The sequence below is a fragment of the Nyctibius grandis genome, chromosome 1, assembly GCF_013368605.1.
Source record: "Nyctibius grandis isolate bNycGra1 chromosome 1, bNycGra1.pri, whole genome shotgun sequence".
Lineage (NCBI taxonomy): Eukaryota > Metazoa > Chordata > Aves > Nyctibiiformes > Nyctibiidae > Nyctibius > Nyctibius grandis.
In genome coordinates this window covers 128,093,622-128,165,710 of record NC_090658.1, presented here as the reverse complement: position 1 = coordinate 128,165,710, position 72,089 = coordinate 128,093,622, and the positions used below count along the sequence as shown (strand labels likewise).

The 72,089-nt window shown below is 40.4% G+C and overlaps 1 protein-coding gene across 1 annotated transcript; it reads left to right on the top strand.

Moving 5' to 3' along the window:
* Positions 1–17,742: 17,742 nt before the first annotated feature.
* Positions 17,743–69,573, top strand: LOC137666628 (cysteine-rich venom protein-like). The gene is made up of 8 exons (XM_068406759.1): positions 17,743–17,875; positions 20,794–20,855; positions 22,151–22,270; positions 22,735–22,822; positions 23,934–24,079; positions 24,816–24,910; positions 26,750–26,838; positions 69,446–69,573. Exons 2-8 carry the CDS (start codon positions 20,796–20,798, stop codon positions 69,571–69,573), a joined length of 726 nt encoding a protein of 241 aa, XP_068262860.1. The 5' UTR covers positions 17,743–17,875; positions 20,794–20,795.
* Positions 69,574–72,089: the final 2,516 nt, after the last annotated feature.

Here is a 72,089-nt window from a genome sequence, read left to right as displayed (position 1 = left end):
ATAGTATGGCTGTATTACAATTTAGCTATATCGTCTTCCAGTTAACCTTTATTTTCTATTAAGTCTTGCTACCTATTAATTAGGAATATTTCCCCTTTGAGTCTCCTTGTATGTCAATCAAATTCCCTACTAAAATAGCTGCACCCTCATAATCTTCTTTTTTCTCAACTTTATTTGCCTTGACACCACTTGAGAAAAACTAAAGAAAGCGACTGCTTTTACGAAGTTGTTTCCAACTTTTCATCACAATGTAATTCTCAGAGAATCTTCAATGTCTTTATTTCCATGTTCATAAACTCCTAAAGAAAATTCAAGGTATCTTGCCTAACTGCAGATTTCTAAACATTAAGGATCTGATCCAATATAGTCTGCCTGTTATCATCGGACAAAGTGAACCTCTTGCAGAGTATGTTTTATTCTACTTTTCAGAGACATCTCTGCAACGATGTGATGAGTAGCCCTCTTACAGCTGTCTGTGTCTCTCCATGTACTACACAGGAAGCTTACACAACCTGTTAGATTAGATCGTTAAGGTGAGAAGATTACCCTCTCTTGAACTACTGTATAGTTGCATTTCCAATGGAGTAATTATGAATAAGACAAAAATCATAACAAAGGAATAAGATCCAATTTCTCCAACATTTTCTTTTTTATATGAGACCCTTTTTTTAATTCTTGAAGAGCAAAATTAAGGAATTTTCTTATCATATAGGCAAATATTATGCAGGAGCACACTCCTAACTTTTGATCAGGCAGAAATTCAAGGATTTGAAGTACAGAAAAAAAGGAAGCCTGGCATTTAAGCAAACTGACATCTGTTTCATTAACAGACAACCTGGATAACTTGGTTTTGTGTGTAAGAGGTTTTTATTTGTCATAGCTTTGCAAACTGAAGCAACTGTTTAATCAGCTTCAGCAGAGCATAAGCCCTTAACTTCGATATTTTTTTTCCTTATAGCACTTAGCAATGCGAACAATATTATGAATACCTGGAAGCATTGCAGCAGATTCACAATAGCAACCTGTCAGTCTGCCCATATGAAATTGTTTGAGACACACACAAAAAAGGAAATTACCAAGAGAAAATGGCTGTCATTTGGGAAATTCATATTAATTGCCTACAGTCATAGTCAATGTCAACTGACTCAGCAAGGAATATTTAACGTTGAGGTTTGAGTAGTCCCCAGAAAATCAAACTCTCTGTTTTAAGTCAGTTGCACACTTTAACAACTGGCAGAATAGGATTTTCAATAAGTCATTTGCTCCATTGATCTGGAAATGACAAGATTTAGGACATACATTTACATAGAACAGAGGTGAGGACAGCTTGGAAAAGTTAACAATGTATGGAAATTTTCAAGAACGTAAACCTGAGTTTTCCACCATTGACCATATGTGTGCCACTAACAGGCATCTCTAAATAGGTTATCCTGTATAACTAAAGCTGTTTCAGACTGGTGCCAAGCAAGTCAGAAAAATGGAGAGAAGAGAGTGTTGAGGAGAAATACAGCAGTTATTCAAGCAGATACAGTTTCAAAAAAAAAAAAAAAAGCAGAATAAGCAGTAGCTGTCATCCTCCATGCATATCTCTAGACTGCAAGACTACAAGAGAATCTACCCCTCCTCAAGACAGTTGGGGAAAAGTGGGGGGAAGGAAAAAATACAGAAGGACTCAAATCATCCATATTAATCCCAGGGATCTCTATGATTATCATAGTGGTCTGGTTTCCTCAGGACACATGACAAATATATTTCTGAACATTTCCCTTCTTATCAATGTGAGAAACTGCTGTCTTCCCCAGCATTAATGCTGATGGAGCTCTTATTTTCCTTTCTCATAAGATTCTCACAATATAAGAACCATGAAATGGGACTTTCTCATGGCTGCACCTCTTCATCCCACCTTGATTTACAGCACATACCCATTCGCTTGTGTATTTTGTTGTGCATCTCTGAGAAGATCTGTATCTGTCTACAGCCCCTGCTGAAATATAAATTAGATATTCCTCACTGGCCTTCTCTTTTCCAAGCTGAACAAGTGCAGCTCCCTCAGCATCTCCACTTACTTCATTAACTCCAGCCCCCAGTCATCTTTGTGGCCTTCTGCTGGACTTGCTGCAATTTGCAAATATCTTGCTTATAATGTGTGCACCAAGTCAACAACACCCATAGTGAGAAAATCCAATGGATAGACAGAAATTATGAAGTGGTCTAAATACCATTTAAATTATAAACCATTAAGCTTACAGTGTCCAGGTTAGGTACCTGCAGTGTGCAGCCAACATATGGCCCCGAATTCATGATGATTTGTAATAGAGTCAGAGATGGCTGTTACTCTCTGTGTACTAAAATAAACAGCAGACATCACTGGTGCAGGATGAGTACAAGCAGGAGTGAAAAAGCAGTGATTTTAAATGTACTGTATTGCTTTTGAGCTTTGGAAGGATCTGCTTCTTTTGTTTTGAGAGTTTCTCTATTGTCCTGTAATATTTTTCTTTTGTTAGAGAACATTCAAATGGTATGTTAAAGCTTCTATATTTAAAAAAATAAGATACTCAAGAAAAAGAGTCATTTAGAGAACTCTTTACATGTCTGTCTGAGCAAATCATTCTAGGTGTGAGTTTTCACTATCAAAGTTGCCTTGAGAGTACAAAGATAGAATTCAGCTTACCTGCCTTTGAGTATGTATGCAGAGGTGTCTATGTTCAAGTTAGGTACCTGGACTCCCACTACAGCAGCAGAGACTGAGTCAACAGAGCCAAAATTAATAGCTCTGCAGACTTCATTGATTCACTCAGCGCTGTAACAGGTAGAGGAACACCTGTCTATCTAACTCTTTCCCAAATAAAGTCCAAGCACGGTTCAAGAATCTGCATGGGTCAGAGACCATCCCCAATAGGCAATTTTAATGCAATCATCCAGTTTGGATGCTGAGAGAGTCACCAACTTGTCTCAGAGCTTGAGAACAGTCCAGGGTGTGCATTTATTTGCTACGCTTATATTTATATATGTATGTGTATACACACATACGAATTTTTGTATGCATGTACAGAGAGGGGGACAAGAATAGAGAGTCTATGTATATGTATATATGTAAATATGTACACATACAGTGGATAAAGCCTCAGAGCATAGATAAGGCCTTAACTCCAGCTCTTCCATTTAAAAATTTCTGTTTACCTTGTCTTTCTTACAGACGAAATGTGTGACAGCATAATTTATTTGGAGGTTTTAGGCTCGTATTTATGTATTTACTGTATTTATGTGCTGTGCCTTTCTTCTGAGCTTACTGTGCAAGTTCAAAATCTGAAAATTATTGTTCATTTTATACATTAGGAAAACCCCATACGTCTATACCCAGACTAACTGTTTGAGAATAGAAAAATACTGCAAATGGAGCTAGCATGTACCTCACAAGTCTATTAACCAAATTGTTGGTGTTTTCTCTAGACTCTTCTTTCCAGGCTCCATTTGGGTTGCCAGCAAGGTCCTTTATATGAAATCTGTATATCTGCAAGAATCTCAGGCACTGTGGGAATCAATACAGAATCAATGGTAATTCCTGAGATTTGACTGGATATTTAAGAAATTACTCATCTGGAAGAGGTGTAACACCAAATGAGTTGCCCGTGGTGTATCAAAGCTCATGGAGATTTATCTTGCTGAAACAATAAACTGTTTCTGAGCAGAGCCATTGCTTCCTAAAATAAGCCACGTTGCAACTGAATGACACAAGGATATGCAGCTATCAAAGCACAGAAGAAAGTGTCAAGGACCTCAGAAAAAAACACGACATTTATCAGTCCTGGAAGTTCATGGAGATGGATGAAGACAGTGACTAGTAAAATGGTGAAAGTGTAAAATGCCACCTGTAAATAACTATAAAAATACTTGGTGTGAATATTTAATATGGGGTTGGGGGAGATTTTTATTTCTTTGTTTGTTTACAGATTTTTACGTAACCTTGTTTAAAGTTTTATTTAATTACTCAGGAAATTAAAAAAAAAAAAGCAAAATTACTCCTGGCTTTACCAAAAAGAAAAAGAAAAAAAAAGAAAAAGAAAAAAATCTAAGTGGAAAAATCAAGATCTTCATTAAAAAGTCAAAATTTTTGAGTGTTCAGAAGAAATTAAGATCCTTTACTTTAATGATCTGTAAGACTGACATCTGTGTCAAAGATCTCTAATCAATGGAGCAGTGCAAGCATTTCCAGAACGCAATGCATCTTGTCTTAAGTTGTTTGAGTGGGTTAAATCATACTCCACTGATGTCTTTTTCAGTCTAATCACTACAGGAAAACTATATGATTAGCTTAGACCAGACACCAGATTTTAACATATGAAAACCTTGTTAAAAAATAACCTCACCATTCATACCTAAATATGGTTATGTTATTCTCTGATATAAAAAAGAAAAATACCATCTGTTTTGCATAACTCTGATCAATAATAGGCCCTTGTTCTTTTAGAAATAGAGTGAAAGCTAATATGAAGAAACATTTGCAATGCAACTGTAACTTATTTTGAGTAAGGTAATTTTGGGCTTCATGTGCAGATCTAGTGAATATAAAGAAGCTATTGAACGGTGAGACAATGGCAACTTCTTGAGACTGCAAAAAAATAGTAGAGAACGAGCCCACCTTTGTCTATAATTTAATTCCCGTGTACTGTCACATGGCAGTATTAGGGCATAATGAATCATCTCTGTTATTTGCCTCACTGTGGGCTTTGAGCCAGGGAGTCATTCTGCCCGAGAGACAAAAGACACTCTGTCTGCTCACAGATCTTTGCATCTTCCCAGCACGTTTCCTCATACATTTTGTGAACTGTCTTTCCCCTCCCCTCTCCCTCTGTTATGTTAGCTGTGAACTGCAGTGAAAATCTGTCTGTGACAGACACTTTCAGTACTTGGTCAGCTGTCAGACAAGTGTGAGGTGAAAGACTTCAAATATGGCATCAGGCTCATAAACACATATACATGCACACACATAGAGAGAAGCAGCCATCAGTGGCTACTGCTCATGTCCAAGCAGGAAAACAAAAACAAAACACACAAAAAAACTCCAATGAAGAAAGTGCTTCTATATAAATCTGGTAACTTGCAAACAAAGAAGGCATGTTTAATGGTTTTGTTAAAATCAAACATGGAAGATCTAAACTCTAACTGCAGGGTTAGTAACATCTTCATTCTATACCCAGAACTCATCTGCAGCAGTATTTACTGGAGGAGATCTCTACTTTGACACTTATTTCCATTATCGTCAATGCCAAGACAAATGTAAGTGAAAAAGACTTGATGAGAAACCTGCGAATGGATGAATGGCCCAGGCTGGCTCATAGCATATGAACTATAAATCATCCCATTGCAACTCACCTTAATTTGGGTACTTACATGGCACCTGGCAATGCATTTTCATAAGCCTAGCACAATTAGGGCCATGCTGTTAGGATGCTGTAACCTTACTGCATTAGTCTAAGGCACATTGCAGTGAAGTCACAGTGTTTATTCAATGTGCTGGGACTCCAAGTGAAATATCTTCTTTAGGTCTTGTACTGTAAGAAAAGGGTGTTGTCTTCTCCTACAGCACCAGCTGAATCCTGCCATAAACAAAATGTGGTATTCAGAGAAATCAAAGGAAGCATCTCAGCTGGATGCAGTCTGAGGTCAGGTCTTGAAAACCCTTGTTTGTTCTAGATCTGACCAAATAAAGCATCTGAGCTGGACTGCACAAATGACACAAGAAAATCAAGGATTTTCTTGTGACTCTGAGAGACATATTTTAGATCCACTAGGCTGCATGAGTCTCAGTGTAATCTAAGCAAACAACTTTGCCCACACGAGTACCTCTAATATTCAAAGGTATTTCTCATGTGTCTGGATGTCCATAGACAACTGAATCTTACTGCGAGTAATTACAACAAAAGTCAGGACATACAGGTCAAGTGTAGACACCTACAATTAGGTGTGTGAATTTGAACCCTGCCATAGGCTCACTCAGTCACTGGAGAGGTATAGGCACCTGCAGAGGATGGTTCACCCTTTTCTAAGATTGAGAAAAGACACATCAAATATAAACCAGATAGAAGTGTCTGGATTTTATCTTACTCGAGTATGGATTAAGTCCTAAGGTAGACTACATGCCTAACATTTAGACAGCTAAGTCTCCATTTCTTTCCCTGAACTTAGCTGTTCTTGGCTGTGTAAGATGCCCTGGCACATCTGAGACAGCCACCCAGGGCTGTCAGACAGGACAAAACATCAATGGGAAGCTCAAACTTTCTGAACCAGTAGTTAATGCTAAGGCAGAGTATCTTTCAGCATCTCAAGACAGTGCCAGGCACTGAAGCTGAGGTAACTGAATTCAACGTCTGAAGGAAAGTGACTGGATCAGACAATGGGCTATATTCAGCTATCCATACTTTGGTATTTAGTGTCATTTTAGAAGCCACGCAGATATGATGGACAACTTCTGGGAAATCCCCAGAGTTTTGAAGCATAGCTGAGGCCAGGCAAGATAACTCATGATGCCTGAAACAATAGGGATGTGATTCATTTGCCTACATATAGACATTTAGGGCTATTTTAAGTACTGCAGGATATCCTACCTAGCCTCCATCTGACACTCCAGAAGGGTAGTCTCCCGTAAGTGCTGAGTAATACCTGTCAGTACCATGCATATGTCTCAAATATGCTACAGCAAAATTGGCAACAGACATCCATGATTCAGCAACAGAATCCTCTCTTATACGTCTGCACTTCGAACTTCCCTGAGCATGTGGAGATCCAACCTTGCAACTTGTCGCCCACATAGCACAAAATTGCAAGTATCAGCCAGCTAAGGCACAGAGCAGTACAGTGCAGTATGGTGTGTAATCCAAGGCAGATAAACAACCCTTATCCACAGGAAGTGCTCGTAGCTCCATGAATGGAGGCATTTGTTTGTATTTGTAAATAATTCAAGCTTGCTCAGCTTTCTCTACACTTACTACTGAGGACACACCCAAAGAGGATGCTCAGACCCTTCTGGTGGATGTATAGCATACGAGCTAAGATCTACATCATGCAGATCTCTCGTAATGACATTTTTTTGTAAGAGGAGAAAGGAAGGGCTGGCTTTGTGTACAGAAATTAAGTTCCATTTGTGACTGAGCCACAAACCTCCTGCATTTGACAAGAAACTGTTTTCCTCTTGTTTCCCCCTATCGCATCCTGCAATTAATATTACTTCCCCTTTTCTGAGATAAATTGGGTGGACACATTCATTGATGTTTATCAAATATGTCCAGAAATATCTTTACTACTGAAATTTTTAGAACCCTCAGGGGTTCTTACCTGAGAGATAACAATCACAGTTACCTCCTGACACTTGACTTAGTTTTGGTACAGCAGTTCTTTAGATGTGTAGGTTGATAGATAAAGTTTCCTGTATTGCATATGTCTGTTAACATAGAATACCAGAAAAAAATAGGTTCAGCTTTTATTACCTTTATATGAATAGGATTTGGTGTGGTGATGGAGACAATATTACTTCAGAAGTCATTTGGAATCATGTCCAGGTACTTCTCAGCAGGATATGTTTTTAACCTGTAGAAGGAAAAGATATTACTCCCAAAGTTTTGAGATTTCTCAATAAACCTGGAAATACATTCTTCATAGAAATAATTATTAAAGTCTCTGGCTATGGTAAATTTGTGCCTGAACATTTCGTCTTCATGGTATTAAGACAAGGCCTTTTCGTGGGCGGCACTTCAAAAAGATTTTGGGCTTTTCCCTTTCTTTGAAAGGCCACAAGGTGTAATTCTGCACTTCCACTAACAAGGGCCTACATGTGTTCATAGAGATGTTGAAAAGGTCCACAGAAGCTCTTTCAGCTCTTGGGGCCCTCTCTTTCTCCTACACATTGAAGAAGGACAAAATAAAGAGCAAAGATATTGAGATTCAGGTTTGAGTGGAGACCCTGACTTTGCCCATAAGAGGAGATGTGACACTTTAGTTCTCAGGTCCTTTCATGTGATAACATGTATACCACCACAGCCAATGAAACGACTGAATTTCCAACCAAGTTGTCTTGAGTCAGCTCAAAAGATCTGAAGATTTGTTATAATGTGCAATGCTTGGGGAACCACAAGTGCAGGAGCAAAATGCATTTGCACAGTGAACACAACTCTCCATACCCAGTGGATTTTCTTCTCTACTCTGAGTCATGGAGAGATAAATACATACATACAGGGATATAGAAAAACAGAAATATGGTTTTGCAACAAAATTTTCATCCACTAAGATTCCTTGATAGAATTAATTTTTAATTCCAAGTCTACTTTCTCAATAAAGTATGATACTAGACTTAAATACAAGACTTTGCTATTTCTGTAGCTTTTGCTTCAGACCACCTCAGAGTTTGATCAGGCTAAACTTGGGAGGAGTGGCTGACACACCAGAAGGCTGTGCTGCCATTCAGAGAGACCTAGACAGGCTGGAGAGTTGGGCAGGGAGAAATTTAATGAAATATAATAAGGGCAAGTGTAGAGTCCTGCATCTGGGCAAGAACAACCCCATGTACCAGTACAAATTGGGGGCAGACCTGTTGGAGAGCAGCGTAGGGGAAAGGGACCTGGGGGTCCTAGTGGACAACAGGATGACCATGAGCCAGCAGTGTGCCCTTGTGGCCAAGAAGGCCAATGGCATCCTGGGGTGTATTAGAAGGGGTGTGGTTAGTAGGTCAAGAGAGGTTCTCCTCCCCCTCTACTCTGCCCTGGTGAGGCCGCATCTGGAGTATTGTGTCCAGTTCTGGGCCCCTCAGTTCAAGAAGGACAGGGAACTGCTAGAGAGAGTCCAGCGCAGAGCCACGAAGATGATTAAGGGAGTGGAACATCTCCCTTATGAGGAGAGGCTGAGGGAGCTGAGTCTCTTTAGCTTGGAGAAGAGGAGACTGAGGGGTGACCTCATTAATGTTTATAAATATGTAAAGGGCAAGTGTCATGAGGATGGAGCCAGGCTCTTCTCAGTGACATCCTTTGACAGGACAAGGGGCAATGGGTGCAAGCTGGAACACAGGAGGTTCCACATAAATATGAGGAAAAACTTCTTTACAGTGAGGGTGACTGAACACTGGCACAGGCTGCCCAGAGAGGTTGTGGAGTCTCCTTCTCTGGAGACATTCAAAACCCACCTAGACATGTTCCTGTGTGACATGATCTAAGTAATCCTGCTCCGGCAGGGGGATTGGACTAGATGATCTTTCGAGGTCCCTTCCAATCCCTAACATTCTGTGATTCTGTGATTCTGTAAAGGCTGGGCTGTACATAAAAATCCCTTTGTGAAGAAGAGAAATGAGAAGTCCACTAGTCCAGTGCAGCATTCAGTGAAGACACTGAATTTTGGAACATACCCATAGATGTACTGTTTCCTTAAGTGATCCATGTTCAACAAAAGGTAAGAAATATATATCGGATATTTATAAAAATCCACAGAAAGTTCTTTTTCTGTCATCTTTTCCAGGCCCAAAATGGTTATCACAGATGTTCCCTTCCATGACATCTAACATGTTCTTGACATTTTTAAATCAGAATTGATAACAGCAGGTATGTTGGGAATTAACTGTACCGAAGATCTAAATGAGACCTTATAGAAAAGCATGGTACAAGGATATTGTTATACAACCCTGTTATACTGCTAAAACAGTGGCAAGCAACATTTCACCCTAAACATGGAAACCCTCCTTTCAGATAAACTATGGAAACTTAACTTCATTGTTAGCTGCATTTTTCAGTATGACTGCCTAATAAAGCAGATCCTTGAAACATAATCCTTCTAAATAAATGCACTGTTGCTAAATGCATTTGCTACGGCAGCAGTCTGAAGTTACTAAATAAAGGAGTTGTTTAATCTTCTTCTAAGTCATGCTTGCTTAGAGTTACTGGCTTTAGTACTCTGGGAAGAGTTACAGAAGAGCCTGGGTTTTGTGCTCGGTGTGCAGAAGTTAGTGATGATGGAGAGGGAAGAAAGAGCCACTGACTCTTGAAAGAACCAGCATCATCTTTGGGATGGAAGCACTGTGCCTCAGTGATTGACTTTGCAACCAGTCTGTTCCTAGAGATACATAGTGGAGCCTTCAGGCGGCTGTTTGCCAAAGATTGTGCTTAATGGCACAATATTTCCATCAGTTTACTGGTAAAACTGAGGCCTTGGGAAACACAAAAGTGAGGTAGAAATAAAAGCTGAGGCATCAAGTTTCTTTCAGGATTCTTAATATAGTTTGGAATCTCAATAATGGACTCAAAATATTTATCAAGCATGTGATCTGAGGTTACACTATTCGCAAAGGAATTACCTCCCTGAGATAAATGCAAATGATACATAGAATAGAGCACGCTTTTGTTCAGGGTAATAAAAAAATTATATACTCAAGTAATTGAAAAGATTTTCGTCATATGGAGCATCAGAAAAGAATGTGGCCGATTATGCCTAAAATACCAGTGAGAAAGCTGCTGGAAAGCCTCTTTGGCCTTTAAAAGCAACGCATTTATTGACTGTTCCATTTGCATAACAGGCATGAAACTCCAGATGAACGTTTGGGCTTTCAGTTTGTGGTGGGAAGAAAATGAGACAGCTGCACCCATTTATAATACAGGACTGCTGAACAGAAGTGTTTGTATGGTTGGGAAGGTGAACTTTTTCTCTCAAATGTTTTGAAGTCTCTAATTCAGGTGTCTGTTTTAATCAGTGAACAGGGTTGTCACCCAAGGTTGGTGTCTAATTAGGATGAACCTGGAGGTTACCCACCACTTTAAGGACTAAAACTGAATTTTTAGATTGATAAACTTAGCTGAGATGAATCCTAATCTATGATAACAATTATTTTTTCCTCCACTGGAAAAAGTATAATTCTTTCTACAGTCACAAAGTGGAACAAAACCAGGAACATTAGATATTTGGAGACTGCCTCCCACATACAGTAACATTTTGTCAGAGTGAGGTTTCGGATGTTTTTGTGGCACCTAAGCTGAGTCAGGCTCTCTTTGTAGCCGACAGGAACAGAACAATACTTTCAGAAGCTGATTTACCTAAGATAGGCGTCTAAGATGGGAAAAGAAAAAGGTGTCTTTTGCTCCCTGTTGACAACTGAGAGACTCTAGACACCTGTTTTGTGCTAGATATGCATTGTCTTGACAGCTAAAGACAGATGAGAGCAATTTGAATTATGGTTCTTTATATATTTTATTAGTGCTGTTCTTACAGTGATAGCCTCTGGGACCCTGTTCTGAGCTAAGAAATCATTTTAGAAGACGCTGTACAAATGAGAACAAATGGATACTTTCCTTCTATGGGGTGTATATCTAGCTACCAGACAAGAAAAAAGAGGGATACAGATAAACAGGAGATAATAAGGACAAAATAAAATGGTTTTGACCTATTTGTAAGACAATATCCACAGTCCTGAGCTACCTTACTGCAGCAAAATATTTTGTAGACAACAAAGTAAGGATTACATGGAAGACTCAGAGATAGCTCTGCTAATGTTTGCTGACTGCTTTTCCATAACAAAACTAAAGATGCTGAAAACTTACTAGCTAAAAGGTGGAAGTCAGCACCAGGGGCTAAGGAAGTCAAGGTCAGAATCTGAAGAGTAAGTGAAAGACGAATGTCAGGAGACAGGGGCTTTACACATCTGAAAAATAGAAACAAGTAGCTTATGGTTCATGAGATGGAATTGGCATGAAAATTTTAAGAAAGATAAGGAACGATATTTATATTACTAATGCCAGGCATACAGACCCATTATAAATGCCTGAGACTTAATGTGATTTACCATAGAAGTGAGGTTTAGATAATCATGTTTTCTGCGTGCATGACCACTTTGCTTCCTCAGTGCATGTGATTTATTTCATCAACCGTTATACATCTTCAGTCTAGAAGTCTACAGCTGAGTTAGTTGCTCTAGGCTTTATTTAGAGAAAATAAAGTAAAACAGACTTTTAAATAGACACAGTAAGCTTTTGTGGCTATCATCTATTTTAGATAATTAATATAGGAAGAAATAATTCGCATGCTGGAAATGTCCATTTTTCTCCATATGCTATCAAGGGAGGTGTGCCTGAGTATCTTCAATGACATCAAAGAAGTTAATTTCCCAAATTTAATGAAAATGACCAACCAGGCATAAAAAGAACAGATTTGGGGCAGTGGAAAGGAAGAGGAGAAAGGAGGCTAGTAGGTCAACTTTTACTAAACATTCAAGAATTCACATGTCTGTCTTAGATTTTCTTTTAACAGCAAGCCTAATACTGAATTTTCTGATTAGGAACAACAAGGTATGTCAGTTTAGCGTAATACTAAAATGAATTCTGAGAACAAAGCACTGCAGGGTAAACTGAGGAGACTCACCAAAAAACCAGTGAGTTCCTCTCAAGGTTCAATACTGGGGCCAATAATATGAAACATCTTCATTTATCACCTGGGTGATGGGACAGAGTACACCCTCAGCAAGTTTGCGCAACAGACAAAACTGAGAGGAGTGGCTCATACACCAGGTGTTTGTACTGCCATTCAGAGAGAGCTCAACAGGATGGAGAAATGGATGAGCAGGAACTGCATGAAGTTAAGCAAAGGGAAATGCCAAGTCATGCCCCTGCGGAAGAATAGCCCCATACATTAGTACATGCTGGGGACTGACTGGCTGGAAAGTAGCTTTGCAGAGAAAGACCTGGGGGTACTGCTAGACAACAAGTTGAATATGAGCCAGCATTGTACCTTTGTGACGAATGTGGCCAACTGCATCCTGGGCTGCAGAAGACAGAGTGTTGCCAGCAGGTCAAGGGAGGTGATCCTTCCCCTCTACTCATCACTAACTGGAGTGCTGTGTCCAGTTCTGGGCTCCCCAGTACAGGAGAGAAATGAAGATCCTGGAACAAGTCCAGAGAAGAGCCACAATTCTGGTCTTCACAATTCAAGAAAGATGTGGACAGACTGAAGAAGGCTTAAAGGAGGGCCACAAAGATGATCAATGTGCTGCAGAACCTGTCCTGTGAGGAAAGACCGAAGAGTTAGGTCTTTTCTCCCAGAAGAAGACAACGCTCAAAAGGGATCTCATCACAGTATTGCAGGGCTTAAAGGGCAGCTACAAAGAGGACGGAGGCTGTCTTTGCATGAGGAGCCACATGGAGAAGACAGAGGGCAACAGGTACAAGTTGCCCCAAAAGAGGTTTCATTTTGATATAAGAAATAAATTTTTCACAGTGAGAACAGCCATTCACTGGAACAATCTCCCCAGGGATGTGGTAGAGTCCCCATCGCTGGAGGTTTTCAAGATGCAATTGGACAGGGTGCTAGATAATCTCATCTAGGTTCCCTTTCCCATGGATCTTTCAAGGTCCCCTCCAACCTATGCTGTTCTATGGTTTTATGACAATAAACTACAGGAACAATTTATGAAGCGTCGTGACAGAATCTCTATTCAGAGAAATGTTATTATGGGACAGGATGTTGTTCTGAATCATTCACTGAGGTTTAAGGACAGCTCTTACACTTGAATGGAAAGTTAATTCAAGAGGTCTCAGTGTGTATTAGGCAGAGAGATGAATGGCATGAGCATAATAATAATCCTTTACCTTAGGATCCATGGTTCACTGATCACCTGAATGCAACCTTTTTTGTTAGTAATGATTATAACAATTATGCTGGTAAGACTTGCTTTCTCATAAAACAATTAGAGGTTTCCGCTGTGATTAAATAAATTGTCATATCTATTAACAAGTAAAATAAGACAAGTCTCATTTGGTGTCTTTCCAGTGTAAACAATATAAACATCACACAACCTTAGAACAGTTTTGGTTGTACAGCATCTCTGAAGCTCATCTGGTCTAACATCATGTTCAAAGGGTCGCCAACTTGAAAGTTAGATCAGATTGCTCAGCACCTTGTCCAGTTTTGAATATCTCCAAGTATGTAAAATCTACCACCTCTCTAGTCAATCTGCTTCAGTGCTTAACAAGCCTCACTTAAAAATTATTTTTCTTTATATGTAGTTATGTTGTCCACCAGCAACCCTTAAGTGATTCTTGTTAGAGCTCCTCCCTAAACAGTTGGTCTCTCCCAATTGTTTATTTTCAGATAATTTCTGTGAAATGACTTCTCCATTTTTTTTGAGATTCCTCTGAATGGCAGTCGTCTTATCTAGCATATTGATTGCTCCCTGAAATTTCGTGTCAACCACAAGATTTCTAACAGTGTGTTCCTTTCTATATAATTACAGAATCACAGAATCACAGAATGGTTAAGGGGTGGAAGGGACCTCTGGAGATCATCTAGTCCAACCCTCTGACAAAGCAGGTTCACCTAAAGCAGGTTCACCTAAAGCATGTTGCACAGGGTCGTGTCCAGGAGGGTCTTGAATATCTCCGGAGAAGGAGACTTCACAATATCCCTGGGCAGCCTGTTCCAGTGCTCTGTCACCCTCAAAGGAAAGAAGTATTTCCTCATATTGAGATGGAACTTCCCATGTTTCAGTTTGTGCCCGTTGCCCCTTGTCCTGTCACTGGATACCACTGAGAAGAGTCTGGCCCCATCCTCTTGACACCTGCCCCTAAGGTATTTGAAAGTATTGATAAGATACCTCCTCAGCCTTCTCCAGGCTAAGGCGGCCCTGACCCCTCAACCTCTCCTCCTAAGAGAGATGCTTCAGTCCTCTGATCATCTCTGTAGCCCTCCACTGGACTCTCTCCAGTAATTCCTTATCTTTCTTGAACTGGGGGGCCCAAAACTGGACACAGTACTCCAGGTGTGGCCTCACTAGGGCAGTGTAGAGGGGGACGAGAACTTCTCTTGACCTGCTGGCCACACTCTTCCTAATGCACCCCAGGACACCATTGGCCTTCCTGGCCATAAGGGCACGTTGTTGGCTCATGGGGAACTTGTTGTCCACCAGAACACCCAGGTCTTTCTCTGCAGAGCTGCTTTCCAGCAGGTCAACCCCCAGCCTGTACTGGTGCACGGGGTTACTCCTTCCTAGGTGCAGGACTCTACACTTGCTGCTGTTGAACTTCATTAGGTTCCTCTCTGCCCAGCTTTCAAGCCTGTCCAGGTCTTACTAAATGGCAGCACAGCCTTCTGGTGTATCAGCCACCCCTCCCAGTTTTGTGCCATCAGCAAACTTGCTGAGGGTACACTCTGTCCCTTCATCTGGGTCATTGATGAATAAGTTAAACAGGATTGGACCCAGTACTGAACCCTGGGGAACACCATTAGCTACAGGCCTCCAACTAGACTCAGCATTGCTGACCACAACCCTCTGGGCTCTGCCATTCAACCAGTTCTCAATCCACCTCACTGTCCACTCATCTAACTCACACTCCCTGAGCTTTCCTATGAGGATGTTGTGGGAAACAGTGTCAAAAGCCTTTCTGAAGTCAAGGTAGACAACATTCACTGCTCGCCCCTCATCTATCCAGACAGTCATCCCATTATAGAAGGCCATCATATTGGTCAAGCATGATTTCCCCTTGGTGAATCCATGTTGACTACTCCTGATAACCTTCTTTTCCTCCACATGCTTACAGATGGCATCCAGAATGAGCTGTTCCATCACCTTTGCAGGGATGAAGGTGAGGCTGTCCAGCCTGTAGTTTCCTAGGTCCTCCTTCTTGCCCTTTTTGAAGACTGGAGTGACATTGGCCTTCCTCCAGTGCTCAGGCTCCTCTCTTGTTCTCCATGACCTTTCAAAGATGATGGAGAGTGGCTTGGTAATAACATCTGCCAGCTCCCTCAGAACTCATGGGTGCATCCCATCGGGGCCCATAGATTTGTGGGTATCCAGTTTGTCTAAATGATCTCTAACTTGATCCTCCTCAACCAAGGGGAAGTCTTCCTTTCTCCAGACTTTCTCTCATACCTCCAGGGACTGGGATTCCTGAGGGCCAGTCTTAACAGTAAAGACTGTGGCAAAGAAGGCATACAGTAACCCCGCCATCTGTATCCTCCGTCACCAGGGCACCCTTTTCATTCAGCAACGGGCCCACATTTTCCCTCGTCTTCCTTTTGCTGCTGATGTACTTGAAGAAGCCCTTCTTGTTGTCCTTGATTTCCCTTGTGAGATTTAATTCTGTGGGCCCTAGCCTTCCTCATCACATCCCTGCATACTCTGACAACCTTCCCATATACCTCCCAAGTGGCCTGTTCCTTTTTCCACATTCCATAGACTTCCTTCTTCCATTTGAGTTTTTCCAGAAGCTCCTTGCACATCCATGCAAGTCTCCTGCCCCCTTTGTTCGATTTCTTACTCATAGGGATGCACTGATCTTGAGCTTGGAGGAAGTGATGCTTAAATATTGACCAGCTCTCTTGGACTCCCCTACCTTCTAAAGCCCGATCCCATGGGATACCTCCAAATAGGTCCTTGAAGAGGCCAAAGTCAGCTCTCCTGAAGTCCAGGGTTGTGATCCTACGTCTTTCCCTGTTTCCTCCATGCAGGATCCTGAACTCCACCAGCTCGTGGTCACTGCAGCCAAGGCTACCCCCCACCTTCACATCCCCAACCAGACCTTCGTTATTTGTTAGCACAAGGTCTAGCGGTGCATCTCTCCACATTGGCTCCTCCACCACCTGTGTTAAAAAGTTATCATCAACACTCTGAAGAAACTTCCTGGACTGTGGGTGCCTAGCTGTGTTATCTTTCCAGCAGATATCAGGGTGACTGAAGTCCCCCCATGAGAACCAGGGTCTGCGATCGTGAGGCTACTTCCAGCTGTCTGTAGAAGGCTTCATCTACTTCCTCTTCCTGATCAGGTGACCTGTAGTAAACACCCACAACAGTGTCACCTGTATTAGCCTTACCCATAGGCTCTTGACTTGTTCTCCATCCACCCCTAGGCAGAGCTCGATACATTCCAGTTGCTCTCTTTGTAATTATAAAACAAGTCACACCACTACCATTTTGTCTGGTAGAGCCAATATACTGGTTTCCCAGGTAATGAAAAGTAAAAGATTGTTTTGAAGGCACACTTCACAAGGGACTAGGGTAGGAGTTGAATGACTATGAGGAAGGAAGACCTGAATTTAAATAGAAAAACAGCAACATTTTTATATAAAAGCAGACAATGACAGCTGCTCTGGTCAGTAATTACTTGAGACTAAATGTGGACAGAAACAGTTGATGTGCACACAAATACCCTTCTAATCTGGCAATATTTCCACCCATTCTCGTCTTACTCCATGTATCCAGAAATGTCAAATCAAACTACTATATGTGTTTGAACGCTAGTGCACACAATAATCTTTATCCAATATTGGGTAAAAGTATCAATTACGGAAATACCTTTGTCTCCTTCTTTGACTTTTATACTATAGGATTGATGTAAAGAAGCTATAGTATGAACAGGAACTTGTCCGAAGACTTTTTACCCCCATGGAAAAATCAATAGACAAGATTTCATCTTGGTTACCACAATGTCAGTCTGGAGACATCTCAGTAGCCAGCTGAGTTTATTTGCATTGCTGGAGATTAAGATCAAGTCTCTCTAGAACTGGATGCGTCAATCATTACCAGAGAGCCTTTATACCTGGCGTTCACATTGACTGCAAATTTCACATATAAGGAGCAATACATACAAAACTCATTTCAGAGTATTTCATCTCTTCCAATACAAGAAGTAAGAGGAAATAGAAATGGAACACAAGCAAACAACCTTCTTCTTGGAAGAATGTGCACTTGACAAATGCGATGTTCTATCTAGTCACTATTTGAATACCTGTGACGCTGAGTCACCTAGTCCTATCAGGAAACAGAAGAGCTATAAATCACCCTCTGCTGAAGAACTCTGGTCACTTCCACAACCAGCTGAAGAAGGATGGAAGAAACTTCCAATCTTTCTGGAAAATAAAGGTAGGATTTAGACTGATTTGTTTGTTTAAAGTATTGCATTTTTTTCATGTATTAAAATGCAACCTATTGTCAGAAGACTTTGTGAACAATTTAGGACAGTCACAGAAGGAGGATTTTATTCAGTGAAAAATAAGGATTACATAGGCAATAGTGTAACATGAGCTAAAAAAAAGGGAGAGAAAATTGATGAACAATCACAAACATTAAAAGGCACCTGTATGGAAGAAAGCAATATCTTGGCAGATTATATGTACAAAGGGAGAGACAGAGACAGATTGAACATACTGAATTGGATACATATTCAGTTCAGTATATTCTATTGCTATATGTAGCTATCATCATTTATTTTCAGAGTAGGGAAATTACCACTTTGTGCAGTTTACCACTCTTGTGCAAGGTGTCTGCTAAGTAGGACTTTGTGCAACAATGCTCTACAAGTACAATCACAGCTAGTATTATTCCATTTCAGGTGTTTTTCAAGGTTAATAAAAAATAATGGGAATGTTCTTTTGTAATAGATATTGAATGGTACGAATAATTCAGGATACAATTTTTTCTTTTTTTTAGGAGGAGGGATAGGAAAAGCATATTCACATAAGTTTGCTAAACTCATACAAACTAGGGATGCTAAAGCAGCATCTTTGAGTGGCAGATCCCTGTACACAGATGGAGTTGCAGGAAAGTCAGTAAGACTTGGCACACGTCCTGATTTGTGTTTGATTGAGGGGGAACAGGGGAGGGGGACAGAGAGACTGATTTTAGGACCAGTGCCTAGAAATTAATTCAGAGCAATTAAATTTACATCTCATAAACTATAAGCATTTGGTTGAAATCAGTGGGATTGCCAAAAGTATGTTAATATCTTGGAGCAGGAAACCCACTGGGTCTTAAAAAGCATTCCACTTGCATTTTAAAACTTGTATCATGTATTAAATTACCAATTATATTTAATTGTAAGTTAATTCATAGAAAATATTACAGTGAATGAATACTTTACCCATGTCTTTAAGTTAACTTCTTCGGTTTGGTTTGCAAAATAGAAAGCTTCACAGTTTCAATGAAGATTTATTTTTCCATTGAAACAGAGAATTTGTTTTTACATGTTTTAGGTGCGAAAAGGGTTGTTTCTTATTTGCATATCATCACATTTTGCACTCAAAAGATGCATTTTTGCTTGTAAATTGAGTACAGCTAAAAATAACCCCACCTCTATTTTCTTTGTAGTTAGAAATAAAGTGAAAAGAACGATTTTTCATGTTATTGGGTGTATAATCTTTTATTGCTAAACACCTAGGTCATATACACTGCAATGACTCTGAGGAATAAGTGGTAGAAAAGTTAGTAAGAAAAAAACTCTGTGATTCTAAAGCACTTTGAGGAGGCTTAGGTGATGTCAAAATTAAACATAAGTGACGTAAGGCAATACCAAGAACAGGAAATTGTTGACTTATACTGCTAATTATCAGAATAGTTCCCAGCATGTTTTTCTCCTGGATCAACTAGATTTTTCCTAAACTATAAATGCTTAGAATAAGCCACCTTATTTTGGAACCTGTGAGAGTTTAATTGTACAGATGTGGCCAGTCTGTCCAGTTTTTGGCCTCTGATCTCAGTTGTCCATAGTCCCAGCCCATTTCAATGGGCTTTGCTCTTTAGCAGAGCTGGAGTAGCTCCCCCACCTATAGACTGGGGAGTGTGGTTTGCCTCCAGTGCAATATAAGCAGGCTGGTGAGGAAAGTGGGCCTTGCTGTACTGTTTGGAAAAGAATAGTTTTTCTTACCCACGTGTTCTCCATGAGCCAGAGCACCTTGTGTTTTATACAAACTGGTTGCCTCAAGGTAGAGGGGCTTTGCTGAATATGGAAAGATCAGCAAATCCTATTGGCCTTTCCCCAAGAATATATTAAAACTCAAACCACCAGCCCCTCAAAACCAAATAAATGAAAGTAATAATATACCTCTGTGGCAACATGCCCATAAATTCCCTTCAAGTGGGAGACTGGGAAAAATGCCAAAATAGGTAAATTCCACTTCAGTCACCTGCTTGCCTGCCTAAGGTGCCTGAGCAGAAACAAGTTGAATGTTAACTCCTGTGACTGATCGCAATCAGACACCAGAACTTTGAAGTGACCTATTACCTCCTGGATCTCTGCAGTGGGATGAAATGGCGCTTTGAGCCTTCTAAGTAAGTAGAGTCTTGGAGTCCAGTGTCTGGTGGTTGCTTCTTCAGTTAGAGAAGGCACTCATTTCTGCTGCCATTCCACGTTACCTGTAATGTAATCAAGAGTTGTCTTTAAAAAAAATTAAAACAAATAAAGCACAGGAAGCCAGTGCTGGTCCATTTCTGATCCAGCCAGTTCTGCCCCATCTCAAGTGCAAGGCTTTGCAGTGCTGGTCTTTAAGTGTGGCATTTGAATCTAGACTTGGACACCTAAGCATAGAGGTCTGCACATGGGCTGAGTGTCTAACACCCCTTTCAATAAATGCAGCCCATTTAAAGCAGGCGATTGGGAGTAGGGAAAGTTTTAGACTAACGCAGACACAGGAACAAGCTAAAAGCAGCATCCCACCTCAGCTGTTCCACTGTGTGGCAATGAGCAGAAGGCTCTCTACATGAAGGGAGGCCAGAATGTCCTCCTGTACTATGAATTCAGGTGAAGGTATTTGGCCAGGATTAGAGCAGGAAGTAAGAGATGTACAAAGCAGCTGATTCATAGAAATTTGGAAATGCAGAGGGTGAATGAATTTTATTTTTTTAACTTATAAAAATGGGAGGAGGAGAGAAGGAGGAGAGAAAGAAAACATTGCTTTGCTACTTGAGAAAAAGCCAGGAAACACACAGAAGGAAGGTGAATTATGTGCTCAGAGAAATGAAAGCTCTGTAAAAAATAAATTAAATCCTCATTCTCCCCTTTTCAGAGATGATTCTGCCAGTGGTGTTCCTGTGTCTTGCAGCTGTGCTGCCTCCATCCACTGGAGAGGTAGGATCCACACTTTTTACTCAGAAAATCTGGATGGGAACAAAGGCACTCGTGGTCTGACTGAACGTGGCTTTTCCTATGCACGTCAATCATATGCAGAAAGAGTCTGATTAGGTGTCTAGGATCTGGAAAGCATTTGTTCTTGAAGTCTTTAATTTCAGAAGAGTAGATTGGTTCCACACTTGCACATTAAAACGTCGATAGGCCCAGTGTTACTTATGAGTGGGTCAGAGATAACTATATTTTCCAGAAGCTCCCATACACAGATCCACTAACATGTATCTCCCCAAAATCCAGCCCTTTTCCTGTTAGTTCCCCACACTTTTACAGGCAGTAGTTACCTAACTCTCCCTTTCTAGTCCTACAAGTCCTGAGCTATGTGCTTCTCTCTTTGCTCACAGTCCCATCCTCTCAACAAGTGTCACTGATTTCCCTCAAACAACTAAATGAACTAACATACTCCAAACACACTTAGAGTGGTTCCTCCCAACCCATACTTAGTCTGAAGTTTGATGTTTGCTACTTCTGCTTCAGAAACACTAATGTGACTGAAGGCTTGACTACATTTCCCCCTAGTTTTTCAATTTCTGCTATCCATGCTGCAGTCTAGAAGACTAGTGAGAATGGTTGTAAAGGGGAAGCTGACTTCTGCACATGGCTATTTTTTAATTAGAAAACACGTAAAAAGTTTTATAAATGCTATCAGTTGTAACAGGAGTGGAAGGAAATCTATGGCATGAAAAACATAGGCACACTTTTTTGTTCAGTGGGATGTTCTGATGAAGTACCACAAGAGGTCTGTGACAATCCTGTGATTAAACAACAGGTTCCTTCAACAAAAAAACATGATAGGCATGTTTAAAATACTGAAGAAGGAGAACACGTCATAAGCACATTTACGTCTGCAGCTGTTTTTTAGATCCTGTTTCCTCAAAACCTCACAAAGGAAATTATAATAATAGTAAATTAAGTCTGATTCAGTTACCTAAATGTAAGAGTCTACAGGCACATGAGATGTTCGAGGATATCTCAGACATCCACAGAGGGTCGGCAGATATGACGCAGGAACCAGTATTACTGCTAAGCTGTGCGCTCTAGAACCAGTTAAGTGTGACTCCACATAGAAGTGGTCCTAGAGATACTTAGGAGACAAAGCGTATCACAGTGCCTCTCCATCACAAGGATCATGTCCTTCATTGATACTAATATTTTGGTATTTTAATATTTCCTAGACATGATTCAAGATTTAGTTACATTCAAATAAAAAAGAAATGTAACATGTTCTTTCGATTTAGGAATCTGAATGTTTCGATGCTCTGTCAACTAGCAAACCAAGTCAGCAAAAGCTGATTGTTGACAAACATAATACCCTCAGGAGAGGAGTAAAACCAACTGCCAGCAACATGTTGAAGATGGTAAGTTGCGTGCTGTAAATCTATTTTTAACGAGTAATGGACCCTATGACAGATACAGGACTGTATACACAGTCACATTATTTTATTTGGCCACAAATTTGCTCTCCAGATCTTTCCTAAGGAATGAGCATGGCCAGCAACAAGAGAAACATAAAGTTTGGCATGTGGAAAAAAAAACTGGAAAATTTTGTGGTGTATGAACAATAATGTCTCTTTCTTTTGGAGGAAAATTAAAAGGAAAAGGAGGAGCCACGGCATTGCTCATTTCTTTCTGATGCATTCTTTATCAGTCTTCACAGATTCTATTCTCCTGGGTGCACAGTAACTTTGTTCCTACTCCCACTATCCACCAAAAAATGGGAAGAATTTTTTTTTAATTTGAAGTGTAATTTCCAAATGTTGTTCCTTCATGAGGGATTATTAATTGATACATGTCTGAATGACTAATATTTTCTTTTATTGAGGAATGGAGTCCTGCGGCTGCAAAGAATGCCCAAAAATGGGCCAATCGATGTACTTTAAGTCACAGTCCTGCTAACATGAGGAGAACCAGTAAGTGAAGCATGAGTCATGCATGTTGCTGATGTGATCAGTTTGGTTTCTGTTTGGTTGTCTGGTTTGTTTTTTTTTTGAAATGCCATTTATAGTCAAGGTGATTTTATTAGTGCATGGGACAAAGGCAAAATTCTAGATCTAAATCTGTAAAGTAAGTGAGAAAAGTTCAATCACATTCTCATCCCAATTGCATCAGTTTTATATAGGTATATCCTATTTTTTTAAGCCGGTGAAAAAAAAATTATAGTGAGAATGCATATTCTCTCAAAATATCCATCAGAATGAAGAAGATCTAAGAATCTGGACCCAGTTTACTGTAGAACACAGCTTGCATGGGCTGGATGAAACTGTCTGGGAAGGAAAGGGCAAATGGTAAAGGTCCAAAACCCACTGGTGGTGCTGAGCGCAATTGTTAAGACAAGACTCATAATTTTTAAATCCCCTGGCAACTTGCAACCTATAACTGTCTTGGAGGTTCATGTAAGCACTTCAGTCTTTGGATATTGGAGTTACAACTGTACTATGTTTACATAGACTGACCTCTGTCTATACTGTATGTAAGATGAGGACTGTCACTCAGTCCCCATAGTTTTGCTTAAAAACCAAATCCTCTGGGTCTTGATAAGGTGAAGTCCAGATAAGAACTAATGCATATGCAGTAGGGTTGATCAGGGCACCACACCTAAATAAAAAACAGTAGGTGAATTCACATGATAGTGTAGACACCTTCCTGTGTACCACAAGTAAGCTTTGAATTATTGAGATTTTCCCAAGATTACTGAGCCGTGACCTCAATAATGACTAGGTTGCTAACTTTCAAATAGCAAAATTACAGTCATGACTCTGTGGTGCACATGTGCAGGTGTATCTACAGGCATGCAGAAGACCTGTCAGCAACCAAACTACCAGCCAAACAGGCTGGCCATGCTGCAAACTTGTCAAGTGACAACTTCAGTATTGGCAAAGAGTGATGTCACTGAACTGGAAAAAAAACAAACCCTTCTGTCTCATCTAGGATGAGAACTTCCCTGGAAATCATGCCACCTTTTGCTGTCTTTTTCTCACACATGTATCTTTTATGCATTTCTCAGTACCTTTCTCTTTTCAGCTGTACTATGTGGTGAAAACCTCTTCATGTCATCCGCCCCTTTCCCATGGCCAGATGTTGTTCAGGCCTGGTACAATGAGGAGAAAGATTTCGAGTATGGAACTGGAGCAAAAACACAAGGTGCTGTGATTGGACATTACACTCAGGTAGATGCAATTTTTTTTCTATTTCAGGCTGAATAAATAAATATCTATATGTTAGCTAAGCAACATTTACCCTCTCATTATTTTTAAAGGGAATAAGCACAATGGAGACATAAGAGTTATCCTGACAAAGCAAGATGAAAACTTTCAAAGGAATAGAATTAAAATTAAAATAATAGGTTAAGTGACTTTACAGAGTAAAGATACTGGTATTTTAAAACTTCAGGAAGGAATAAAGGGAAGAAACTTATTTGTTTGTTTAACTTCTGAAAATTGCTCAGACACTGAAAGAAGAGGGTTATTAAAGTATCAGGAAGGAAATATGAATGTTTGTTACAGTCTACAGAGTTCCATTACCTCAGAGAGTTTCCATTTTGAAAATGGCTTATGATAATCTCTGTTCACCTGCACGAAACACAAGACGCAAAATTTTACATCATGATTCCTACATCTTCTTCAACAGTTTTGATTGAATGAAAACATATATATTTGAGAGAGTTTTACTCAAATATTTTATATCTATATGATAAATTATCATTATATCCTAAATGATTTGGTTCAGGGGTGAAAACAGGAAAAAAAAAAGTTTTTCCAGCAAGGTGGGACTTATATTTTATTATAAAGGGTAAATAAAGTGACTTAACTTGGTTGCAAATGTTTCTTTAATGTATATTGTATTTAAATGCTTTTCAAATGTGTATTTTCCATTCTCCCATTATTTTAATTCTTATATCTACAGGTCGTTTGGTACAATTCTTACCAAGTTGGATGTGCTGTCGCTTTCTGTCCCAACAGTAAATACAAACACTTTTATGTCTGCCAATACTGCCCTGCGTACGTACCAATTCTGATTCTGTAACTTCTTATTACATTATTAAAATTAGTTGGGAGATGGTGAAATTCTAATAGGACACATCACCACAGCTGAGGAACAGGTTTTAGGAGTGTATTGGAAATATGAAAAGACAGAAAAATACTCATCAAAAGAATTGTCAAACAAGAAAAGCATAAAACACATAAAAGTGGCACTGATTTTCAGATTAAATTTTATTTGCTTAAAATTCCTAATTTTCATAATAGTAAATCACAAATAAATATTTTCCACATTCTACTTGAAATCTTAGTTCAGAAAGGCATATCAATATGTACAGTACAGAGAAGACTACAATTAATACCAAGAACTTCAGTTCAACTGCCTAAAATTTATTTTCATTCACATTGTGGTGGGTTGACCTTGGCTGGCCACCAGTAGCCCACCAAGCTGCCCTATCACTCCCTGTCCTCAGCAAGACAGGGCGAGAAAAAATATGACAAAAAGCTCATCGGTCAAGATAAGGTCAGGGAGATCACTCACCAGTTACCATCATGGGCAAAACAGACTCGACTTGGCAAAATTAAATTTATTACCAATCAAACAGAGCAGGATACTGAGAAATAAGAACAAATAAGAACAAATCTAAAAACACCTCTGCCCCATCCCTCCCTGCACTGAAAGGGTTATCAAGCACTGGAACAGGCTGCCCAGTGAAGTGGTCGAGTCACCATCCCCGAAGGTACTTAAAAGACAAGTAGATGTGGTGCTTAGGGATATGCTTTAGTGGTGGACTTTGAAGTGTTAGGTTAATGGTTGGACTAGATGATCTTAAAGGTCCTTTCCAACCAAAACAATTCTGTGATTTTATGGTTCTTCCTGGGCTCAACTTCACTCACGATTTCTCTACCTCCTCCCCCTGAGTGGCACAGGGGGAGGAGAAACAGGGGTTGTTTCTGCTGCTTCTTCCTCCTCACACTCTTCCTCTGCTCCAGCATGGGGTATCTCCCATGGGAGACAGTCCTCCATGAACTTCTCTAACGTGAGTCATTCCCACAAGCTGCAGTTCTTCACAAACTGATCCAATGTGGGTCCTTTCCACGGAGTGCAGTCCTTCAGGAGTAGACTGTTCCAGTGTGGGTCCCCCACAGGGTGACAAGTCCTAACAGCAAACCTGCTCCAGCATGGGCTCCTTTCCAGGGGGCCACAGTTCCTGCCAGGAAGCTGCTCCAGGGTGAGCCATCCACAGGGTCACAGCCTCCTTCAGGCACATCCACCTGCTCCAGTGTGAGCTCCTCCACGGACTGCAGGTGAATATATGCTCCACCATGGACCTCCATAGGCTACAGGTGGACAACCTGCCTCACCATCATCTTCACCACGGTCTTCACCATGGATTGCAGGGGAATCTCTGTTCCAGTGCCTGGAGCACCTCCTCCCCCTCCTTCTTCACTGATCTTGGTGTCTGCAGGTCTCTTTCTCTCACATATTCTCACTTCTCACTCCCAGCTTCTGTTGTGCAGCAGTTTTTACCCTTTCTTAAATATGTTATCCCAGAGGTGCTACCTCTGTCACTGATTGGCTCAGTTTTGGGCAGTGGTGGGTCTGACTTGGAGCTAGCTGGAAATGGCTCTGTCAGACATGGGGCCAGCTTCTGGTGTCTTCTCACAGAAGCTACCTCTGCAGTCCTCCTGCTATCAAAACCTTTCCAGGTAAACACAACACACACATATAAAAATTGTTTGACATATAACCAAAGACTGAGTGTAAATTAATATATGTATGCATCCATATAATTAAGTTTTATTCTCAGATATGTTATAGTGAATTTATAGCTTATGTTGATAAACTTGATGTTTCAGGGGGAACCTACTAAGTTCGATTCAGACACCCTACAAAAAAGGAGAACCCTGTGGTGATTGCCCCAACGCTTGTGAGAACGGATTATGCAGTAAGTTTTAAGCATTTTAATTGTGACTAAAGTTGATGCCCTAAAAAAATCCAAATTAATTTGTGCAAATGGAAAGTTTTTGAAATTATTTGTTCAAATACCATGCCAAAAGCACTATTACGGAACCACACTTCACCATGGTAGGTGCTTTACCTAGGTGGGACAACTTGTGAAGTGAAACCAAAGAAGAAGGAGTCTATGATAACGGTGGGCAAATGTTAGACAGTAGTTGGTAGTACATTGGGATGCAGATACCCTCCACGTCATGGATTAAGATATTCATATGGCCTAGATGCCTTCACTAAAGATGGCAAAGTCTGGGTCTCCATATGGAAACTCTCATTAATAATTCCTAGTGTAAGAAGATGCATTGACTGCAGTGAGGTCAAAAATACATTTATACCAATGGTAGCACAGAAATCTCAGCTCCGGATTTGCAGCTGCAGTTTATATTCTTTTCCATACCCAGGAGAGACAATTCTCATCCTTGAATCTAAGAAATGCCAGGGAAGGAAAGAATTTCTTTATCTTTTTTTCTTCTTCCTCCTTTGAACAATGGTGGCTGATCAGGCAGCAGTAGCAACACACTTGATAAGAGCAAGCAACAAATCTAAGTTTTAAGAATTCTAACAGAAAATAAAAATATATGGACTGAGTCTCATAATGCAAGACTTCAAGTCTAACTTCTGTTACATAATTAACTTAATTCTCATCATGAGTTGGAGTATAAAGGAAGAAAGCTTCAAAACACCTTGCGAGTTCAGTGAGAAACATCCTTGAAAGAGCTAAGAATTTTGTATGTGTGCTCAAAGGTTTTGGATGCTGCTGGGGAGTAAATGGAAACAAAGAGGAAAAAATTACAGAGGAAAGAAATATTGATGAAAAATTATTCCGAAAGGAAGTGTTACAGGTTCTCATTTCCCATTTATGATCAGTTTTGTGTTTCAATTCATTTTCAGCCAAGCTTTGAAAGTTTGAAGATGTTTATTCCAGCTGCATTGGCAAAGTCTCCTGGATGTACCCATAGCTTCATCAGGTTCACTGCCCTGCTTCCTGTCAATGAAAGACTGAAATAAAGTAACAGGCTCAACTTTTCCCTTCCTGGACATCCATCTCCTTAGTGACTTCTTTCACAAAACCAGATTCCATTCTGCTTCTCCCATATATGCAGAAGGAGTAACTTCAGTCCACTAACTCATGTGAGAAAAAGCTGTAGGAGGATGTATATATTCTATTCGTATAATGGTCTAGAACATAGTGGAGATCTTAATTGAAATTTGGCATTTGGGTACCAGATATATTTAATGGTTAGCTTCTCACATCTTTCTCTTCCCAAAATGTTATCTAAGGAGCATTGTTTAAAGTTCTGTGGTTCCATATGTTTCATATGTTCTTAGTATAGATGGATAGTCCTTGGTCATGCAGCTAGTCTTAACTTGACCAACATTTTGAACTATGTACTGTTAACAGGACCAGAAGATAAGCAGGATTACCTGAAATATGTAGTTCTCAAAAGGCATTAGGAAAGCAGCACCGTTTCCACTAGAACTATACTGGTTTAGAATCTGTATCTTTTGCTGACATACATTCTACTGTAAAATGCTCAGTTGTATTTAAACATTAAAAAAAAAAAGTGTATTTCATTTAAAGTAATGATTCTGTTTATAGTATAAGATTGCACTTAGCATAAATACAGATAAAAAAACATACCCTCTAATGGAAAAGAACTGTCTAAGAAAAGGGCTTAATTCACAAAAATAGCCAAGGGGAAAGGTCCCTGCGTTTGGAAACTTTGCTTTTAATAACAAGTAAGGGTGTCTTCTAAAATTATTTTTTTAATATCTGCTTTTGCTGTATCAGTCATTAAATTGCTCATTCTTCACTGACAAATTCATTGTTATTTTCTTTCTTTCTTATTACCGTGAAATACACCAGCTTTGTGACTTTATCAGCATTAGGTCTTGAAGGGAGCCTGATTCTTTAGCAGCATAAGTGGAAACAGTTCATCTGAGACACCAAAGATTTCCTAGGCAAAAACAGAAGTCAGGCAAACAATTTTCCTCCAGACTCTCTTTCAGAGAGAATGATCATTAGCATAAATAACATGTAATACTTCCTTCTGTGACCTTTGGGAAGCAAGTGTTCTACTGTGCAGTCAACAGTGGGACTAAATATTATTTTAGTCTTGCCTTACAATGGTTTCACATTCCAGTCCTCTTTCAGTAACAAAGCTGCTGTCATAATTGAGATTCCAAATCCCAGAGTCTTTGGCACAGAATGATTTCAGCACACACTTCTGACTCTTTCATTTCAGTGGCAATTTCAACACACATTTCTGACTCATTAATTTCAGTGGCATTTCTACTCGTACGAAAGATGAACATTAAGTTAAAAGCCTGGTTTCACAATTCAAAGTGTTTATTGTTTGGGTTGTTTTTTTCCTCATTCATCTCCACTACCTTTTTTTCCCATGGTATACTGCCCTCTCATTTGGGTACATCTCTACCAGTAAATTAAGAAATGCCAGGACATAGATGTGAGTGCTGGAATGTGACTTACTGCACTCTTAAATAGTACAGATCCAAGTAACAATGATGATAATGCAATAGTTAATCCAGTGCTGTTATCACTAAGGAAATGGGTAGACCCATTACCCCCCACTTTTAAAAATGTCCATTTGCTATGAGTAACAGGTCTAGAAATCTGTTCCTTTCCATTGTAACTCATAACACAAGAACTGATTTCTCAGTCACTCACAAGAAGAAAGAAGTAGTGTAATGAGGTAAAAAACGTTTCTCATACATCTCACCCATAGGACCCAGGGAACTAAAGGTCAATAAGACTAATTTAGATATCTAGGAAGATAATGGAGCAAATTGTTTACCAGTTGTTTAGAAATCAGTAGAGTTTAAAATGCCAGCATGGATTCATCACGAGCTGATCTTGTCAAACCAAACTTTCTTCTTCAATGAGTAACTTGTCCAAGTGGATGTTTTTTGGCTTTGGCAGCACATTTGACAAAGCTGCAGAAGACATTTGCAAACTAGGGAGATGTAGTTCAGATGAAAGTAATAAGACACGGCACATATACGCGGTTGAACACACACATCCATGATACTCCTGTGCAGGAGGCAGAGATGAAGGCCTCTGGCAATGCAGGCAGATGTCTGCACAGACAGACAGTACCCACATCCAGAGCTAATTGCACAGTTCTCGCATGTGATGTCCATGATCTTCCCCAGCCACAAGTCATAATCACGGTTGAAGAGAGCTTTTGCCAATGATATAGAAAACCTTCACTGAATCCTTTTCTTGGGTAAAGAAGGGTCAGATCCATATTCCCATTCGTCACAAGCACACTTAGGACATTTTCTTGGACAAAAACAAGTTCTAGGTAACCAGATTACTTCCAACAAACTTTGATTGCCATCTTGTTCATTGGAAGTAATCTGGGAACCTAGAACGTGTTTTTGTAATGGATTAAAATTCTGGCATATTTCTTAGAATATTAAAGTTTAGTACAAAATGAATAACTGATACTTAGGAGAGACAAGATCTGGAGAGATAATAACAGTCAATAGATCAATGATGGTATAAACAACCCTTGGAACAGGAAATCCAAGATGTCCTGTGCTGTGCTACAGAGACATTAAGCTGCTCCTGTGTGCTTCAAGGTATTCTATATTCTTTTTCTCTCCAAAGCGACATACTTTTTCTGGGTGAAGGACAGAATATTTTCCTCACTTATCCCAAATAGCATTTAACTCAGTGCTCACAGTACCTTGTTCATAAATGTCGGCTTTATTGCAGACTGGCATTGTATCAAGTCTCCTATACCCCTGACACATTCTCTCACTACAAAGCAAATTGGTAAAAGGTAGATCTCCACCAACACCTATTTTTAATTTAAGCATATATTGGAAGGAAGATGGCGATGACCACTGCTTTATGTGGGGTCCAGCTACTGTTTTTTCTTGGGCATGAGAAAGGTTTAGTGACTGATTCTGGTACCAAATGGTCATGTTGTAACCAGGCAGTGCTGCTAAAAGACTTAAAAGCCATTATAACATATAGCTCATAATCATAGAATCATAGAATGGTTTGGGTTGGAAGGGACCTTAAAGATCATCTAGTTCCAAACCCCCTGCCACGGGCAGGGACACCTTCCTCTAGACCAGGTTGCTCAAAGCCTCATCCAGCCTGGCCTTAAACACTGCCAGGGAGGGGGCATCCACAGTTTCTCTAGGCAACCTGGTCCAGTGTCTCACCACCCTCACAGGGAAGAATTTCTTGCTGATATCTAATCTAAATCTCTCCACTTTCAGTTTAAAACCATTCCCCCTCATCCTGTCACTCCATGCCCTTGTAAAAAGTCCCTCTCTAGCTTTCCTGTAGGCCCTTTCACGTACTGGAAGGCTGCTATAAGGTCTCCCCAGAGCCTTCTCTTCTCCAGGCTGAACAATCCCAACTCTCTCAGCCTGTCTTCATAGGAGAGGTGCTCCAGCCCTCTGATCATCTTCGTGGCCCTCTTCTGGACTCGTTCCAACACCTCCATGTCCTTCTTCTGTTGGAGGCCCCAGAGCTGAACGCAGTACTCCAGGTGGGGTCTCACGAGAGCGGAGCAGAGGGGCAGAATCCCCTCCCTCGACCTGCTGGCCACGTTTCTTTTGATGCAGCCCAGGATACAGCTGGCCTTCTGGGCTGCAAGCACACATTGCCAGCTCATGTTGAGCTTCTCGTCAACCATCACCCCCAAGTCCTTTTCCTCAGGGCTGCTCTCAATTCATTCTCCACCCAGCCTGTATTTGTGCTTGGGATTGCCCTGACCCACATGCAGGACCTTGCACTTGGCCTTGTTGAACTTCATGCGGTTCTCACTGGCCCAGATCTCAAGCCTGTCAAAGTCCCTCTGGATGGCATCCCTTCCTTCCAGCGTGTCGACCACACCACGCAGCTTGGTGTCGTCGGCAAACTTGCTGAGGGCACACTCAATCCCACTGTCCATGTCGCTGACAAAGATGTTAAACAGGACTGGTCTCGATACCGACCCCTGAGGAACACCACTCGTCACAGGAGTCCACTTGGACATTGAGCCGTTGACTGTAACTCTTTGAGTGAGACCAGCCAGACAATTCTTTATCCACTGAGTAGTCCATCCGTCAAGTCCATGTCTCTCCAATTTAGAGACAAAGATGTCGTGCGGGACAGTGTCAAATGCTTTGCACAAGTCCAGGTAGATGACATCAGTTGCTCTTCCCCTATCCGCTAGTGCTGTAACCCTGTCGTAGAATATATTGCAAGGCAGTGTGACTTATCCCTGATAGCTCCCTGTGGTCACTGAGGTCCCCACACCAGATCATGCATTCCTCCTAGCACATCCTCTTCCTAGGTTGTTTCACCTTTCAAGGTGAAACCCTTGAAATCCTTCCCACCTTTACCAAAGATCCAGAGAGGACAAGGAGCTGCCATGGGAGGGCCCATGGAAAGGGGCTATTTCTCATTCCTTCTTCTCACCTACTTCTGATGGAGCTCGCTGCAGACAGCTGTCTGCTCTAGGACAGTGCTTGAATTATGTTCCATATCATGGGTCCCTGGTTCACTGTGGAAAAGTATGCAGTTTAGAATAGCATAGCATAGCATAGCATAGCATAGCATAGCATAGCATAGCATAGAATAGAATAGAATAGAATAGAATAGAATAGAATAAATTCAGTTGGGAGGGGCCTACAATGACCATCTAGTTCAACTGCCTGACCACAAACTACCTTAGAACTAGTTCCTCTCTAAACTGCAACAATAGTCTCACTTGTGCAATGGTGTAACAGGAACAGCGAAACTTTATCATGCACACAGTTCAGCTAAGGCAGTATGCTGTCTCTTACCATTACAAAAATAATGTATTTTAATGGCAGGTAGAAAATTCCTGTGGCAGGTAGAACTGAGTTTGCTCATTCCCCAGATTTGATATCCAACAGTCATGACATCCTTTTAGTGCTGAAACAGAAGCTTTAATGTCATTTTGAAAATCTATCATCATTAGTTATGAAACTCCTGGATATTCCTAGAATGTATGTAGCCGCCTGAAAGCTGTAAGACCAATGTATTTTACACTCTTCTCATGCTATAGGCCTTGATTCACTTATTTTTTCAGAATTTGAAGAAATGTTCTTGAAACCTGCAAAGCAAAAACGTGCACTATACTTTTAAATGTGTGCCTGGAGCCTCGATTGATTTGACACTTTAAAGTATTACAACAATGTTTCAATGGTGAGGATGGAAAACTGGTGAAGTCTTGTTATGTGTGGTGGGTTTGAAAAACTCCTGAAACTGTGGGTTACCTCTGACTTAGACTCTCTCCTGGCTGCATGATGCAATATGTTAAGAATAAACCTCTTACTTTCTCAGCTTTTAGTGGCAAGGACTGTCCATTGCTGTAAATATATCTGTTACTCTGCCTATAATATGCTTTGACCAGAGCTTGCTAATGTTTCATTTATTAGCAGTACCGTATCAAAAAATTTCTGCTAATTTTTCCTTAAGTTTTGCTGTTACTGTTGTTCTGGCTGTTTTGCCAGGAGTTGCTTTTCAGCGAGCTGGTCTACGACTAAAAATAACCTATCAAAAATCAGTTATTTTTAATCTGAGTCAGCTCCTCAATACAACTCACCATAAGGTCCAACATCAAGTCTTTTTGTTACAACTAAGGGGCCATAAAAAGTCAGAAATGAGTTTTGTGGGAGGGGGAACATTAAACTATGCTATTGCTTCATGCATAGCAAGAATCCATTCATCCACTAGGATCCCAGGTCCTAGTGGACAGCAGGATGACCATGAGCCAGCAATGTGACCTTGTGGCCAAGAAGGCCAATGGCATCCTGGGGTGGATTAGAAGGGGTGTGGTTAGTAGGTCAAGAGAGGTTCTCCTCCCCCTCTACTCTGCCCTGCTGAGGCCGCATCTGGAATATTGTGTCCAGTTCTGGGCCCCTCAGTTCAAGAAGGACAGGGAACTGCTAGACAGAGTCCAGCGCAGAGCCACGAAGATGATCAGGGGAGTGGAACATCTCCCTTATGAGGAGAGGCTGAGGGAGCTGGGTGTCTTTAGCTTGGAGAAGAGGAGACTGAGGGGTGACCTCATTAATGTTTATAAATATGTAAAGGGCAAGTGTCATGAGGATGGAGCCAGGCTCTTCTCAGTGACATCCCTTGACAGGACAAGGGGCAATGGGTGCAAGCTGGAACACAGGAGGTTCCACATAAATATGAGGAAAAACTTCTTTACAGTGAGGGTAACTGAACACTGGAACAGGCTGCCCAGAGAGGTTGTGGAGTCTCCTTCTCTGGAGACATTCAAAACCCGCCTGGACGCGTTTCTGTGTGACATGATCTAAATAATCCTGCTCCGGCAGGGGGATTGGACTAGATGATCTTTCGAGGTCCCTTCCAATCCCTAACATTCTGTGATGCTGTGATTCTGTGATAGCTCTTGGCTGGGATTTCAGACATATCCTGTTAAAGTGCAGAGATTGAGTTTATAGAGGTAGAGTTGAGGGATGAAGGAACAGCAAAAAGTTACTAGAGTAGATTGGTTGCCTCATCTGACACTATCATGTAGGTGAAGTTACTTGAGAGGCCTTACACAGGTCACCACCGTCAGAAGAGGAGGATCATCCCCAGCGCCACCACTACATTTCCTCCTTTCTGAGTTGATTCCATTTCCTAACCTGGCAGAAAACTATCCAGTCTGTCTGGATTGCTGCTTGCTGGTTTTACAGTTGAGCTGGTTTGGTAGGGGCTCCAGCAAGTGCTAGAGTTGCAGAGGCAGAGGAGGAAGGGCAATAGTCCAGGACCGAGACATGCAGACACAGAAAGGACTAGAATTTCCTCCAGAGATAGTGGGAAACTACCAGACAGCTCCAGATCAATTGCATCCCAGGAGTGCTCTCCTTTTCTCTCCTTTCATCTGTTTCCTCACTTCAGCCACCAGCACAGTCCCTCCTCATCAAGAGTAAGTTGATGTGTTCATTGTCCTTATCAAGTAGATGTGCTGGGAAGGGAAAGAATGGTAAGGAAAGGATAAGGAAAGCAGTGATTGTGTGTGGGAAGTTGTCATCTCATCTACTGTTTATTCAGCCTGGAATGCAGCTCAGAGGGAGGGACACATCCAACTTTTCTTATTTCTTTAAGGAATGCAGTCCTGTTGCCGCAAGAAATCCCCTGCTCTATGCAAATCAGTGCATTTAATCCCACAGTCCTCAGCAGTACAGGAAAACAAGTGAAAGAGTTGGGATGGTCCATCTATACATAGTCACAGTGCTGCAATGAAATAATTTGCTGGGTTTTCCAGGGTTGCTTGTGCTCCTCCATTTACATCCACTGACGTGCCCCACTTCCTTATGGGGACTCCTAAAACACCCACATACCTATTCATGGGACTTTTATTTCCAGCTGAAATCAGGCTCAGTTCAGAGAGGAAATTTTCATTTTCGAATAACTGCAATTTATTACCTACAGAGTTGTCAAGTATTTCACATAAGGGTGGGAAACTTAGGTGCTTAACCCCATTCTGCCTCAGTCAGCTGCACTGCTAAATCTTGAGAATAATACACCTCTATATCTTGTATATAAAATGTATATGCTTTGCTTGGTTGCATTGTTTACTCCACCTAGTTAAGGCATAATGATTCTCTGGACAGCATGCAGGAGTTTGTGTAGCACCCTTTGGGCTAAGCTCTAAACTAGGTTGCCATCCTCTCGATACTACGAGGTTCAGTACATCAGTTGTATACAGATCAGAGCTGGCCTTCATTTTCTGTGTGTCTCAGACTCTAAAAATCAGTTTCATAATCTACAGCAAACTGGACTCTTTAAACGGAAGTTTAAAACAATCTGATGGAAAGCAAGTACTTCTAAAGACTTAAATATAAATGTTTAGATGTGTCAGTTCTGGAAGATGGTTGAAAACATCTCGTGGAAAGGATCTCATTCCCTAGTCAGTCTTTGTTTTTGAGAACCATTTCTCAGGACATCTAATACTCAAGAATAAAGGTACTTCTCAGTATGAATAAAGACCTGAGCAAATAAAGGTAGGGGAAACCTATTGCAACAGTCTTGCAACATCAAGTATTCTGTAGTAAATGCCCATGTACATGGTCTTAATCTGTAATAAACATGAGGTAACAAAATCACAATGAAAAAGAGATGTATTACATCCTATTTTTTACTGTGTATGTGGAGAAAGAGCAGACATTTGAGGAGTCATAGTGGGTAGCTATTCATTGCCAGGTCTAGCTTATCCTGGGGTAACTGGGTTCAGATGCCTGCACGCTCAGGGCTTAGACTTTTTTGTGTTATTTTTTGGGGACTTTGTCCTTTTGACTTTTCTATAGCTATGGTTTGTGGTGAAGACCTTTTCATGTCAGTGATGGTTCATTCTGGCTGGTGACCATCATTCCCACAGATGCGGCCTTCTACAACCTCTTTACAAGGTCAAAATTCACGAACCATAGTTCATAAACCTACAGATCTACTTTAAAATCATACAGACTGGCAGTCTGTAATATTAAGTATGGCTTGAAAGCCAGTTCATCCATCACATGTTTTCTTTCTAATTTTCCATTCCTTATATTTCAGCAAACCCTTGAAAAAGTGCATACAAGTATAAAAATTGTCCTGATTTAAAGAGGAGGTAAGTGTATTACCACAATTTAATTCAGCATCATTATCAGGTTTCCTGTGCTCCACTGAAATAAAATAAACAGAGCCATATTCCACACGATGGTATACCAATGAAAACACTGTTTGTGTCCTAGTACCGTGATCCTTAACTGAACTAGTCACCTAGTTAGCTTTAGGAATGGGAGATGGAGCACCAGGCACCATGGGGAATCCCATGCTCTCGCCAGTAGTCACACCATGGCTCAGTTATTGCTGCGCTCCGTGCTTTCCCTTTGCCTCACAGCATCCCCTTTCCATGACATGCTCTCTGGGTAGAAGCTATAGTGTATCCATGCTGCTGTTATTTTAATGACTGAAGCCCATGTGGCTCTAAGTGTTTTTTTGGAACTGATTTTGTCCTGCTCGTAGCTCAGGTAATACAAGCAGCCTTCATGGCTCCACAGAGTGCAGATGCCTTGCTATTTACCCCATGACATGCATGGGTTTTGTAGCTTGTGCAAGAGCTCTTGGTTGCTCCCAGGATCAGGCATAGCCTCAGGGTGAAGGAGAGACCATGCAGACACACAACAGACTCACACCATTACTGTCAGACTGGCCAGTACTAACAAGGAGTTGCATTTCTGTAATCCACTCCTTCTCCCTCCTCACCAAATCCACATCTATTTGCCGAAAGAAGTAACAAAGATAGTTTTGTCTATCTTCAATGAAAGTGTCCTGGTGCCTGATTAACCCGTGCCAAGATAAATCAGCACACTAACCCAGAAGAAAACTATTCCTGTAGTTAGTTTTCTCTCAGAGGGGATCACTCCTCCCCTCTAATCACATCATCAACTCTAATACAAACCAGGACCTTAATCAGTCGAACGTATCTGACTTGCCTGCATCCTGTACCTGTCCTGAGCTGCAAGCATTAAACACCCACACTCAAACAAAGAGAAAACTTCCCAGAGCATGGGGAATGGCTAAACAAGAATTTGTTTCTAGTTTAAATGTGCCTTAAGATCTGCAGCTGCAACACTCTAACAAAACAGAAAACAGGTCAAAAGAAGCACTCATTAGATGAAACCCCTCCACAGTGTTACTGCTAAGATTTTAGTGCCAGGGGAATACATTGCAGAGTCTGTCATGTATTTATCTCTCAGCTTATCAGAGGATTCTGTCAAAGAAAATGATAAGTAAAAGATAAGTTAGTTCGAGACTGACAAGACCATGTTGTCTAGGTTGCTTGAACAGCAACACAGCAACATGTTAACTAGCATCATTAGCAAAATTGTGAATAGGAATTGCATGCCTGATGGCACTTGTGAGGAGCAGCCACCATCTAATGAGTACCACGGGTCTTTGCTTAGTGCCGTGTACTGCCAGCTACATCTGTGAAACAAGGTGAACATAAAAGATAAGCAATAATAAAGTAGGATGTCATTAATCAGCTTCTACAAAAGACCATATCAGTAGATAGCATTTAATAATACATCGCCCCAAGCAGCTCAATGTCTGAGACTGATCTCATCTTCTGCATAAAGCATCTCCCTTGAGCCCAAGCTGTCTTTGTTCACTTTATGAACTGCAGTGTTGGACCTGCTTTGACGTTAGCGGGTGGTAGCAGCAGGCTCATCCTGCCAGGAGGTGATACACAATATATAGGTTAAGTTTTTGCTCCATTTAAGAAAATAAAAACAAATAACAAGGCCATTTAGGTTAACCCATCACCTAATGAGGCATAACACTGGCAGCCAGTCAACCCATTACCAGTTAATAAGACACAAGAATGCACAGGCTAAGCGATGAAGACACCTGCTAGCCAAGAGGTACCACACAGCTCCTGGGTCAACCAAAGCAAATAAGCTTACGCATTAAAACGTCAGGAATATCAATATGGGGGGTGGGATCCGCCTTGAATTACTTTAGCCATCTATAGTCAGTTTAGTCACACTGGCAGTCTTTAATGGGGAAAAGGGAGAGAAATTCATAATTTTGTGGAACAAATCATTGGAAACTCAAAATTTTCCTGAAACAGAGGCATTATGTGATACTCTGGGTTGGCAAAGATCTACACATAGAGCTGGCAGGTACACTATAGGATCTACAGAAAAATGAGGGGATAGTTTTAGACTGCCAAAAGCAATTGCTATTGGTCTTCATCTTTGCAATCAGTGAAGCTGTTTGCCATTATATTGGTTTTGGTTGGCACAAAATTATTTTTCTTCATGGTAGTTCCCATGGTGTTATGTTTTGGATTTGTGATCAAAACGGTGTTGATAACACACTGGTGTTTTAGCTATTGCTGAGAAGTGCTTACACAACGTCAAGGTCTTCTCTGCTTCTCTAACCACTGCACCAGCAAGTAGGCTGGGGGTACACATGAAGCTGGGAGGGGACACAGCCAGGACAGCTGACCCCAGCTGCCCAAAGGGATATTTCACACCATGTGATGTCATGCTCAGCAATAAAAGCTGTAGGAAAGAAGGGGGAAGGGAGGGACATCTGGAGTGATGGTGTTTGTCTTCCCAAGTAATATTACACATGCTGGACCCTGCCTTCCTGGAGATGGTTAAACACCTGCCTGCCTCTGGGAAGTAGTGAATGAATTCCTTATTTTGCTTTGTTTGTGCATGCAGTTTTTTTTTTTTACCTATTAAACTGTCTTTATCTCAATTCATGAGTTTTTGCACCTTTACCCTTCTGATTCTCTCCCCGATCCCACTGAGGGGCAGTGAGTGAGTGGCTGTGTGAGGCTTAGCTCCCTATTGGGGTTAAACCACAATGGCCATAAAAACTTTGCCATATCTCATAATGTTCCTGCCCATGGGAGGAGGATTGAAACTAGATGATCATTAAAGATCCCTTCCAACATAAAATATTCTATCACCCTGAGATGTATTGTTCCACATGAAAAGTAAATATTTTTCGTGTCGTTATTTCCAGCAGGTGAGTCACATCAGTGCACTGTGCAGGTGAATGAGTGTATGAGCTCAATTCTGGAGAAGCAGGAGGCATGGACAGACAAAATAGCAGTTGTGCAGCATGCCTGGATATTCCACGTATATGGAATACATACGGTATGTGTAGTATTGTCCATCCTCATGAACAGGTGTTGTGTGACTGTGCAACTGGGAAACACATCAACAACTGCACTGCATTCTAAAAGTAGCCCTCAGATCTAGGGCAGGAATGGGTGGTGTGTGAGCTATGAAGGTACTTGTCATTAGCTAAGCAGCTGAAGAAGTGGAGAGGTGTAATTTTGCATTGCTTCTCACAGAGTAAACAGCACATTTTGATCATTCCTACAGAGCATATAGACACATCATCGAGCAGGCTCCAAATGTAACACTCTGAAGAGAAGATGAATCAATTGGGACTAGGTTTTCCTCCTGGTGACTTTGCACGGCTGTTTCCAATAAAGATGAACTAGCTTAGACAGGTCTTCCTTGCACGTGTCCATTACCGTTTATCATATTCCCTGTGTATTTTAGAGGATACATACACACTGTTGGTCAATCACTGACGGCATTCTACAGCAGGAAGAGTAAATGTTGTCTCCATGGCATGGCCTGAATCTACTCTTAGCTTTAGATGTTTTTCTAGATCTTCCTCCAAACCCTTTCCATCCATTCTTTTTTGCCATGTATCTGTCTATATTGATAGGTTACAGAGAGCCAGAACACAGGTTTGAGCATTGAAGCAACTTCCCAGGTTTGCAGGAGACCTCATATTCTTGATCTCTCTTTGATTACTTTACGGATTATGAGTTTGGCCTAGAACAGACAGTGACTGACTCATTAGCTGGAGCACAGGAGGTAGCAGGGTGGAGAGATGTCATCATAGAATGATGCAGTCAAGGAAGTAATCCTATAACAAACTGCATTTGTTACTAAAAACTGCCCAGCTTTTCTCTGTGATCCTCTCTGCTTCTGAAGAGACCGGCAGGTCACAGCCACATGACATCCGTAGGTCCAGGGAAGACCAGTGATTTTGTAAGCACCTCTTCTAGACCTGTAAACAACTGGGAAAAACTATAACAGAAAACACATTCCAGAGGTGTCCATAACAAAAACACAACTGAGAGGAAAGGACTGGGGGAAAAAAAATGGGTGATTACACCTGCGTTAGCTCAGCCTGGCTCTTCCTTGTTGTCTCAGCTGGATTCAGGTTAACGTAGATGCTTCCTTGGTGTAGAGCTCAGTGTGATAGTCTGATTCGGGCTGTTCCTTCTCACTGACTTTATAGGAAGGGAAAAGCATTTACCTGTTAGGTTTAAGAGTTGCTGTGAGAATTTGACACAGTGCCAGAACATGTAAACCATTTGATGTGTCATACTTCCAATCTCTGCTGACTCTGTTCATGTATATTTTGGTCAAATTACCAGGAGAGTTTATTTCCTTCTTAAACTGCCTTTGCCAACTATTTCCATAACTAAAGAATGAGACTAACTTCAATAAATCCTTAGGAGGTAATTCAGCCTTGACAGAGCCTGTTAAGAAATGTGGTTTTGCCCTGTATGCTTAGATAAAACAAATCTCTAATTTTTTCCAGCATTTTTCTTCAAAAAACTTTGGTTTCTTCGTGCGGATACCATGAAAACTATGCTTTCTCTTCTGTCATCAAAACCCTAACTTCTTAGATTTTCTTCATCCAAGCATATTACCTTAACTACAGTAATAGCTTTCTAAAAAACAAGGAAAAATGCTAAAAAAGGGCTCAAAAACCCTATAATACATGACTCCTGATAGGCACAGAGTCCAACTAAACTAACAGGTTCTTCAGTGTCTACAGATTTGACTGAAGATATTTGGGGTTTATTGTATGTCGATATAAATTCCCGAGCATCAAAGCTACCAAAACAACCCAACCTGCATCAACTTTCAAAGTGATTTGATTTTTACAACAATGTGTATTTCCACGAACTAAGAAAAAATCACTGAATGCTGAAATCTGGTAGCAACCCTGGTGACACAGGTGGCCTCCTTTCTTCTAGGAGGAATACACAGATCCCTTCAACCCCAGGTTTAACCGGGTCATACCCTGGCCACATCAGACACTCTGTGTATGAACTGATTGTCTATTTATTTTATGTGCATAAGCCTGACACAACTGGTGTGCTGAAGACTTGCTGTGCACGATCAGCTCGCCGTGGAGAGTGCCAGATGATGCATAGTGTTGACAGATGTGCAACGAGGTGAATCCAACCCTGCATTTTTCTGCTTGCCGTGTCGCAACTAGAATTGTACTGTACTCAAGCTCTGCAAACCTGCCCAGTGTTGTTCAGAAACCCACCTTCATTAAAAATATAGGAGTGCCCTCTGGTGGAAAACTGAACTGAAGCTGAAGTTTCAGTGTCACCAAAAATTATCTTTTTCCTCGACAGCAAATACGTGTCATTCGTTGTTGGTAAACCAAAGGAAACGGCAGGGCCCAGAGCAGTTCTTAGTTACGTCACTGGATGTTTTCACCTAGAAATACGAGAGTTTACTAAAACATGTTTTCACCTAGAAATAAGAGAGTTTACTAAAACATTGCCCCTGGTTAGGCAACCTGAAGATTTTTTTTTAATTCCTAAAAAAAAGCTGGTTTAGATTTCATCATCTTTTTTACTTTAATAAAAGCATTGGGACACAGCTTGTCTTGGTGTGTTAGGGATTGATGTTTCACCTCATAGAATCACAGAATCACAGAATGGTTTGGGTTGGAAGGGACCTTAAAGATCATCTAGTTCCAACCCCCCTGCTACTGTCAGGGACACTTTCCACCAGACCAGGTTGCTCAAAGCCCCATCCAATCTGGCCTTGAACACTGCCATGGAGGGGGCATCCACAGCTTCTCTGGGCAACATGGTCCAGTGTCTCACCACCCTCACAGGAAAGAATTTCTTGCTGATATCTAATCCAAATCTTCCCTCTTTTGGTTTAAAACCATTACCCCCCATCCTATCACTACATGCCCTTGTAAAAAGTCCCTCTCCCGCTTTCCTGTAGGCCCTTTCACGTACTGGAAGGCTGCTACAAGGTCTCCCTGGAGACGTCACCTGAAACTTAAAAAGACTATCTGCTTAACAGTTATCAAGCATAACACATTTTATCTTGAATATATAATTTTGGTGGGATTGTAGCATATGGAGCTCTGTTTTAGATGAATAAACTTTCTCTATAGCTATGGGAGAGTTAGACACTGCTAAAAGGGCATCTTTTCTTGTCAATATGCCACAAAACCTAGTCTTGCAGGTAGTGGCGTAAACTCTCCTTGTTTTGGACTTTGGTGAACATCCTGTGCAAGTATGTCTATAATCATAAAGGAGATCTAGACCTAAATATGTAACTGTTAGGCCTTCATGTCAGGGTAGAAGAATCTCCCCTGTGGGTGATTTTGGAATAGGGGACAGTCTATGTCTGTTTAATGGCTGGAAATTCCTCACACTCAATGGAAAGCACAGTAAGAACAGAAAAACAACCTCTGCCCACCCCAACACTAGACTTCTGGCAGCTCAGCTTGTGATAGGGAAACGGTTTACATCTAGCAGGATCCCTCTGTGTTAAAATTATTTATTTAAAGCTAACAATCATAGAATCATAGAATCATAGAATGGTTTGTGTTGGAAGGGACCTTAAAGATCATCTAGTTCCAACCCCTCTGCCACAGACAGGGTCACTGGTGTCCACTTGGACAATCACGCGTGCAGAGTTTAATTCTCTAAGACGCTCAGTTTTTTGGCTTAAATATGAAAACCCCTGTGCTTAAACATATATGTATGCTTAAGTATTTGTCTGGATCAGGACCCAATGCTATCAGCTACTTCTTCTGTCAAAGCTGTACTCAGAAACTAGTTCAGATATGCTGAAGAGGTATGCACAGTTGTGGTCCTTCCCTCAGTCTTCGTCATCATTACCACAGGAGAGCAAAGTACTCAACTGTATGGTATCACTGAGTACAACACAGTTAAGGAATATACTGCTAGTGTACCCAGAATGGGGTCATTCCAGAAAAGAAATAACACCCCTATTTGAATACCTTGTAGGTGTATGCAACAGGGCTTTATGTATCCTAAGATACATTTTATATACATGGATATATACATATATATATATAAAGCGTAACTTAGGATGTTTGGAAAAATGCAGTACAAAATAGAGTGAATCAGGAACTCAGTTCAAATTTTTCAAGTTTATGAAAAAAGAGTTATTTCAGTGCTAATTTCTACTGAAAAGGAAGGTGGGGGGGAGTTCCATGAAAAAGCACAATGACTAGTTTCAAAAGCAAGAAGATTGTAAAACCTGATTTTTATTTTCGTTAAGGGCTTGGTACCTGCCTTTCTGCAGCTGCTAACGACACCTGCAGCACTATTTTAACAATAGTTCACCTTGCCTTACTGTCATATGAAATTTTCTTCTTAAAACTCATCGCACTATGTTTTTGAAAAATTTTGTGGTTTTGAAAGTTATTAGGCCAATTCATGAAAGAAAAATCTGTATTAAATACAAATATATCATCTCTAATTCAAGGAATCCAGAGGAGGCTGGGAGATAGTCTGGAAAGCATCATATCTTTATCCTGCCCTCCAAGTCTTCCTAGGAGTTTGCTTTTGGCCTTTCCTGCAGAAAGACAGTGGGGTTAGGCTGACTTTTGGTGTGAGCCACTAGTGCCATTTTCATATTCTTATTCATTTATCTACTTAAGCTTGGACTCACTAGGACTGTGCTACAACACTGCAAGACCAGATGAAAGAGCTACATGCAAAGGTAATGTCAGCTCTGCCTTGTAGAGCAAAATCACCGCTTGTCTTTAGCCTCAGGGCTCTGAAGACTTCTTTGCAGATTGACCAAGCTCAAGACCAGTCTGAGGTTACAGCAGAGCTTTCCCTGTGGCCAGGATGCCACGGGAGACAATTGGTTTGGGGAAATTTCAAACCTTTCACCTTCAGAGAGCAAGAGAGGAAGTCAAGTGCCATGTAATTCTAAGTCTCAGAGTGGGTCTATGTGTTTTATCATATAATAAATAGCTTTAACATTATAAATAGCAGACAGGGAAGTATAAGTAACAACTGCAGGCAGCACATATTCAATGCAGCTTTTATAATGTTTATAGAGAATAATATAACAAGAAATCAGAGATAAGAAAATTCAGATGAAAGAAATGAGTCAAGGTTTTTCATGAGAAATACAACCCAGCATCAAACCAATCACTGTATAGAATAACTGTGTATTAACAAATAACATGTAGTACTAATGATATCAAATCAACTTCCACAAAGGAAGAGAATTTTTAGTTAGTGACAAAATAATAAAACATATAAAACATGTATTTTATGTTTTGTGATAGGACTTTTGTGTTATGTCCTGTGATAGGACTTTTTATTGGCTCTGAGTCTGTCTTCAGGCAGAGATTTCCATTACCCTATACCCCAAAATTTTTAAAATTTTATCTTCAGAGGAACGTAATATTAAATTTCTTTTCTTTCCTCATATTTATTTAAGGTTACATGGATAATGAGTGAGAAAGAAAATATCATACAGTTCATCATACTGTAATGCATGAATGACTCTTTGTATTTAATACACAGTACTGTGTTTGAAGTTTGATTTTATGTTATGTTATTATTTACACTAAGAGACCAATCTCTTGGGAGGGGGTGGGGGGTGCAATTGGCTCCCAGACCCAATTCAGCAGAGACTAAATTCAACAGAGGCTAAGCTAATTTAGGCAAAGAGCTGTCTGGAATGCTTTAGGTCTGTGGATTCTGCAACTAGGCTTTCCAAAGGTTCTTCCAACTCTATTTTTCATTTAAGTAAGTACCTTCAAAGTGAAGTGTAAGTTACCCTTCATTGCTCACCACTTGTTTATAAGCCTTAAAAGAAAAATGACAAGCATCTTCATAGAATCATAGACTGGTTTGGGTTGGAAGGGACCTTAAAGATCATCTAGTTTCAACTCCCCTGACATGGGCAGGGACACCTTTCCACCAGACCAGGTTGCTCCAAGCCCCATCTAACCTGGCCTTGAACACTGCCAGGGAGGGGGCAGCCACAGCTTCTCTGGGCAACCTGTGCCAGTGTCTCACTACCCTGCAGTGTAGTCTCACCACTTATCTTCTATAAGGAAAAAATATTAAGCAGGGTACTTCAGATTAAAATGACAAATCTCCAAGGGCTCCTAAAGATACTGTCATCACCCCATGAAGAAAGCAGCACAAGCCAAGACTGTAATTTCACTTGCACTGTCATGAAACTGTCCTATAGTGATACAGCTGTCCCTACTGGGAGCGGGTCTGTATCTGTATTAGTATAACGAATCTCTGTCAGTATAAAGCTTTTCTGTCTGCGTGTCAATGTGTGAAGATTTGAAACTGTGATCAGATATCACACCCTGAGCAAATCTACTGAACTCGTACAAAAACTTGCAGGGTTGGGCTTGTAAACAGGTGGAAAACCTCTGTCATGACATCCATGCAGCCGTATCCTCAGATTAGCCATCCTAATGAGTGCCAGGAAAACTGCTGTGTGTGCAGAGTGTGTCCATAGACATCTTGCTCTGCCCGGGAAGGTGATGGATGGCTGCTATCCATCAGAGGGCAACAGGACACCATGCTCACAGGAAAATTACTTTCTGGAGCTGCTTACTAGTGGGAATACTCAGCAGTGCTGGGCCTAGGTTTTACCCTGTGTGCTTGGTCATTCCTGTGGGCTGGAGGGGAAGATGTGCATGCAAAGTGCTTCTTTATGCCAGCTGCCCAGATGTAACATCCCACCTGTGCTACAACTAATGGTCAGTGCAAAAACTCCACTTAGGCTGGAAGTGGTCCTCTAAGCCATTCTGGAGGATCCACCACATTGAACTGAAGCATATATCACAGCTGGCTGTGCTTTGGACAGGGTCCCCGTGGAATGGGTCAGGGAAGGATCTCTGATTTGCTGCCCCACGGTGCCCTGCAAAGAAGCCTCTCTCTACAGATGGAGTCTGGGATGGCTCACTGGGCATATTAAGTACAGATGATGTGAATATCCCCTCTCAAGGCCAGGCTGGGGCTTTGAGCAACCTGGTCTAGTGGAAAGGTGTCCCTGCCTGTGGCAGGGGGGTTGGAACTAGATGATCTTTAAGGTCCCTTCCAACCCAAACCATTCTATGAGTCTATGATTCTATGATTCATTTGCCCCTTTGGCTTGGACAAGGGCAAAAGGAAAGGGAGACCTTAAAAGAATATTTGGACTGTATAGGTTTACCAAATCAGCCACCTCCTCCACTTCACAAGAAACTTCAGCTGGCTTAACTGTCCTTGCACATCTGACTTGATGCACAGCTTTGGCAACCAGCTGAACATCCTCACCCTCACCAGTGAACTGTTCCTCCTGCAAACATGGAGGTGACGGCAAGAGCAAATCAGTTTATATAGTGTCATTCATCTGTCAAAATTATTGCCACTGGATGCCACCGAATCAAAGTTGCTTAGCCAGCTTGCGATAGAAAAGTACTTATATAAATATATGTGCAAATAGTCTGAGCTTTGAATTTCACACTCAGAATGAGTATAATCCTGTCACTCTGCAAGCCCAGCTGTGAGCTTCCTCCAGACGCGTGCCAGGGTTCAGCTGCCCGTGTTCCCGATATCCATGGCCCAAATGCATATCTTTGACTCTCATTGCTGGGAAAACACATAGGGAAAGTTTGCAGAAAGACAGCAAAGTAAAAACAGAGAGAGAGGAAGTACTGTTAAGATAGGGTTGTTAGTAGCTCAACAATTTGAAAAGGAAAACATCAACATGGAAATGTATAAAGTGCTAAAAGAAAAAAAAAAAAAAGAAGAAAAAAGCCAGGGATGCAAATCAGGAGCTAGTTGAGAATCACCAGGCTTTTGGTGAGTCATCAGAGCCATCAGGGTCCACAGAGCTGGTAGAAGTTGATGTCTCAGCATCACTGAGGATGCAGTCCAAGGAGCTGGGGAGGCCAACGAGCCCCCTCGGTGCCTGCCCCACCAGCAAAGATTTTGCGTACTCATGAGCCTGTTAGCCTCAAAGGTTGTCAGACTATAGCCAGCTTTGCATATGATAAAAATCGTATAAAGCAATAAATGAATGCTTTATATTTTGTATCTCTTACTTGAACAGTTTGTGCCTGATTGAAGATGCCAGAGCAAATGGACTCAAGAGAGAGGTCATAACACAAGATATGACTGAACAAAGAACTGGGAAGCTGGAGGCATCCACTGAACCTCCCTCCAAACTGCCTGACCCTCACCTTAGTCCACACATTTGACCAATATTGTCACTATGCATGGTTTTCCCTGTGTTTGCTCAGGCCTTTCACACAAGAGTAAGGGATAAAGAAAGAAAAAGATTTAGGAAAGAAAATCAAGGAAAGGAGTTCTGATTTTCTCTTAAACTCAGGCTTTCAGATGATGACATTCTTTTAAGGTAAATATACATTAACTTGTTTATTTTATAAGCTGAACAGGGCTTGTGATTTGTTGCTTAACACTAAAAGTATTCTTGGAGTGGATGAAGAAATGCCCTGGTTGTACAACATGGAATATAAAGAAAAATTACTTTGGCAAACAGAAAGTTTCCTGGTAAACACTCTTTGGCTCTGTGCGAGCAGTATGTCACTGACTCAAAGTGTTTGCTTTCCACAGAGCAAAGGACAAGCAAGACAAAAGTCCGTGAGACTGTAATCTGCAGATCTGTCATATGAGAATAAACAATGTAAAAGCTTTTTTCTATTTCTTTTTTTTAGTAAAGCTACACAGGTATGAGGGTAACCCAGGTAGCGAAATTTAAATACCTAGTCATATACAGGGGAAATACAATAAGTCTCCATGTAAATTGTCTTCACTACAATAGAAGATAGGATAAATCCATCTGCAAGATTAAAGATAGCAGAGAGATGACAGAAGTGTAGTCAAGTCTGATGAATTTCATCACTGATACTTAAGAAACTAATTGAACAAATCTTTGAACCATGAACAACCAACTTCATGAAGGCAACCACCTCATGGAAGAAGTGATTTAGAGCTTTGGGAAGATGAATATGGAACTTCTGCTTACATAGGGAACTAAAGGAGGGTTTCAATCATTGGCCTGGTTTGATCCATGGAAAAATGCTTGATCAAATATTGAAAAAGCAATCCATAAAGACTTTGCTGATAACAAAACACATCTAATATTTCAAATTTCCATCAAGAAAGCCAGTGAGTTGAAGAGGCCTCATGGTAGCTAAGTCCTTAAAAGGAAACTTACGTTTCCCTTTACGTACACAAAGCAGAAATGTGAAACAAGCTACTCTGCTGCTCTGGTATGCAAACTATTGGCACATAAGATAAGAACCTGCTTGTGTTCAACTGGAGCTCGGCAGAAGAATCAAGGCTAAAGTAGAATAATTATATCAACTGACTGGATACGGTAAAGAAAATACAACCAGCATGAACTGGAAAATGACAGGCGTGTTTCGGATTGCAATAGCACTCATGCCTACCACATCAGTAATACCATATAATGGCAAGATTGCCTAGGGAATGTTATCAGAAATATCAGGTTTTGGATACACTAGAAGCAAAACTAGGATCAAAGAGGGAAATGTAATTAGGAAAGGACTGCTTATTTGAGAGTCATTTTAGAAGACAAAATGGGGTGCAAGGACAATGAAAAGCTGGGCTCAACCTCTGAAAAACGGAAAATAAAGAAGAAAATCAAAGAACAATAGTAAATGAATCTTCTGGTAACAAGAGTGTGGACATCTACAGACATCAGTGATGCCAACCTGTGTACCTGAGTCCACCAAGACAGTTGAGGGTTCCCCATTGGACAACATATTTTATAGAATCATAGAATCATAGAATGGCTTGGATTGGAAGGGACCTTAAAGATCACCTAGTTCCAACTCCCCTGACATGGGGTAGGGACACCTTCTCACTACACCAGGTTGCTCAAAGCCCCATCCAACCTAACCTTGAACACTGCCAGGGAGGGGACATCCACAGCTTCTCTGGGGAACATGGTCCAGTGTCTCACCACCCTCACAGGAAAGAATTTCTTCCTAATATATAGTCTAAACCTACCCTCTTTCAGTTTAAAACCGTTACCCCTCGTCCTATCACTCCATGCCCTTGTAAAAAGTCCCTCTCCAGCTTTCCTCTAGGCCCCTTCAGGTACTGGAAGGCTGATCTAAAGTCTCCCTGGAGCCTTCTCTTCTCCAAGCTGAACAAGTCCAACTGTTTCAGCCTTTCTTGAATTGTAATTTAATAGTGGATCTAGATCTTAAATTAGATTTAAGAGCTATAACTAATAGTTATATAGTTGCACATGTTTTGTTCTGGGATGTATTATCCACCTTCCTGTTAGTACGACCTATAAGTTAATTATTTCACTCTGTTCACCATCAGTGAGTCCTAAGTTGAAGTACTAATATTCCAAAGAAATTTATAATATATCGTTATGCAAATATTAGTACAGAGATGACTCAGTACATAACAACTATACTGTACTTTCTGGAATTCCTCGCACAGCTTTTTAGAAAGCTGTGAGTTCAAATTTATGCTGGGCTAAGTAATTTACATGGTAACTTAAAATATTACATGACTGCAGTAAGCAAGAAAGTGGATTCTTTCTTGCAGATATTTGAAATTTTCATTGTTTTTCCTACTGGATATTTACAGCTGTAATAATCCCAGTAGTACCATTTCTCCATCTAGAGCAATGCCTTACCTCATGCAATGGGAATTTTAGTGAAGATATATTTGGCCCACACAATGTATCAAGACCATCCTCAGTTTCTCAAGCTGATTGTGAGACTGATAATGTTCAGAAAAAAGATAACAGGAAGCAGTCAGAGTAACTAGAACTAAGTGATTTATTTATTCTTCCTTTTTGAGGAGGAAGGAGTAACCAGACCAACATGAATAGATGGTCAGAATAAAATACAACGTGCAATGTAACAATAATCAATGACAGAGTTCTGGATGGCTCATACACTGTAGTGCGTATTTCCCAAAAGAGATTATCTGTAAGTGGATATTTCTCCTTCATAAAGTAACAATCCTTAAAAAAATTACAGGATAAATAAGAAAAAGGGAAAAAATCAGCGAGTATCTGTAGCAGAAAGCTACAGCCAAAGCTTTAAAATTTCACCAAAATGCTTTAAATATCAGTGTTAGCTTTTTAATTACACTTGACAAAGGAAGCCTGAAAAAGTCACCATCCTGAGACTCCCATAGCTGCTCTTAAGTGCTTCCAAAAAACAGTTGTATACCTTCTCTATATTTTGCATCCAGTGCATTGTTTCCCCAAGATTGTGAGAAGGTGCTTTGACAAAATGCTTAAAATAATTGGATCGAAGTTATTTTTCAGATCCGGATAGAGACTGTTCCTTTCTCCTACCAGACCTTTACAAATGCTTGCATCAATCCTATTCCCAAACGTCTCTCACCACAGATGAACTGAAAGCTGTCCAGAGTTGTACTATAATGAAGTACTCTCAAAGAGAAGTATGAATGTGAAGCATTATTGAAAAAGAGCACAAGGATCTGTAATCAGGCGATACCCTAACCTGTTAATTATGGTGTCAAACTGTGACTGTAAAAACTAAATAAAACATAGAAATGTCTATTGAAGAATCTCTTTAGGAGAGGCAAATTTAAAATTAAAGCTCAGACTTTGGAAATGAAGCATTTGATCATGTAAAGGTGAATAAAATAATTGTTACTCTTCTGGTGCTCTTCCTGCAACTCAACCAGGGACCTAGAGGTGGAACTTCATTTGAAATAAATAAATACAACCTTTTCTTTCCCATTTTCTCCAACACATTAGGAAAAAAATAAAAATTCAGACTGGATCACTCCATTCAGTTGGGAACAAGGTGCTTAATTCAGGACATTTATGGGAAAATCAGAGACAAAGAGAAGTGTAAGTAGTGCTTGGATCTCCATCTCTTTCACAGTTAGTAGCTACATGAATAAAATACTTTTCTCACTGTGTAGGAAACTTGGATGGATGCCTCTCTTGTCTGTGCTGAAGCACAAGTGCCTCCTGGAAGAGTGCCCTAATCATCATGTCAACAGGGATTTGGAGTGACTTGCACTCATGAATACGCCCTCTTTATCCCCTCTTCTCCTTCTTCCCAATGACTTCTGGAAGTGATTAAGATGGCTAAATATAAGTGTCTAATGCCGTATTAGATGACCCAGTGCCTATAATACCTCTGTGTGGGGCTGACAGGTGGTTTGTGAGAGACCCACACCCTTCTGGAATAGAAGGAAGAGGTCCCTCCTTGGCAGTGTTTAAGGCCAGGTTTGATGGGGCTTTGAGCAACCTGGTCTAGTGGAAGATGTCTCTGCCCATGGCAGGGGGGTTGGAACGAGATGATTTTTAAGGTGTCTTCCAACCCAAACCATTCTGTGGTTCTATGATTCTATGAATTCAACAGCTGTGGTGCCCTTCAATGGCCCTGTTTTGTAGCTGACCTTGCTTTGAGTATACCTGTATCTTACTTTTACATGGTTCTTTTTTTACATTCCATTTCTTTCTCATCCTCCTCACTAATTCCTGCTTACCATATTTTGTATTAAGGTTCTACCATGTCCCGACATGTACCAGGCAAACCAAATAGGAAGATAGTCTGTTCCAGTTTTGATAGCAAGAAAATACAGCAGAATGTCAGAACACAGGACAAAGATGGCAACTTAAACCAGACATGGTCAGTAAATGCATTTGCTTCTTGAATAGCAGGTGAAATCAGGCCCACATCTCTGAACGCAATTGTTCCGAGCAAGATGAATTTATTCGGATAGACATAATCTATGTCTATCCATCAGTCACACAAGGAAAACAGAAGGCTGGCAGTCCTTGTTTACTATGCTTTTAAAACAATTTCTGGCTGCTGCAAGTTTGGTTTTGCATGATTTTTTTCTCTCTACAGATTCATTTTGGGATATCTGGTCCAAACTAAACTTCCTCATAAATAACAGATACTTCCAGTTTGTTACACTCCATTGCTGAATAGTAGGAGGTGAGATTCACCTGATTCTACAAGGTCAGCTTTTCCAAAAAACTGCTCTGTGTTCCTCTCCTTGGTGGAGCTAGATCAATGAAGACAATAGAGCTTGATGCACAATAAACCTGCTGAAATGTAGATATCTTAGCATGAAAGAAGTCTCTCCCAAGACACCCCTCATTATCTCATCTAAGCATTTAATTCAGTTGGGAGTCCACAACCACCTGAGATGCCCTAGAGTATCCCACCAGGGCTCTAGTTACAATTTGGAAGGGCTCAGGTCTTCAATATGTCCTTTGTAACATCTTTAGCACTTCAAGAGTGTCTTGCATATCTTGTTTTATATGGAATGGTGACAAGTGCCTCCATACAGGCTGCTGCATTTAGACTTAGGTCTCCACTAACCTAGAAGATCACCTTCCCTCTGTTGGGATAACTAGCTGAGATGTAGAAACCTACATTTTAGATACCCTCTTTTAGTTAGACACAACTATATTTTATGACTTCTTTCAAAAGAGTCTATTAATTGATTTATGAAGAAATGTGTATATTTGCTTTTCCCCGCCTTGAACATAGAAAAGCACTAACGTAAGCATATGTGCTTAGATATCGTTGATACTAGTGTGAATAACTGGATACTGTTCAATAGCAGAAACCTGTAAAAGATGTGTATCAGTTTAAGCCAGGAAATATTTTTTTCTTACCAATTATTTTTTGCAGTTCATTACGGAACAGGGTGTTCCAGGTTCTGCTTCCTGCACTATGTGTACATTTTCTATCAGATCATGTCTCTCTAAAAGGGAAAAACAGTACAGGATGCAGAAGCCAGAAATCTATGCCTCCCTTTTCCCAGGGCCTTTTTCATGCAATTAAATAGTCCTCCTGCCTTTTTTTTCTTCTAGCCCTATATTTCCTGCATGTCAGACTGTGGAATGGGTCAGCTTCGGTGAGGTGTGTGGAAAGCCCTCTCAGTCAAGACATGCTGTGAATGGGTATGTAATATGCCCTCTGGTTATGTAGGTTAGATTCAACTTTTATCAAGTAGTTTCCCATTTCAGAGTGCTATAACCTCTACGCTATTACAAAAAAGGTGAGAAGCCGCTCCACAAACAAGCTTGGCTGTGGCCAAATCCAGTTTGTTCAGTAATTATTATGAGTCAAACTGCAATTAATCAGCAATATCATTTCCAAATGACTCTTCGTGCTGGGATGATGTGATTTTAAATGGAGATTTATCTTAATACTTCTTTTCAGTGCTCCAAATGGTTCTCATTTGCTTACTGCAACCAGTCCAATAGAATGGTCCATGCTGGACTCACTGACTCACAAATCCAATTTTCCTGTTTTCTTCTACATTTTAACATGCTTTTCAGTCTCAGCAAGTTCAAGATATTTTTTAACCAACTGGACACTGTTACAAGAAGAACAACCTTCTTTCTGCGCCACCTACAACACCTCTGATACACTCTTATGTCAAGTGACTGAAAAAGGAAAAAAGGGGAAACATAACCCCCGTCTTCAAGAAGGGGAAAAAGGAAGACCCAGGGAACTACAGGCCAATCAGTCTCACCTCTGTGCCTGGGAAAATCATGGAGCAGATCCTCCTGGAAACTATACTGAGGCACACAGAAATCAAGGAGGTGATTGGTGACAGACAACATGGTTTCACCAAGGGCAAATCATGCCTGACAAATCTGGTGGCCTTCTACGACGGGGTTACAGCACTGGTGGATAGGGGAATAGCAACTGATGTCATCTACCTGGACTTGTGCAAAGCATTTGACACTGTCCTTCATGACATCCTTGTCTCTAAATTGGAGAGACAAGGACTTGACGGATGGACCACTCGGTGGATAAGGAATTGGCTGGAAGGTCTCACTCAAAGAGTTACTGTCAACGGCTCAATGTCCAAGGGGACACCAGTGATGAGTGGCGTTCCTCAGGGGTTGGTATTGGGACTGGTGCTGTTTAACATCTTTGTCAACGACATGGGCAGTGGGATGGAGTGCTCCCTCAGAAAGTTTGCCACTGACACCAAGCTGTGTGGTGCGGTCGGCGCGCTGGAGGGGAGGGATGCCATCCAGAGGGACCTTGACCAGCTTGAGCTGGTGCAAACCGCAAGAAGTTCAACAAGGCCAAGTGCAAGGTTCTGCATGTGGGTCAGGGCAGTCCCAAGCATAAATACAGGCTGGGCAGAAAGGGGATTGAAAGCAGCCCTGAGGAGAAGGACTTGGGGGTGATGGTTGATGAGAAGCTCAACATGAGCCGTCAGTGTGCGCTCGCAGTCCAGAAGGCCAACCGTAATCTGGGCTACATCAAAAGCAGCATGGCCAGCAGGTCGAGGGAGGGGATTCTGCCCCTCTACTTCGCTCTCCTGAGACTCTACCTGCAGTGCTGCATTCAGCTCTGGGGCGCCCAACATAAGAAGGACATGGAGCTGTTGGAATGAGTCCAGAAGAGGGCCACGAAGATGATCAGAGGGCTGGAGCACCTCTGCTCTGGAGACAGGCTGAGAGAGTTGGGGCTGTTCAGCCGGGAGAAGAGAAGGCTCTGGGGAGAACTTTTAGCAGCCTTCCAGTACCTGAAGGGGGCTACAGGAAAGCTGGAGAGGAACTTTTCACAAGGGCGTGGAGTGATAGGATGAGGGGTAACGGTTTTAAACTGAAAGAGGATAGATTTAGATTAGCTATTAGGAAGAAATTCTTTCCTGTGAGGGTGGTGAGACACTGGACCATGTTGCCCAGAGAAGCTGTGGATGCCCCCTCCCTGGCAGTGTTCAAGGCCAGGCTGGATGGGGCTTTGAGCAACCTGGTCTAATGAAAGGTGTCCCTGCCTGTGGCAGCAGGTTGGAACTAGATGATCTTTAAGGTCCCTTCCAACCCAAACCATTCTGTGATTCTATGATTCTATGTAGTGCATGAGAAGGCTAAAATGCTTATATATGGAATGAATTTAGAGCTGACACTTTTTTAAAGAATCCATGGCAAATGTCCCCACATTGTCGTCACTGTTGTGAGATTAGAGAAACACCTTTTCCCAGCAAATACATGTAGCAAACAGAAAGGCATTAATGAAAAACTTCAGTTTGTGTAGCCTGTTTTACACAGAGGTAGTTATGACTGAAGTCATTAACCATGTAAACTGAAGCTGAGCTCTTAAACCAATTTTTATCCACGTGTAAGAAACAAATATCTCCAGATCATCATTATATTTGAGTTATCTGTGAGAGTTTGGAGTCTGTATTACTTTGTGTCTTTCACTATTATCAGAAGGAAAGGGATGTATTTTTCATTTTTTTTTTTTTTTTTTAAAAAATCACTCATTAAATCACTTATATCAAAAGTCAGTTTGGATTCTGAGAAATAATGTTATTGTTTGCTTGCTTTGTTTCCTGTTGGCCAGATTATGTCAAATAATAGATTTGTTTTAAAACATCAGCTGGGCGTAACTATGTTTTGTTTGGTTGCATCAGACTTTCACATAACTGAAAAAAAAGTGTTGTTCCATATGAGGTTTCCATACAGAAGTCCTGTGTATTCACTTTCTTTGTATCTTTCCATACTATTGTTAGCATTCACTTACAACAGGCATTGGTTTATTTGTTTTATGGGAGAGATGTGATTGAAGGGATGGAGCTTATCTGCCTCATTGACCTGTATCTGATAGTTTCTCTTATTCTAATCTAACATTTTAAATGCATTAGATATATTGCTTCCTAAAGGTGACTTTAAAAGTGGTTTTTAGCAATTTACAAGAAAGTGATATGAAAAAGATGAGCTCAAATGCAAGTGCTTTCACTATTGAGTTGTCCCAGGAGTTAGAATGACTCCAGAGTCATTCTATTCTGGAGCCAGATCCTTGTCCTGTGGTATAGATTTAGAAAATATTTCTAATGAATTATAGATTTAGAAAATGTTTCTAACAAATTACTAGATCTAAACTGTAGCTGAAGTGTCAATCTGTATACAGTTAAAAAAGAAGAATGCTACACTTTTACATTGCTCAGCTTTGCCACATTTCAACAGAGAAGATTGAAGAGCATGAACACATGCACATGTTGAGCTTTGATACAAAAAGTGTATGATTTTAGTAGCTGAATCATTTGCTACTCTCTTTTGGACTTTATGCAAATAACTTTCACCCCGCAAAGATATTTCCTCCTGCAATTTTGTATGTTAGACTTTAAGAGCAGTTTTTGAATGGTAAACTAGAAAGGAATGAAGTTTATTATCCAAGGAAACCACGAATTCTCCTTGCTGCAAACTTTTAAGAACCATGTAGAAAAACAACTGTCAGGCACAGCCTTTTTATAACAGCTCCTGTTCTGGGGGCAGAAGAGAGGGAATCGGTCTCTCAAAGTTTCTGGTTGACAATTTTTTTAATTATTCCATTATACTGTGCTTATGCAAAGTTACTGTTGGTTCATTTAGTTTTTGGGATTTTTTTCATAACCAAGGAAAAAAAAACACTAAACAATATCCCTCAGCACCACATCTACTCGTCTTTTAAATACCTCCAGGGATGGTGACTCCACCACTTCCCTGGGCAGCCTGTTCTACTGCTGGTCAAATATGAGTCTATGTTATTTGGCTAATCTCTCACTTCTTATAATCACCACATTAGGAAATTCCCACTGAGTATGTGTTAATTTGCTAGTTTTATTGAATAAATGTTTGACTACCAGATTTGAAGCAGGATTCACTTCCCTTACACTGGCTGTCGAGAAGTTCAACATCTACTCCAAACTCATTATCTAAACTCCTAGTAGTCAGTGGATGGGGCAGGTGTAACCAATAGGTCACTCTTTCCGTTGGAAGTCACAGATCTCAGGTACATGGGTTGAATTAAGAGCACATGAGGTAAGAGCTAAGCACACTAACAAGCTGTCCCACCATGCCCCTTCTACATGCTTCCTCTTTGTGGGAGGGGACGAGATGCTTCTAGATGTTTCAGCACAGGGATATTATTTTTTCTAAACTCTGCTGCTTCTGCAAAGGTCCAGATTTCTCACGCAAATGGAGACAGCACTGACTGCAATGCACAGATTGTAGTCATTGCTGCTAACCTCCTGCTAGTACCTATCCTTTGGACCACAGCTAAATTATGGAAGTATTCATCCTGAAGCAAAAAATACGAGCCTAGATCCTCCACAAGGGATTTACCACGTTAAAGGAATTAAACTTTTGGTGGTACCCAGATGACAGAGTGATTGCCTTGGTGATTGCTCTAAGTCTTCTTTCATGGCACTATGGAGCTTCAAATGACTGTCTACAACTACCTGAAAGGAGGTCGTAGCAAGGCAGGTGTTGGTCTTTTCTCCCAGGTAACGAGTGATAGGATGAGAGGAAACAGCCTCAGGTAGTGCCAGGGGAGGTTTAGACTGGATATCAGGAAAAATTTCTTCACTGAAAGGGTTATCAAACATTGGAACAGGCTGCCCAGCAAAATGGTTGAGTCATCATCCCTGGAGGGATTTAAAAGAGGTGTCGATGTGGTGCTGAGGGACATGGTTTAGTGGTGGGCTTGGTAGTGCTGGGTTAATGGTTGGACTCAATGATCTTAAAGGTCCTTTCCAACCGAAACGATTCTGAGGCTATAAAAAAAAGATTCTTTTGTTTTTTATTAACAATATTTTTTTTCAAGTAACAATATGCTAGGTTTATTATAAGTTTCTGAATTCAGTTGTGAAGCCATCATTCTTTTAAAAGAGTTTATTTCTAACCGAGAATCAGACTAGTACTTCAGAACAGATGTTTTGTCAGACAAATCAAAATTGTATGGGAAATTAGAGGATTTAATCTGGCTAGTCCTTGCAAGTAGTGGGAGTGACTAACATGATTACGCTGGCAATTTTCTCTCTTATTTTATTAATTGCCAGGATGACTGGCCTCTATCTTTGAAAAAAAAGAAAAACCTGCCACTCTATATTTTCCTCTCCTGTGCTCTATTTCTAGGGTGCTGATGTCTTTAAGAAAAAATGTAAAAGTAATGAACTTCTATTTACAAGTCACAAAAGGTTAAAAATCTCTCTTTTCTTTTCAAAGCAAGGGACCAGAAAATTCAGAAACACTTCCTTCCTATTTTGTAAGCTATATAGAAATATAGTTAACTATTAAAACTGTTTATGACATGATTCGTCTGTGGCAGAAGTGAGTAGTTATTGAAATAACACTGCCTCAGGTAACCACAGTCAGACACAGTGTGTGCTTAGTCTACAACTTCACTTGTTGAGAATTTCCTTCCTACTGGCCAGAGAGCAAATAACCTGAACAATATTTATTCACAGTAGATTTAAACTTACAAGTCAGTCAGATTATATTATGTGCATAAGCATACAAAGCTCAGTAGCAACCACTAGAAGGACAAGAGCAAACAATCTCACGATTGAGCAGAAGTCTCTTTCCAAATCTAACTAGGTGATGGTTTGTGTCTTTCTCAGCTGCTCCTCATCCCTCACCACTGCAGATCTGATTAAGCCATGTTCAGCAGAGGCTTAAACTCAGTGGTCAAGTCAACACAGCCCAGCAAACAAGGAGCAGTCATACTGCCAGTCTGCAGGTCTGCCTCTGACAACTGACCTGAAAAAATCACCTGTAGGCAACGGTGCCTCAAGTGTCTCTTTTGTAAAGCGAAAGCAAATTTCAACCCTTAAAGAATGCAGCTGTGCCACAGTGGGCAGCGATCTAATCAGTACATCTGCTTGGAATGAAAGATGGTGGAGAAAAACTGTGGTGAGTAGTTTGCTCTCCAAAGACTGGGGGCACCATTGAATGGTGTGTTTCTCTAAGGAGTGTGGATTTGCTCTATCAACTGTCCATGCTGGCTGAACATATGCCTCCTCCCGTTAAAAAATGATGGTGTGGTATTATAATGGTGCTGTAGTCAAAATTTCCAATTTGCAAGTCATCTATGCCCAGCATCTCAAAACCCTGGTAGTCCAATAGCCTTCAAAGATACTCATAGCTTCTGCATTTATATGCCTTGCCTTTGCCCAGGCGAGTTTTTTTTTGTGGCATCTACCCCCATCTGACAGTAACTGTTTGAGTTATTACCCTGTTGGTTATCTCCCTAATAATAATTCTAACCTGCATCTGGAGTGGAAGGTAAGTTGGGTTGTGTGGAGGAAATTAGTAATGTTCCTTTTCGCAAACCAAAGTTAGCTAAATAGATCAGGTCTGCAACGTGTTTTGTACAGCTAAGAAAAAGATCTATGAAAAGCCTGAACCACATAGAACAGCGTGAATTTAATCAAAGGCATTAGTTCAGCTGTTATTACCTTCAGTGGAACAGAAGAATTGAAGAAACTGGAATTTTGCTTTCATTGCTTGAGCTCAAATCAAGTTCTTGTAGTTCAGGTTTATATAATGGCTGGAAGAAGAGCTTCCACAGTAAAAGCTCTCAAGCTGATTTTTTTTTTAAAGAACTTTCCATAGATTTATCTTTAAAAAAATAAATACATTTGCAGAATCCTGTGGAATTAATTTCTAATTTTTTTTAAATTAAATTACTCCACCCTTTCAGGTAATCCACATGGGAACTGATATGCTAATTGCTCTTTGTACCATGGTCCCGGATGTCAGTTTTATTAATATTTGTTTTCTTTCCAATTATTTTACCCATAGACCATGAATTGTAGCATATCTGACAGACATTCTTTATGGAACAAATGGATTTCACTATTTAAACAGGTGTGGCAAGCTTTAAAAAAATACTTGCAGTAGTATTATTTCATTTTAACAATACAAATAAAGCTCAGGTGACTGTGGCAAATTAATGAAAATTATTGAGTACAGTGGATGGGGTGAAATAATGGAACTATATCCCAGGACTTTGAGTATCTGGAGGTGATGGACTGCCTCCCCTCACAGTCAATAGAGATACAGTCTTAATAACTATGGTAGGCAGTTTATTAGGTTTTCTGATGGTGATAACCCTGGTCTCATCAAAGCTGTCACAAGCACTTCAGATAAAAAAGCACCCTTGCCCTTATCTCAGAACATGGAGAGATGTGGGAGACCTTATCACGAGCAACTTCCCATAGTGCTGCCCGCTATACAAATAAAGAACAAAAGCAGCTCTGTTAGAAAGGAATTATAATCCAATATTAAAATGCTGGCAACAGCATATAGCTGCAGAAATACTGCAGAAAATAGGAAACTATGAAACAACATTGAGTCGTACTATGGACAGCAACCTCCACCCAGCATAACGAAAATGGTGCTCGGTGTGCAAGTCATCACAGCAAAGGCAAGGACGAGGAAGGGAACTGCAAGAAAAGAATGAGGAGATGTGCAGGTGCTTTATGCCTTCTGAAAGCCAACAGGCAGCACGGAAGGAAGCAAGACACGTGTTTAAATAGAGCAGAGTTGAGCACTGAACACTTGTCAAAGCTGACTTTGTGATATTACCTTGTAAACGAGTGGAAGCAAAGGTTCTGCAAAAAGGAAAGGTGAGATGAGTGATGCTGCGCTGAAGCAAAAAGGCAAACACATGCCACACATCTCTTCAGACTAAAGGGGGAAGATGTACATGTGTGTAGCCCTTCTGCAAGTAGGTTACTCTTGAGCAACACATGGGGTGAATTGTGTGTACAATAATGCCTAGGGCCACAGCCTTTTGGCCTCAGTGAGCTAAGGCAATATAAATTTTATTTAACAAATGGAAGCTCAGGAACCACTTGGAAGAAAATATCACTGTGTTGCCCAGTGTGCAGGTCATTCTGTGCATGGCTATGAAGGGAGTTGCCAACTTATGTCTCTGCCTCAAAATATTTATTCCACTCTTTTGCCAGAGCCAGAAAAGACAATTGCAAAGCAACCATCCCTGAACTTGAGCTTTCATTTTGTGGAAACAACATCAGCACTGCAGCTTGCTGATCAGACTACAAGTATTTTGGCAAAGTCAAAGCCAAAGTGTTGCAAAGGGACAGGCCTTTTCTCTCTTTCCTTGCCCTGGAGACAAGGAAAAAAAAAAAAAAAAAAAAAGTCAGAACAGTGCAATTGGATTGGTTCATTTTCAGTCACCTGTTCCTTAAGAAAAGTTCTTTCTTCTAAATGGTGCAGCCCCAATCTGACATCATTTATCGGCAATAAATATTGACAAGGAAAGAGAAGGGAACGCATATATATACACAACCCTAGAGTGAGGAGAGCCTCTCACTCCTGCCACTCTTCCTGAGATACAGAAGGATTCTGGCTGGGCAAAGGTAATGTATGCAGAATTTAATTTCAGTATTAGAGATTTTATCCATAGAGTCACTTGGTCAGTATTGACTGGGCGCTGTACTACAAAGGCTAATGTAGGTAATATCTTAGTTGTACCAAATGTGATAATTAAAAGAAAATGTCTGCTTACAATAATCCCAGAGGAAGAATTTAAAAATAAGTTATATCTTCTGCTTAGAAAGCACACCTTTGACCCATGAGGGGTAAGAAATGTCTTCAGTGAAGTCTAATTCCCATATTACTTTAGATCAAAAGGTAACACTTTAACTCACTTGCTTCGTTCTTCAGATGTGAACATAAATTAATCCATTTTGCAGAGTGTGGTCAATCATGGGAAAGGCTTTTCTAATGTCATTTGAATTATTTTTATGTTGAATTTATTTCACTTGAATATTGGGCTATACCAGTACAGCTGAACTCAGAATTTTGATGTCTAGAAATGTTAACTATCTGAGCAAGATTTTCGGTATATATGTTATTAAAATGTCTATTATATCTTATAGTATGCAGTAAGATGATTGCATTTTCTTAAGCAGACTGAATATTTTTTACAAAATGAAAGTTAAAGATGTAAGCTCAGAGAAGGTAGAAAAAACTTATATCAAAGTAATTAAAAAGACAAATATTCCCACTCTTCCAAACTTTCAAACCTGCTATGCCCTGAAAGCTTTATCAGCTGGCAGGAAAAGAAGCTCTGCTGAGGAGTAAAGCGCCAGGACTAAACACGAAAAGCCTGGACTGTATTTTTCAAATAGAAGTTTGTTTCTAGCTTTTTAGCTATAGATTTTTTTTACATTCGATCAAATTTGCATGAAATGTCCAGTTTTCAAGCAGAGCTACCTAAAAGTGCACTGCTAGCATTTGTCTTTTCAGAAGCATAGAAGTGATTTAGTGGATTGAATACTATTGACATGGAAGGATAATTGTATCTGGGAACTGTCGTCTTTTGACTTAGAAAGTAATGCCAAATACTTTTACTCCAAGGGACAGATTTGCTTCTACAGTCTGACAATCAAAGATGTGGAGTGGTATTTTAATCAAGTTTAATTCTGGAGCTAGGAAATGTTTTATGTTTCCAGCTGCAGTACTTATCTGGGCAGTCCCAGAAAGGTCTTGTTTCTGCATGTAAGGACAAGATAACTCCTCGGTGGCCAAAGACATCCCTTCAGTTTAAGAATTTATTCTTCATTAATATGAGATCCTTGCCTCTACCTCAAAGCTAGATGCTGGCAAAAGCATCGTTACATCAAGCCCTTTACCATGACATTATACACTGTGACATGTATGTTGGAATACTCCTACTGCAAACTAGTGTGGAATACTCGTAAAATGTGAACACACAAAGAAAGATGTTTGAAAAACTCCATACTTTCTGGTATTCTGGCAGGCCTTTCCCAGGTCCTCTGTCCAGGGTTGAATTTTAGTTGGAAATTTAGCCCCAAATGAGGGTTATAAGTGGACCTGCTTGTGCCCAGTTAGAGACCACAAGGTATAGAACTTGGTTCTCAGTGAAGATTAAAGTATTGGAGCTGCTGCACTATTTGCAGAAGAGTCAGACCAAAGCATCTGAGAAGAAAACTAACACTCTTTCTGGACTGCCATCATTATCCTTTTTATCATTATCATTATTTTCCTTATAATGAGCAGCAATTTCTGACGCCGCAGGTGTAGGCTGACTCACTCACACAGGACTAGATAGCAAGTAAATCCACTGACATAAATCAGGAACATAAACCCAACATAAATAAAAGGGAGATCAGATCAAAAATCTGGATGCAATTTCAGGTGTTAAGCAATGAACAGAATACGAATAAAGCTATAAATGCTCTTTCCAAGTCATCATTCTAGGAACAAGAAATATTGATTCTACTCAGTAAAAGAAGAATGAAATGTAAGTTTCCAGGACCCTGGTAATTTGCTCTAAATTCTTTGAGATGTGAATCCATCCTTCAGTTCCTGAAAGAAGGAAAAGCTCTCTGCAGCCTTTCTTGACTCATTCTTCTCACCTAACATGAACATGTTTATTTAATTACTTAGCAGAGATGGATTGGTGGCTTATTTATATATTCATGGTTTTAACAGGTGTTATGCCAATAGTTTCCCTATCAAGCAGGATTTCCTAGATCTCTAACGCTGACCTGTACTGCTCACGCTGTGGATTTTTCTCAGAGGCCAGTTCTAAGGTTTATTATATCTGACAATTTTTATTACGTCTATTTTCCTTGCTTGCTTCAGTCTGTTTTAAGGTAACCTCTTGAGCTCAATGTTACTCTTCCTCGGGATTTTGCCACACCTTTACTCTTTACCAACCAAGAAGACATGATTTCCTGTATATCTTCAATAATATAAAGATAAATAACCTTTGCTTCTTCTGATGTGTAGAAAAAATATCCCATGAATATGAGTGAATTTCAAACTCTGTGTGCACATACTGTGCTATTTGCTTCCATAAGGTATCTTGGCAGCCAGAGGGCAAGAGCCAATATTATTTCCTGAAGGTTTTGTTTATGTCAAGGTGTCAGATGTAACTTGAGGGTGATCACTACCATTTGCTTGAGCCATTATGATGCTGATTTAATGAGGAAACAGGGAGCAGGAAAGAAATGGAGACGACTGTTGATGTGTTCAGTGCTCTACTCCAAAATACCAGTTCCCAGTACGGATGATGCTTGCTTGAGCAGGACACTGCTGTCACCCTACTGAACAAATTAATGGCCTTTTTTTAATACAAGGAGGCAAAGACGAAGGAAATGCTGCAAATTCAAGATATCTTGAATAGAGAAGTCAAGAGGGGGTTGATCCATCTGTTACAAGAAACATGCAACTTTACATTACGTACGGTCCCTGCTTCAATGCAAGGTGGAGTCTTCTCTCTGTACAATATAGTGGTGCCCATGCACCATCATACACTCGTTTGCACAGTTTCAGCACATCCAGCTGTAATAGGCATCAGCTAAAATAATCTTCTGTGTGGCAGGCTTGACTTTGCAACAGTTTTGTGTGTTGCTCATATACTACATTGCACCACAAACTTCATGCAACAGAGATTAATGGATTTTGGGTTTTGTTTTTTCTCTGTAGAAATGGATCTACTAACTGCAATCATTTTCCTGGCTGCTTTGCTACACCAATCTGATGGACAGGTAGGAGCATTCATGTATGCAAGAGAGTCATATCTAAGCACATTGTATAGATATCTGACATGGCATAGTCTGGTCTAGTGATCTCTAGAGCTTTACAATTCAAGGTTGAAATTATTGTTAACATATTAATATAACACAATGAAGATGAATTCTAATCTTTTTTATTAAGATATTTCTTCCGCCTGTCAAAATATTCTTCTTTTCACAAGACTAATTTTGAATGTGAACTATTTATCAAGATCTCCTCTTACAGAATGAGAAGAAATAATTACTTCTGATAACTGGAACCTTTGTTCTTATTGTTTTCCAGCTTTTTCAGTATAAACGATTTTTCAGACCCTCCTTTCCTAATTTTAAGTTTCAAAACCAAAACCAGATCCTTAAGCAACACAACGAAATAAGGAGATCTGTATTTCCCACGGCCAGGAACATGCTGAAGATGGTAAGTTATGCATTGCAACTAGCCTGCTTTCCACATCATTAGCAGAAGACTGTAGCCTTCTAAACAACGCACAATCAGTGAACAGAGAGGGCAGGAAAAGTGCTCTGGGATTGAGATGAAGAAATCAGAACTTTATCCCTTTGTTTCTTCAGGCTTCATGCTTAATTTTGCACACCTTGATGCTGCAAGCACTTGTAAAATCATTTCAAACATCTTGGGACTGGACCCAAGTGCTATTTGAAACTTCTCTCCTAACCAACATGTCTTAGTTTCTCCACTCAGAAAAACTCGATTAAGCAACATAGGAACTGTTCCATGCCTAGGGTTATTTGCCTACAGGAACCATAAACACAGGTTTGCCCCAACCACATGTATTTGTTGCTGTCAAACCTACGTTAACGTAGCTTGCACAGTGAATCACAAGTTCTTGCCTTATGTTTGTCCATTGCAATAGACAGCAACTGCAAGCCTTTCCATGGAAATCATTTAAACCAGGGTTAAGGTACAAAATGCAGTGATGACTCTCAGATTATGGATAACACTCTTTAGTCTGTGGGATAAGCAGCTCCCTTAGAAGAAGAGAAACACATACCCTGGATGAAGGGAAGAATACGTAAAGCAAAGGTGGAGCAGGAGCACGAGCAGCAGCATGCTTCTGAATTGAACACTGTCAGGGGGGGCAAAAAAGACCTAGATCTGCATAACCATTTGTCTTCAGCTGAGCTGGCTTTGCCCATCACTGCTCCTGCCCCTGTCACCCATGCTGTTCTTTGTTATCCCTATCCCATGAGCAGATAAGCTGGTCAGTGCTTTATGGTTAAGTCTGCACAGTGAGACTTGTAAATATTCCCCAGGTTCGAAGTCCAGCTGGTGTCTATCACTGCATCTCAGCTGCACCTGGGCTGAAAATCAGTCTTATAGCATTTAGTGCGCTGCACTCTGCAAAGTTAACTCAGACACAAAACCAAAAGAAAGCAACAGTGTGTTATGAAATGCCTATTAATCAGGACCATCTGGAGATCAGGACCGAGTGATACTGTGCAGAATAACCTGCTCTGCAAACTTTGAGAGTTGAAAAAATGGGGTCTCCGTGCCCCAGTGGTGTAAACTGACACTACTCCTCTGCTTTCTGTTGAGGCCCACAGGAGCATTCAGTGCACAGCGCCCAAGTCCCTCCCCATTTTTTTTTCTTCTCATGGACTGCACTAATTTATCTGTGACCTGGATACTTCTTCCTTTGTGTCTTTCAGGTGTGGAGTGAGAAAGCTGCCAGAAATGCCCAGAAATGGGCAAATAGGTGTGAGATGAAAATCAGTCCAAGAGAACAGAGAATCATTAATGGTACATGACATATACGGAGCCTAAGCTGATGGGTTAATGACAATTTGCAGATGACCCCTGTGCATGTGAACTAGAAATAAGGATAACTTTTAATCTCTTGTAGAATATATTTTTAGGATTATTAAACACAAAAACATCATCTTTGTCAGATAAATACCCTGAAACACAAACTGTTGGAACTTGAAAGAGAGGGATGCTATGTACTTGCCCTATTTTTGTACCTTTCTTTAAGTGTCCGCTTTTGGCTCCTGCTGGAGACAAGACAGCACAATAGACGACTGTTAGTATAACTGACATTTTGTAGTGAAATAAGTATCTGTCACTGAAAGCTCACCAAAATCAGAGTAACATTACCTGCAGCTTTCATAGGATCAGATGTACTGTGCTCTTAAAATCACAGGACAAATAGGTTAGCATTGTAGAGATTTTTTTAGTATGTAACTACACCACCTCTGTCCTACCTCCCACCCTACAGCTTGCTTCTCTCCCAAGTAATAAAATAGACTTACTTCTACTTCAGGTGTCACCTGCGGTGAGAATATATTATTATCATCTAACCCAAGGACATGGACTGATGCAATTAAAGTCTGGCAGAGTCAGTCATCCAATTTCAAGTACGGATTTGGAGCAACCGCGAATAATGTCAATATCGACAGCTATACCCAGGTATGGAGAATTGAAACAAACTGCAATGATATGCTAGAATTACAGGAGTACACTCAAGGGAGCTGAGAGATATTTATCATCAGAAAAAATAATTATCACTGTCGTCAAACCATTATCTATCATTCACACTCTGATCCAAAGTTAAATGATAAATTAAACACCTTTTTCATCTAATCCTGAGGCAATGGAAAGAGTATTTTGGAAGAGCTGTCCAGAAGAGAAATATTATTCTGCAGAAGAAAAAAATTCAATACCTTCAATTTAGAAATAAATATTTTCTATATGAGGATTGAAATACCTGATCGAGAAATGTCAAAGCAAAATATCTATGACGAAAATATTTGAATTTAAACTTTAGTGCCCTGCCAGATACCGTGTCCAAACCATTTTGAAACCGGACGACATGGTAAACTCATTTTCCTATTTATTCTTTCTGACAGCTAAACTGTAAATTTAAAAGTTAAATAGACAAAACTAAAAAAAGGTTATGTTCTGGTTCTGCTATTTTGTGAGCTCATTGATAAGAATTCAATTAAACATGACTCTGAAATAATGTGTTTTTTTTGATTCTACAGCTGATCTGGTACAACAGTCACCAGATTGGATGTGCAGTTGCCTACTGTCCTAGGAGCCAATTCAACTACTTTTATGTTTGCCGATACTGCCCTTCGTACGTAGTGCCTTTTTACTCATTTAAGATGTGATAACTATGGATATGTTTTCAAAAACTCCTGCGGTCCATTGGTCATGTGTAGGATAAAATTATTACAGTTTATTTTAACCATTTATAATTTTGAAAACACCGATGTGAATTGTGGGTTTAACGTCAGGTTAAATACTAATATTTATTTTATTTCACATTGAAGCAGATATTAGGGAAATTTTAGCATATAAACAAAGGAAGGTTTATCTCTGTCAGAATAAGGCATCATGCACAAATCATCCTATAACATTGTCCACAAACAAGAAAGTCAGATGCAAAGTGAAAGCCGACAGCAAACGAATATTCACAGAGGTAAAGAGCACATCTGAAACAGACGCATGTTGGAAGGCGTCTGCTGAGTTTGTTTCCTTATACTCCACAATCACTTGATAGCCATTAGCAAACCAGAACTAGGAAGCACGTAAAATTTTTTTTAAACTGATAATGCTATACAAATGCAAATAATTGATTAATTTTCTTTCTCTAAACTTTATTGTCCCTCTTATTTAAAATCAAAGCTCTTGTATTCTACAAATATCTGAAACTAAAACATGACTGTCTATGAAAATAATTTTACCCAAAACCTTCTGGATGCCTTTCATTGTGATAGCATAAACTCCTGTTAATGGCTCAGAGATGCATTTTGACCTTGTTTTGTCTTGTATTTCTTTCACATTTCAGAGGAAATAACGCAATGCAAAGAGCTACACCTTACAGAAGCGGACCGAAATGTGCAGACTGTCCTGGCCACTGTGACAGAGGGCTTTGCAGTAAGTGAATGCATCCTCCTCCTTACAACAAACAGCTCATAACCTCAGATAATATTGTTGTTCCTTTGTAGCATTTTACTTTTTCATACTTCCCTCTCGCTAATCTGGAGGAAAGATCCTAGAACTGGCCCTTTCATTTCCCCCCAGAAATAACAGTGGTTAAATATCCCACCAGAACAGGCACAACCTTGAGCAGGGGGGTTGGACCAGATGACCTCCAGAGGTCCCTTCCAACCTCAGCCATCCTCCAATAATGGGTAAATTGTGTTGCTATTGAGCAATGGGTGTGTTATCACACCGTCAATCTTCTGCTGCCCTATTCTGGAAAGCTCTAGACAGAAATGTCTTGATTTACATCCATATCTAAGGGCATGAACAGATTGTCAGGCATCATACATCCGTATGTATGTGAAGATCTGCACAGGCCCTTGGGTTCTGCAGATTTCCATGTAGAGCAAGTCAAAACATACATACAAATAGATGGGAACTGTAAGATACCACCTTTCTGCCTGCGTTCCCTTTTCTATATTATTCAAGCAATTTTAACAGCAGAGCAAAAGTACAAAGACTATATAGACGTGAAAATTTGGAATTTTTGGAAAATGCAGAAGTATCAGACCAGGACTTGGTTTTCAATTAATATTTCATGTTTTTATTTCTCTTTTTTTGTAATTTAGCCAATCCTTGCAGACATCAAGACTTCTTCGGACACTGCAGGAACCTGAAAACCTTGTTTGGCTGTAACCATTCACTGGTGAAGGAGAAGTGTCCAGCTACCTGTAGATGCATGACTCAAATCATATAATGTCCTGGTGGATGTCATTATAGCTGCTGTGAGACTTACTCGTTAGGAAAGAGTAGAACTCACTGGGAAATAATTTCACTTGCAGTGCATCAGCTCAGATTGACCTATAGGTAACATTTTTTTTCTGAAATCTCACCATTACTTCAGTGCTAAATAAGTCGAGTAGCGCAAAATAACCCCTGATGTTATTTTAGACTTTGTAGAAATCATGCTTAAGCTACTAATATGTTACTTTGTGGTTTTCTTTGCAGTGGATCTTCCACAAATTCATTCCTTTTTAATGGGAATCACACTTTTAAGACACTTTAGTTTTTTTGCAAAATGTGTTAAATGCCACTTAACTTTCTTCTGTTACCTTTTCTTCGATTATCAATGGAATATATTCCTGCTAAATAAATGCATGATTTACCATCAGTTCACAAACAGAGCTCTTGAAGTTATTTATAATTCAGGTTTTATCATTTGGAAAATTCCTTACGGATATTTCAAGGTACTTTGATACTTCATGTGCTTTAATAAAAAGGTAGATACAGAGGAAATGGAAGATCTTTAATGCTTAGAGTTTATGAACTTTGATAGAGGTGAAAAATGAACAAACATCTGGAACAGCATCTTCTCATTGAACAGAGAAGCTACTTCCCACTAACTTTCCTCACTAACTTTCCTCCTGACTCTACTGCCAAGCGATACATCCTGGTGCCATGCAGGATGCACTAGGGTGTCCCACCAGACCTCCAGCTGCTCCTCAAGACGGGTGCTGGTCTCCCATAGGGTCTGAGTCACATATACAAGCCCTGAGCAGGACTCATCTCACCTACCACCTTCCCTTCCTGCTTTAGACAAGAATCCTTTTCTCCATAGGGCTGCAATTCTGGTTAAAAACACAAGAGGGTGAACTATACCCAGACATTCGGCTTTGCCAGTTTTTTGTTTTGCTGCCTGTGTAAAGGGCTCCTCCTTTTACCAAAAAATTAAAGTTCTGGGCTTACCCTGGCCTGATTTCAACTCTTGCTTGCACAGAATTTCTTAGCTGACGCTGGATGAATAAATAATCACTACATACAGAAACAGTCTGGTAGTGGTTTCTTCCCCTCCATTGTTTCATCCTGCCTCTGTTAGCCAAATTACTACCATATTAAAGCAATTTATACCATCAAATTAAGGCAATTTATGGTTTCCAGGATATCAATGACTAATTCTGGTAGCCTTGATTTTCCACCTGCCTGAAGCTCGGTTTCAACATCCTGGCTGTATGCTACTATTCAAGGCTCCTACAACCCCAGTGATATTCGTAGAAAGTGTAATTCAAAGCAAAGCTGGGGGAAAATTTCTTGAGAAACCCATGTTTTCCTCAGAAAATAGTATTCTATAAAACCCCAGTTCTCTTACAGAAGGATACATAATTTTCTGGGATATTTTCCAAGATTTTATTTCTTCTTACAACTAAGGAGATGGGTGTTAAAACTCCTTCCACACACAATTTCTCTTTCCTCCCTCTCTCTCTGGTCCAACGAATATTAAAGAGGAATGATCTTATTATCAGAGATTTCTGAGAGAGATCCCTTCCCAAAGAGCCAGCTTTTGTCCTCTGGATATCCAGCTATGGTGCTTGAGCATGGCAGCAGCAGGAGCTGGAAGAGATCTTCTGCATCATGCAGTGCCACCCTGGAGCGTCATGCATCATCCTGGGCTACTGCAGTGTATCCAGGCATTAACCTTCTTAATTTCATAGGGAGTTTCAAAAGATTCTGCTTCCCTATTAATGTAGAATAGAAGAAATAGCAGGTGAGATGAAATGCTACCTGGATGATCTTGTTTCTCAATACAGACTTCAAGCAGAGCTTGGATCACTCCAATTAGTTGTTCATGTCCCTGGAAAGGCTAAGATGCTTTTGAATATGAGTTTCCCATATACAGGTGAGGTAAAAGCAATATGATATTTACTGAGACCTAGCATGTCAAATAATATTTTTCTCCATTTTCTGACCCTATTTTCACAAACTTATTTTTTTATACTGATGCCCTGAGAGTTGTTTCCTTTGTGATGCTAGCACATGCTTTTTGATATGTGCTGAAGTTACACCTACAGAATTGTGATACTTTTTAGGTGTAGTTCAAATGAGAAGCTAGTAACACGGAGAATTTTTTAAAATTTCTATTCTGGTTCCAGATACACTCACAAGAAACACATATGCTGAGAAACGATAAGAGCAACTGCTATGGTACAAGTCTAAGTCTTATCTGTGGAGAATGATGTAAGAGCTCTTCAGCAGTTAACTTATATGACAAGGACTTTAAACACAGAGCTTTGAACAAATGTTATGAAGTACCTTTAACAGTCTTACAGCTTGTGAAGAAAGAACATTACTGATATTTAAAATGTGCCAACTGCAGTAGTCATGTCTAATTTTGTTATCTGAGAATCAGCCTCTGGGCTAAGCAAAATAGAAGGTCTTTCACCTTCAGTATCACAAAGTCTTGCTGAGAGTCATGGACCTAAATCTTCCCTGTTTTTC

Coding starts and splice junctions, on each gene's coding strand:
- LOC137666628 (XM_068406759.1), top strand. CDS start 20,796: ATGATTCTGCCAGTGGTGTTCCTGTGTCTTGCAGCTGTGCTGCCTCCA. Junction 22,271..22,734: donor CCAGCAACATGTTGAAGATG/GTAAGTTGCGTG, acceptor TCTTTTATTGAG/GAATGGAGTCCTGCGGCTGC. Junction 22,823..23,933: donor TGCTAACATGAGGAGAACCA/GTAAGTGAAGCA, acceptor TTCTCTTTTCAG/CTGTACTATGTGGTGAAAAC.